The 66,379-nt window shown below is 34.2% G+C and overlaps 2 protein-coding genes across 10 annotated transcripts; one reads left to right on the forward strand and one right to left on the reverse strand.

Moving 5' to 3' along the window:
• The first annotated feature begins 36,312 nt into the window (after positions 1-36,312).
• Positions 36,313-39,270, forward strand: LOC124821126 (uncharacterized). Of its 2 annotated transcripts, XM_047292961.2 has the most exons (4): positions 36,313-36,474; positions 37,067-37,143; positions 38,288-38,369; positions 38,439-39,265. In XM_047292961.2, the coding sequence occupies exons 1-4, from the start codon at positions 36,412-36,414 to the stop codon at positions 38,850-38,852; spliced, it is 636 nt and encodes a 211-aa protein (XP_047148917.1). In that variant the 5' UTR covers positions 36,313-36,411; the 3' UTR covers positions 38,853-39,265. The 2 variants fall into 2 exon arrangements, with proteins under 2 accessions (XP_047148917.1, XP_087964084.1); XM_088107958.1 differs by having other exon boundaries at positions 38,288-39,270.
• Positions 39,271-40,381: 1,111 nt separating this feature from the next.
• LOC124821127 (RNA polymerase II degradation factor) lies at positions 40,382-48,146 on the reverse strand. 8 transcript variants are annotated; one of them, XM_088106662.1, is made up of 16 exons: positions 47,656-48,144; positions 46,950-47,000; positions 46,636-46,866; positions 46,284-46,382; positions 46,120-46,175; positions 45,929-46,040; positions 45,655-45,834; positions 45,196-45,465; positions 43,770-43,982; positions 43,486-43,701; positions 43,276-43,401; positions 42,420-42,716; positions 42,223-42,321; positions 41,474-41,958; positions 41,344-41,376; positions 40,382-40,711 (listed from the first exon to the last, which is right to left on the reverse strand). In XM_088106662.1, coding segments are annotated over exons 1-16 (2,610 nt in total). In that variant the 5' UTR covers positions 47,797-48,144; the 3' UTR covers positions 40,382-40,710. The 8 variants fall into 8 exon arrangements, with proteins under 8 accessions (XP_087962788.1, XP_087962789.1, XP_087962786.1 ...); XM_088106663.1 differs by having other exon boundaries at positions 43,276-43,392; positions 46,636-46,872; XM_088106660.1 differs by having other exon boundaries at positions 46,636-46,872.
• Positions 48,147-66,379: the final 18,233 nt, after the last annotated feature.

Here is a 66,379-nt window from a genome sequence, read left to right on the forward strand (position 1 = left end):
TGAGCTAGTTTTTCAAACAAGCATATTATATTAATTAACCAATCCATCTAATACATACTTTAAGCAGAGGAAGTTAAATCATATCAAGAAACATGTCATGAACTAGACCTGACTCGTCCGGACTTAGAATGATTACCGAGCTATGGCGGGTCTTGCACTCGTGGTGGCTTTATGAAACTTGGGCACTACCGCCCGACACTACCGCCTTATGAAACTTGGGCACTACCGCCCGGCCACAGTCACGAGGTTAATCTGTTATCACTCACCTTGGATCATATGGAAGCACCCAAGACTAGGACCTCCTGCTACTCCTCACCACATGGTTCAATCCTCTCTACGTGAGAAGAAAGACCATTGGAGTTTCAGGATGACCCCCAATACTGAGCTTCCCTGTAGATCATTCTAAACACTACTGCACCACCATGAATCTTCTCCTTGAAGACCATGGAATTACGTTGACTACTATACCATTAATCACATATCCTTTTTTCTTTAACAACACATCACATGATGATTATTCTCATGCTTTCACACACTTTCCACATCAATCACCTCATACTCTGCATTCCAAACCATTGATCCAAGCAAAGATATTAAAATGAGAACTTGACCCAACGAGAGTCGCACAGCGCATCCCATTCGCAAGGCGAACTAGGATTGTCTCGCATGGCACACCTTAATTCGCATAGCGAATTAAGTCACATAATGTATCAGACCTCAAACCTCTCGCATAGCGTACTCAGGTCGCTATGCGAGAACTCAGACAGAGACCAACCTCCCCAAAGCGCTCGCCATGCGCCCCACTCGCCCTTCGAATTAAATGGGCAGTGATCTCAGACCACCACCAGTCGCATATCGACAGGATTCGCCATGGCGAGTCCAAGACAGTGAGCATCACCCTCTGGAAATTCGTACAGCGTACCAACTCGCACAGCGAATTTCCAAGACAGTGAGCTCCCCTCTAAGGGCCTCGCTATGCGAGATAACTCGCATAGCGACTCTGCATAATTGGCAGAATACAAATTCTGCATAATTACTCACTTACATTACTCTTTACCAATTCTAGAACTCTTGGCTAACTTCTAAGACCTCAAATCCGATTATTAAGTGTAATTATCCTTGTCTAGATGATTCAATTCCTCCCCAGTACTAATCTACGTTGATTAAATTCAGTTTTACCTTTGAAAACATCAATTCCTGTAACTTGTGGACAAAATCTCATTTCAACCATTTTCTCAAGACTTACTCAGTTCTCTGACCCCTCACCAGTTCCATTGACTCCTCTAATTATCCCAACTGCCCAATTGGTCACCGGAGAAGAATCAGGTGTCTGAACGCATCAGTCTCACCTTCGACGCCAACACATATGACTAGTCACAACTGACTGGACCAGGCCAGGGCTGCTCTATGATCAGGGATGTGCCAACTCAGGTTTTTAAGATCCTTCTATCCTACCAACACAGTGCTCTTAACAAGTCCTATGTGATTTATCTAATTCATTCAAACTATCCTAGGGTGTTTGAGACTCCAATTTCCCCATTTCCCTATCTAACTTCCATTCATAGTAAGCTAGACCAGTACCTGTACCCCCTCACTATCCATTTAACTATTTTATACAGTTCTTACTCCACTCCAGAAATCCAGCATAGCCAACACACAGTCATCCCAGTCAAACAAGGTTCAGTACACCATAGATACACACTTTCATACATTCAAGAAATTTCAATCAACATGCTCATCATCAAAATACACTTAACAATACGATAACAATAAAACTAATTTATCAACATATACATCATACGTTTCAACAACACAGAGAAGAAAATTAGCTAGCTCCCCTTACCTGGAAGTCAAACAGTACAGCTCAATAAAATGCCCTAACAGTATCCTCCACACAGAGCGGAACTTGACAGAACCTACAGATCACCAAATTGGTGATACAACATAGCTCTTAGAGCTCGAATAAATAGAGAATCAAAATGAGCTCCATGCAACCAGTAAAGTTACATGCCCTAATATCCAAAAAGTTGAGAATTTGACTTACCCGTCCAAATGAAAATCTAATCGGATAGGATGGAAGCTCTCAACTCCGTGAGCGAAAGGACACCACCTATTTGAAATTTAAACGGTGAAAAGTGGTGGAAAAGTAGAGAGAAGTCAGAGCAAGGAGAAGAGAAGTGGAACTGAGTTTTAGAGAGAGAAAGGGAAACTGGAAATAGGTTCAGAGTTGGAAAAAAGAGGAAACCCCTCTTAAGGTCATGGTGCCTTTAGCCCTTTGGGCCTGGCTGCCTCAGAAAATAGGACCTCCTAGCCCATAATTTTCAGGACCTTACATATTACAAATTTAAAAATCTTACATTTTATGTGAAATTTGAAAACCTTTCAGTTTTAAGTAATCCAATTAATCTAATAAAATTCTAAAAATTTGATTTCTTTCAAAAATTTCTTATCCAAGATACTTTTGTTACATAACACTTCAAATTCCCTTAGAAAGCAAATGCACTTTTAAACTTTTTTATACACATTCGTGCTTATTGAGTCTTAAATATTATTAATTAAAATTACCACAAATAATATTTTATTTTTAAAAATATAAAGTTAAAAACACATGATAAAAAATTAATATTGCAAGAATATTAACAAATATCCTTAATACTGGGAAAAAGAAATCTTCCAAAAACATGTACTTTAAGGTTGATTTGTATTAAATGGAAAGAAATGATGTTTTTTTTAGGGGAAACAAAAAACGGAACACGTATAGTGAATACACAGCCATGCTCGGTTGAGGCCCATTATTCTGACAAGCTGGATCAGCTCCGTTCACGAATAGAGGTTTTCTGTCCATTTTGGGTGTTTCATCCTCATCTCCAACATTTCCTAATGCACCTACAAAAATTTCATTTTTAAAAATATCTTATCTATATACCTCCAATTTTTTCAAAAGTTTTACTTTTAACTTTAATAATTTTTTTTTAATTTTCTTCTTTTCTATTTAAAAACATTTTACACCACTTTAATAATAATTTAATTTAAAATTCAAATATTATTTAATATAATTTTATATTTTAATAATTATTAAAATATGATTTATATTATAATAATAGTTATATTAAAAATATAAAAATAAAATAATTACAATAAAAATAAAATTATATTAAATAAAATATTTAATACATTTAAATATATTGTATTATATTAAAATATAAAATTAAATTAAATAATTATTAAAATTTAAATAAAAAGCAAAATTTTAAAAACAATTATTTATGAGATATCAAATAAAATTATATTAAATAAAATATTTAATATATTTAAATATATTAAATTAAATTAAATAATTATTAAAAATTAAATAAAAAGTAAAATTTTAAAATCAATTATTTATTGGATATCCGTAACCTAACTTATCGGATTTCTATATCCGATTAACAAAATCTTTTCAAAATTTTGTTTTTTTCTAATTTTAATAATTATTAAATTTAATTTAATATTTTAATATAATTTAATATATTTAAATGTTAAATGTGATTTTAAATATTATTTCTAGTTTCATTATTATTACTCTTATTTTATTTATTATTATTTTAATTTTTTTAATAAAACTATTATTAAAATATAAATCATATTTTAATAATTATTAAAATATAAAAATATAGAAAATAATATTATAATTTTAAAGTAAATTAAATATTTATTAAATTTTAAATAAAAAGCAAAACTATTACGGATTTTAATATTTGATAAACAAGTTTTTTAAAATTTTTGTTTTTATCTAAAATTTAATAATTATTTAATTTTTTTAATATTTCAATATAATTTAATATATTTGAATATATTAAATCAAATTTATTATTATTATTATTATTTTATTTTTATATTTTTAATATAACTATTATTATAATACAAATAATATTTTAATAATTATTAAAATATAAAATTATATTAAATAATATTTAAATTTTAAATTAAATTAAATTATTTTTAAGGTGGTGCAGAGTGTTTTTTAATAAGAAAAGAGAAGAAAATGAAAATATATTTATTAAAGTTAAAAATGAAATTTTTGAAAAAGTTAGAGGTAGAAGATAAGATGTTAGAAGGTCAAAAATGGAATTTTTGGAGGTACAGATGAGATGTTGGAAGTGTAGGATGAAACACTCCTCCATTTTGCATACCATGCAAGCAATGAGTTGGTTTTATAACTAGAAACAAAAAATATAGAAAATCAATTTTAAAAAGTTTCAAAGTCCACGGGCTTATTTCAGAGTTCCTCGTGCCTGTTTAAGTTGAGAGTGTGCTCCCTCTACCACCCCAACAACTCCCTACACCTCCTTAATTTTCTTTTAATTACAAAATTACTCTTTTTATTTTAATATTTTACTTTTTAACTTTTTTTTACGAAAACTCTAAATATCTACCTCTCATTTTCACTCTCACAGCCGTCCCCCCCTCCCCTCCTCCCCTTTCCAACTCTCACTTTCTCTCTTTCTCTCCAGATCTGTTTAGTCCCACCTCCCATCTCTCACACATAATTTTATTTTTAATTTGTTCAGAGGAATTTCATTCAAGGGGAAGAAGTAGACTGTTGTGGAGGTGCATTGATATAATGGTGGGACCATTAATGAATTAATTTGTTCAGAGGAATTTCATTAAGGGGAAGAAGTAGACTATTGTAGAGGTGCATTGATATAATGGTGGGACCATTAATGAAGTAGTTGGTTGTTGGGTAAAAAAATAAAAACAGATATTAAATAATATTACTGAAGGGCTAAAAGAGAATGGGTTACTGAAGGGCTAAAAGAGAATGCGGAGGTACATGAAGCAGTGTGTGGTGGTGGAGGGAGTAACTCTCCTAAGTTGATTGTTCAATTCCAAAAGCAACTGTATATATCGAATATGATAATTTTACAATGTCTTAACAAATGTCAATTTCAAATCCACACGTAATGCTTAATCAGAATAAAATATCTTAATGGATACATTTTTAATTTATAAATTGTAAAATGATAAACTAGGTTATAAAATAAATATTTTAAATAATTAATAAAGCAGTTAATAAATATAAAATAATATAATTATAAACCATTACTAGAAATACAAAATTTATCAATAAAAGTTTATTAAGAAATCAAAATTCGTCAATAATATGTAATTATGGATGAAAATTATCAACCAATATTAACATTTGCTTTAACAATAAAAACATTTGTTAGTAAAGTGAATTGTAAAATTGTGGAATAAATATTTGTTGGTAATATCGAATCGGTGTCGTCGATAATAGAGTGGAAAAACTAGAATGAATTTTTGTGATTCAACAAATGCATCTTCATCCTCACTAGTTCTCCATTTCACAATTTTTGTTCTTCCCATTTCAAGAATTAGGATTTTCTCAAATTTACCATTTCAACCTCGATTCTCACCCAAAATTTGTCTTCCCATATTTGTATTTCCCCAAACCTTATTTCTCGATATCAATATGCCTTCAAAAAACTAATTTGAAGTGAGGTTCGTGCAAAAAAAATAATTATATTTGGTTTTTTATGACGACAATGCTCGTCTTTCCTCATCGTTTGTGGAGGTAAGATTTTCTTCATTCCTTTTTTTATTCATTGAGGGGATTCACTAATGATGTATAATTGTGGTTCATAACGAAAAGGGAAAATTTTCCCTTCTTTATTGTCAACATTGCTCTCTTGCCTCCAAAGAAATCCAAGTTGGTCTCAAAGTCTTTCAATTGTGATGGTTAATTTTTGTGCAATTTTTTTGTTTTATGGGTTAATTTTCCAGTTTTGTTGTTCTCATGTTTGTGTTTGGTGTTGGATTTGCTTGATACTAATATATGATTTAATTTGTATTAATTTTAACTTTTAATGTAATTTTTTGAAGATAGTTTTGATTGTTTGATGTGATGTTGAATGTAAGACCTTGAATGAGTGGTTGTTCACTATTTAAGTAGTTTAGCAATTCTAAAAACATGCCATACTATGTGTTTTAGTAGTTTGTCTAACCTCTTTGTTTTAAGAACTCATGATTTGAGTTCTTAGCAATTAAGACTAGGGAAAATAAGACCTTGAATGTGTTGCATATTAATTATGTTTTAAATTACACAATCTAGTGTTTTTCATTGCTCTCAATACTTATTTTATGATTCTTCATTATAATTTTTCTTTCTCATTCAATTTTTAGTCTTCTACTTGATCCAAATTTGTTGTTTTAAAGTACATTAGTGATTCTAAATACATCCCATGCATAATTATACTTATTCAAATATGTTCCAAATATCTACATTACATAATTCACTGTTTTAGTTCTTAGAAATATGTTATCAAACAATTTATTTAATATTCTTTTGATTTATAAACTTGTTTATTTTATTCTAAATCATCTACATATTCCTCCAACTTTTGCATTGTTTGAATGACGAAACTTATAATAAACAACTACTTAAAACTAACTTTTGCACTATACCACATCAGGGGGATTATGGATATTTGTTTAAATCTTATGTTACTATACGATTCAAAAAATTACATATGCTTGAATCTTATTATTTTCATAGTTTAATTATTGAGTTGATTATCTTTTACTTTGGTGTGTTCCTTTGTTGTTTATTGTGTGTAAAATTGAAATAGTACTCTCCTTACATGTGATAAGTGTTTGAGATTGGTAGAGTACCCTCCTTACATTAGAAATTCTAATATAAGAACCAATGTTGTCAACCTAATATTGAATGTGATTTTTTATTTTGTGTACTTAACATGGTCAAATTGTATTTTACATCCATTATCACCATTGTAAACTAATTCCATTACTTGCAATTTGATAATACATAGTTAATCATGTCTTTTTTGCATTTTAATCTTGTGTGCATATTTCCTTGCATCATCCATTACATTTTATAGGTTCATTAGTGAATTCTAAGTAGAATATCATCACTTCATATAACATTTTCTCATTTTAACATCTTGTATTTATTTTATCCTCTTCTAGTATCTTCTCTAGTTAGAATTCTTTAGTTTAATTTTCTCATCATTGTTTCCTTTTATTAAGCTGAATTTTATACAAACACATCACTCATTTTTTGTGATTTGTCATCTCCTTGGATTTGACACTTGTCTTTCCCTAAACTATGAAATACATTATGCTTGTTGCCAATTTTGGTTTTGATTGTGATTTTTTGGATTTTGAGTGATTAGACAATTCTATATGCATAACATACTTAGTTTTAGGTATATAAATTTGTCCCAAGCACTCCCATTGTTGTATGTTAATATCAAGTATGATAATATTTTTTTGTTTTACTATTGGGTTGGTTGGCTTTTACTTTAGGTGTGTTCCTTTGGCAAATTAACTTTTTCCATGATCATCATCAAAAAGTACTTGTTTGTTTTATAAACGTATGAATTATATTATTCTAGTTGAAATTATAAAAGCCAATTACATGTGATAAATGCCTAAGATTAGTATAATAGTCTCTTTGTATGGTAATCATGATGGAGTAATTGTATGTTTTGTACATATATGAATTATATTATTCTAGTTGAAAGTGGAAAAGCCAATTACATTTGATGAGTACCTAAGATTGGTAGAACAACCTCTTTGCATGATCATCATGAAAGAGTACTTGTATGTTTTATACAAATATGGATTATATTATTCTAGTTGAAAGTAGAAAAGACCATTGCATTTGATGAGTACCTAAGATTTCTAGAATAACCTCTTTTGCATGGTCATCATGAAAGAGTACTTATATGTTTTATACAAGTGTGAATTGTATTGTTCTAGTTTAAAGAAAAAAAGTCAATTGCATGTCATAAGTGCCTCAGATTGGTTTAGTAGTCTCTTTGCATGGTTATCGTGAAAGAATTATACATCTTAATTAACTTCTTAAACCCAATAAGAATGACATTTCAAATTCACAATGTGTATGTTTTCTCCTCTTTTCCAAATAAATATAGTAGTTTGCCTCTTGTTGAGCTCCAATGAACTCAATCTTACCTTCTCCCGATAGAGTCTGGAAAGAGTAACTTATGATTTAAATCTTTTAAATCTTCGGTAAATTACCAACTACCAAAAGAGGACGTAAATCCCAATCTCTATAAAGATCTATATACAGTGTCTTTGACATTCACTTTTGAGCATGTGCTTTGTGTTCTTTGAACTTATTGGGCAATGACAGGGGTGGTTAAAAGGTTTGGGAGCCTAAAACAAATGTAAGAGTGAGGCCTTTTATTTAAAAATTATTTTTTGAGTTTTTAGTTTTATGATAAAGAATTTTTTTATGGAATATGTAAATGTAGAAGCATTGTTCAATTATTGAGGATAATGATATTGAAGAGTCATGTTTGTGGTTTATTAATCCAATTCCAACTTGTGTTCATGGATTATTTCATTAGAGATTTCATTCATTTCCATTATCCACCAAAAGGTTAAACCTAACATAGTTAATAGTTATACAATTCAATCCAAACAAAAATTCCAATTCCTCGTCAAAATATACGCAAAAAAAAACTCAAAATTCATAAATAAAAAAGTAGCGAAAAATAAAAATGAGCAGAAAAACACATTTCTAATTCCTAATACAAGTTCAACAAATAGAATAAAAATAACAACAAGACAAATATAAATAAAAACATACTAACAAAAAAATAAGGATAAAAAGATTGGTGCACATGCAACATGAGATTCAAAGAAAAAAATCTATCAAAACGCTCAAAAGAAGAACTCTAGAATAGAATAAAGAAAGGAGAGATAAGGAGTGAAATTACTATATGAGTAGCCACAAAAGGATAAAAACATAAAATAAAAATCAATATTGATTATAAAAAATAAATATAACTAATCGTTCTCTTTTTCCTAAACATAATTATAATTTATTGAAAAAAAGGTTTTAACTCACTAAATATAATTTTTAGTTTTTGTTAGAAAAGAGAAGTCTTATATCTCAAACCAGGGGTGAATTGGTTTGAACCCTTTTTGAAATCTTTATGAGTTCTTGAAACTTGAAATCAATAGTCAAAGACAAATGAATCAACAAAGATAAAGAGAAGGAGAGAAAGATCAAGACAAAACAATCTATATTGGTTCGGCTATCACAAGCCTACATCCAGTCCTCCTTAAACAAACTTAGTTGAAGGGAATCCATTATAATGATTGAGTTTACAAGAATACAATGACAACCCTCAATTGCACTCCTCTCACCACTCAAAATCAAAATAATAATACAAGAGAAGAACACACTCAATCTCTTACAAATCACAAGAGGAATCCCAACTCTCAAACCTCGCTATCCTCACACATGTATCCAATGTTACAAATGGATGAAGAACCTAATCAAAGTACACTCCCAAAGTGCAGATTTATCAGAAGGTATTGTCAACACTCAATTTTGTCCGGGTTGAAAAAAGAAGTGTTTTTATTGGTTTTTTTTTATTTTTTTTTTATTTTACCTTTTTTGTTTTATTCTATTTTTTATGTATTTAGATTTTTGTTTTTAATTCAATTTTTACTTTTCTTATCTTCAATTTTGTTTTAATAGAGTTAATAATTAAAAAATTAAAAAATGAAATTAAAACTGAAAATAAATAATAAATAAAATAAAAATTAAAAAAAAGGGGAAAATAGAAAACGTGGGAAATGGGTATGTGAGACGTGTCTGGGGTGAGGGGGACCAGGCGGTTAGAAAGGAATATTTCCCAAGATTTTGGGAGGGGATTTTGTTGGAATCAGAGAGAGAGAAAAAGAAAGAGAGAAGACACACGGGGGACCTTCGTCTGGGGATCATCATCCAGATTCACCATTTTTACCTGGAGAAAAAGATAGACGCCAGCAAGAGGAGGAGGAAAAAACTCATTGGAGACGCAAGGTTGGCATTGGCAATCGAAAGGTAAGTAATATCTAACACTCCTTGTTCTACTGAGTGGGTTACTGGTTCATGAGCATATCTCCGATTGTTGTTAAATTTGTATATGAATATTGTTGAATGCACTGGATATTGGTATATGTTCGTTATTACCAAACATCTTCAATCTTCACCTCCAACACTTGATTTCCAATATCCATGATCATCTTCATTCCCTGCTGCATATTCCACCCATCATCACGGTCTCGCAAACTTGGTACTCCTCCATTTACTCAACCAAACCTCATTCCCTCATTCACTCATCAACCATCATCCTCAACCTGCATTATACAAAGCCACAGTCTAGAACAATGACCAATTTCCAGCATCCAAACACAAGCCCATACTTTACCTTCACTGAGCCAAAACAGGGATTGACCACTGTGTCGTTCACTGTCGCCTTCAACCGCGCAACACCGATCTTCCTTTCCATTCATTCTTGTTCAATCTAGGAAGAGGCACACGCCACCACCTTCAGGCTCACCATCCCGTTGTAGGACACTAGATTAGGGTAGTGGTGCTGAGGGGAAGAGGAGAAGGTTCTCTGTGCTATTCTCGGTGAATGGGACGACGGCTTCGGCGGCAGGCGACGCTACTGGCAACGCCATAGACGACGTTTCGCGGTGATCGTTTTGAAGAAGTATTGGCACATGTGCGGCGGAGGAAGACCCTCCCTGGAGATCAATGTTTTCGAAAAGAGAAGAGCGGAGAAGGTGGCGTCGTGGCTGGTGGTGGTTCTGGTGGTGCAAGTTGTCGCCGGCGAGCCTAAGGTGTGTTCTGGTTGAAGCAACGGTGGTCGGCCATGGCAGAGGTGAGGATCAGTTGTGGTGCTGAACAAGAGACCTTGAATCTCTAGAGAAGGTGTGAACCGGCGTGAAGGAGTGGGAATGAGGATGAATCTCTGAACCCCTAGAAAATTCTAGGTTAGAAAGCATTGGACTGGGCCAGGCCCAGAAATGAGCGTACGTCCGGGAGCCTTGGGCCTCTTTTGGAACGCTCGTTATCCAAACGAGCGAACGCTCGTTATCCTTCAGCCTTTTTGACCGTTCGTTCAACATTCCAAACGAACGAGCGTTCGTTATCCAAACGAGCGAACGCTCGTTATCCTTAAGCTTTTTGACCGTTCGCTCAGCACTCTCACCAACTAGCGCTCGTTATCCAAGCGAGCGAACGCTCGTTATCCTTAAGCCTTTTTGACCGTTCGTTCAGCACTCTCACCAACGAGCGCTCGTTATCCAAACGAGCGAACGCTCGTTATCCTTCAGCCTTTTTGACCGTTCGTTCAACATTCCAAACGAACGAGCGTTCGTTATCCAAACGAGCGAACGCTCGTTATCCTTAAGCTTTTTGACCGTTCGCTCAGCACTCTCACCAACTAGCGCTCGTTATCCAAAAGAGCGAACGCTCGTTATCCTTAAGCCTTTTTGACCGTTCGCTCAGCACTCTCACCAACTAGCGCTCGTTATCCAAGCGAGCGAACGCTCGTTGTCCTTAAGCCTTTTTGACCGTTCGTTCAGCACTCTCACCAACGAGCGCTCGTTATCCAAAAGAGCGAACGCTCGTTATCCTTAAGCTTTTTGACCGTTCGTTCAAACCTTCTCACCAACGAGCGCTATTTATCGAAACGAGCGAACGCTCGTTATCCTTAAGCTTGTTGACCGTTCGTTCAAACCTTCTCACCAACGAGCGCTAGTTATCCAAACGAGCGAACGCTCGTTATCCTTAAGCTTTTTGACCGTTCGTTCAAATTTTCTCCCTGAAGAGCGCTCGAACGAGCGTTCGTTTCCGAACCAATGAACGCTCGTTACTCAGCTTCAATTTCTCAACGTCCGTTCGTCATGCCTTCAACGAGCGTTCGTTATTGAGCATTCGTTCTCAACGTCCGTTCGTCATATCTCTTGACGAACGCTCGTCATTCAGCTCACATTTCTAAACGTCCGTCCGTTATGTTCCCCAATGGACGTTCGTCTTCTTCCCCAACGAACGTTCGTTCTTTACCTAACGAACGCTCGTTATTCTGAATCTCTTCCCAGCGTCCGTTCAGCCTCTCCAATTTCTTTTGTTTATTTATTGTCTTATTTTATTTTGTTCTATTTATTTATTTTAGACGTTTACTTATCCTGAGATATATATTAATAATACCATATTGATAGTTTAAATAAAAAGAAATGTCAAAAAATATGTTTTAAAGGTTTAAGTACACGTGTGACCGCTCGCGTCTTCCTTGTGCTAAAAACCTTTTTCTTCTTTTCTTAAATAAAAATTACAAAAATATTTTAAAGGTTTAAGCACACGTGTGACCGCTCGCGTCGTCCTTGTGCTAAAAACCTTTTCTTCTTTTCTTAAATAAAAATTACAAAAATATTTTAAAGGTTTAAGCACACGTGTGACCGCTCGCGTTGTCCTTGTGCTAAAAACCTTTTCTTCTTTTCTTAAATAAAATTTCAAAAATATGTTTTAAAGGTTTAAGCACACGTGTGACCGCTCGCGTCGTCCTTGTGCTAAAAACCTCTTCTTCTTCCTTAAATAAATTTACAAGAAAAGTTTTAAAGGTTTAAGCGCACGTGTGACCGCTCGTGTCGTCCTTGTGCTAAAAACCTTTTCTTCTTTTCTTAAATAAAATTTCAAAAATATGTTTTAAAGGTTTAAGCACACGTGTGACCGCTCGCGTCGTCCTTGTGCTAAAAACCTCTTCTTCTTCCTTAAATAAATTTACAAAAAGTATGCGTTTTGAAGGTTAAGCACACGTGTGACCGCTCGCGTCGTCCTTGTGCTAAAAACCTTTTCTTCTTCTTAAATAAAATTTCAAAAATATGTTTTGAAGGTTGAACACTCGTGTGATCGCTCGCATCGTCCTAGTGTTCAATACCTTTCTCTCTTATTTATGTAATATTAAACGAGGGTATGAGTGCTCGTGCGATCGTCCGCATCAGCCTAGCACTCAATACTCTCAAGTCTTCCTAAATAAGTAAATAACGGTATGAGTGCTCGTGTGATCGTTCGCATCGGCCTAGTGCTTAACATCGTTATCTCTCTTTTCAAAAATAATTAAAAATATTTAAATATCATTTTAAAGGTATGAATACTCGTGCGACCGTTCGCGTCGGCCTAGTACTCATTACCTTCTTTTTCTCGAAAATATTAAAAACATAAAAATCTCCAAAAATTAAAAACATCTGCTTTTTCAAACAAACAAACAGTCTTTCAGCTAGAACTACGTAACCCTGATTTCTCATTTTGAATGAGAATACGTAGGAGCAAGGTCAATCCTTGTCGGGCCCAAAAAACTAAAAAATATATTTTGTTTATTTATAATTTTATTTTAGGGGATAATTAAACATTTTGAAAAACCACATCATATTCGTGCATTTAGTTAAAGGTACTGCCTTAGGGCAGGCGTTGTGGGGTGCTAACACCTTCCCCACGCGTAACCGACTCCCGAACCCAATCTTTGGTTTTCGTGGACCGTGCTTTATCGTTTTGAGGTTTTTCCATAGTTTTCCATAATAAACTATGGTGGCGACTCCAAATCTCTTTTCGAAACCCGTTTCTTTTTGGATCGTCGTCCCGTCGCGATTCCGGTTGCGACAGGTATGAAGTCGAAAGTTGTCTTAAATGATATCTTGATGTGTAATCACCAAATGAAGTTTAGACTCTTTAAGAACGACTCTTCAGATCACCTGTAATCAAAGTTCAACAAAACTGTTAGTATTTGAAAATTAGAACGTTAAAGAATAAATCTCAAGTCACATATATATAGGATTTTCAAATCCTGACACAGATTAATCAATTACGTTATGTGCATAATCTATTATGCTTTTGTCTTTGTTTTAACAGATTATTACTCGTGCATAATCGATTAGTGAGCATTTTAGCCTATTGTTAGGATATTTATCCTATTTTATCATCATTATAGTGTGTCAAGGGTTACCCTATTTATCATGATTATATTGTGTCTAGGATTACCCTATTTATCATGATTATATTGTGTCTAGGGTTACCCTATTTATCATGTATTTGTGTATCAATTTATTCTTATAAATAGTAGATTGTGAGAGGGATCAATTAAGCCCTCAAGAATTATTTCTTTTCAATCTTAAGTTGGTATCAGAGCGGGTCGATCCCGCTCTGGTTTCTGTCTCGTAATATATATCTATCCGGCGCCATAGTTCTTCGTCGCCCGCCGCTGCCCGCCGCTGCCCGCCGCCGGCCACCGTCAACCGCCGGTCACCATCGCCGGCCACCATCCGGCCACCGTCGTCCGTCGCCGGCCGCCGTTCACCGCCCGCCGTTGCCGGCCACCGTCGTCCATCACTGTCACAGTTTCCTTCGTCTAAACCCTTAGGGTTTTCTTGTTCCTCGCTAGTACTATTTGTCTTCTTCAGAGATGGCGTCTGGCAGTACTCTTTCCTTCTCTGTAAGTCCATCAATTACCTCCGAGAAGCTAAATGGAAAAAATTATCTATCATGGTCTGCTGCTGTTGAAATGTGGTTCCTTGGCCAAGGGCATTATGACCACCTTGAGCGAGATGGAAGCCATGTGCCTACTGAAAAAGCTGATCAGTGGAAACAAGCAGATTTCCAGTTGTGTACCCTGTTATGGCAATCAGTGGAACCCAAACTTCTTGTATCTTTGAGGGCTTTCAAAACTTGTCACTCCTTTTGGAAGAAAGCCCAAAGCATTTATGCCAACGATATTCAACGTCTCTATGACACTACGAACAAGCTTGCATCTCTTAAAATGGCAGACCATGATATGGTGTCCTTCATGGCTGAAGCCCAATCTGCTGTCGAAGAACTTAGGATGTTTTTGGAAGTAGATCCATTAGAGGATATCAAAAAGAAACTAGACAAATTTTACATGGTGTTGATCCTTCGTGCCCTACATCCCGATTTTGATCATCTCAGAGATCAACTTCTAACTAGTCATGAGGTTCCCTCTATGGAAACATTGACCACTCGCCTTCTGCGTGTCCCGATATCTCAAACTCAAGAAGCGCATGAACTAGTGGAACCATCTGTCATGGTTGCCACACGAGGAAGAGGAGGACGTGGCACTAGAGGAGGAGGACGAGGAGGTCGGGGACGTACTCAATGCACATATTGTAAAAGGATGGGTCATACTCAAGAGAATTGCTACTCCTTACATGGTTTCCCTTCCAAAACCGCCAATATTTCGAAGACTGAAACTTCCACTTCGAAAACTGAAACCTCCACTTCTATGTTTTCTGAGGATGAATATCAAGAGTATTTAAGGTTAAAGTCTAACAGCTTGGCACAACCATCTCAATCTCCCAATACATCAACAGCCTGCGTTTCTCAATCTATGGAATGTCAAAATTCATGGGTAATTGACTCAGGTGCTTCTGATCACATTTCTGGTAATACCTCTTTGTTCTCATCTATTTCCTTTCGAGAAAAACCTCATTTCATAACCCTTGCAAATGGATCTAAAACTTCTTCCAAAGGAGTCGGTCATGTTTCTTTGTCTCCCTCCCTCAATCTCAACTCAGTCCTTTTTGTCCCTAATTGTCCTTTTAATTTAATTTCCTTAAGCCAGTTGACTAAAATGTTAAATTGTTCAATAACCTTTGATCATAAATCTTTTGTTATACAGGAGCGTGGTTCGGGGAGACAGATAGGAGAAGGATATGAAGCTAGCGGATTATACCATTTTGGATCTCGTCCAAGGGTGTCTTGTGTTGCTGCTCCTAATCCTAAAGTGCTACATGATCGACTTGGCCATCCTCATTTGTCCAAATTAAAAAAGATGTGTCCTGAACTTAGTGGTCTCCAAACTTTAGAATGTGAGTGATGGACAAATTTGTAAGCACCAAAATATGATGTCACAAACTTGTTTCACAATCGGCAAGTATGACCGAATCGTTTCAAGTAATAAACTTGGTAAGACCAAGTATCGTTCTCCCAAAGGACTCACGGCCTAGTTTAGTTATGTGATTTGTTGATTAGCTAAGACTTAAGAACACAATAATTGAAGTTTAATATGCAAAGACGAAAATTAAATATGTATGCATGAATTGATCAATGACAAAGACAAAAGATAAACACTTTCAAGGAAATATATGAATGAATATGTTGTTGGGGGTCAATTTCATCTCATCCACTCTCATATATTTTAGGAATTCAACATTCAAATCATCATTGTTAATGCCACTCTCTAATGTACCATTCTAGATGGCTTCTCCCTAATCAAATAGTTCATACAATTCCTAGCATTCCTAATGATTAGTTCATGAGTGCAGGAGCTTAAAGGCAACCAATATAATATTGTCAGTATAATATTGGGAGAAATTCCCCGGATCTAGATTTCCCCGTACGTGTCCGTATCAACAAAACCAATAATCATGCATTAGAATGAGTTAAACAATGCAAGCATTGAGCAAAGAGGAAAAACCCTAACTAATGATGAAAGAAAGCATATGTCTTAATTCAAAGATGTACTCAACAAATCCATATATGAGAGCTTCAAGAGATTACTTTGACTCCCCAACAAACATACAAGGTTTAGTTCACCATATTCATGGTGAACCTAGATGAATTACAATGAAAGTATGAAAGAATAAACCCAATAAAGGTGAAGAGGTAGCCTGAGCATCCAAGATCCTCCTTCAAAGGGGTGAAAGAGAGAGTGTTTGCCTCGTTTCTGCCAAAGATGCCTAACTATAGGACGTGCAAGCCCTTATATACTAATCTAGAGTTACAAAAGATTACAAAAGTCCAAGCCCAAAAAGTGCCGCTGAGCGGTATTTACCGCTCAGCGGTGATTGCGCGTCTTCTTTCTTCCCCTCAGCGGCCATTTTGCCCCTCAGCGGTTCCAACGTCACCTCTTGAGTGCCGCTCAGCGGTAGTTTGCCGCTGAGCGGTGCCTTCGACTTCTCCTTTTTGCACTCTTTCTTGTCTTTTCTAATGTCCTCTCTCTTATTCTTCACTTCTTTCACCAAATTCACCTCAAAACCTGCACAAGAACACTTAAATCAAGCATAAACCTGTCCAGCTCTCTTATTTCTGAAAATATAAACAAAAGGCATGATTTCAAGCTAGTTTCTAAGTCTAAAGGTTCCTTTTAGTATCAACTTTAAGCATGAAAATAACAGTTTTTCAACTGTTATCACAACCCCAAACTTAGAACTTTGCTTGTCCTCAAGCAAATAAAATGTAACTCCATCTCCAACCAATTCATATGATGGTTTACTCATTCAAAATCCTCTTTTCAAGATAAGTAATAACTTCACTCAAACTTAAGACCAAGAGTTCAATCAAGATGTGCACATGCTTTAGTGTTCACAAAGTCATTTAAATTCCAACAAATGCTATTTTTCATGAATGATCAATCAATTAAGCATGGATGTTCATGTGCTTATGGAATATTTCCTCACTAGGTAAAGTGTTTCACTCAACACACAAGTGTATAAGAGGTAAAGTGTTTCACTCATTCACTCCACTATCACAATGTCACATGAATCAACCTTGCCTTTCATTTAACCACAATCAAATACATTCACAAGCATGCATCATCACAAGGACTTTTCAATGGCTTATAATGTGGCTGGGCTAACAAGAAAATTGGTTTTTCTGGATCACAAAATCCTTGAGTTAAGTGAATCATAACAACACAATCTTCTTATTCATTCCCAACTTTCTTTTGCCTTTGCTTTTGCATTTGCATTGAGCTTTGCTTCTTTTTCTTTTCTTTTCTTTGCATATTCTTACTTTTTAGCTCTTAGCTCAATGCTTTTTCCTTTTTTTTCATGTTTCCCCAATAACCCCAAACTTGAACATTTAACAATACCACACAAGATCTTCTACTTAACTCAAGGTAAAGATTTTCAATCAAGGGTGTTCAGTGTATATTTAAGGCTAAGGGTTCAAAGGATAGAACACAACGTGTTCTCTTTTAGAAGGCTAACTTTATGAATTTGGCCAATAAAAAGGGTTTCAAAAACACGGCCTTTGATCATATGATGCAAAACAAGCAATTGATTCAATCATAGAAAACCTGGGCAAAGTCATTCATGCTTTCAAAGTAATAGCATTCAACAATAACAACTCTGGAGCTCAAAACCTCACATATAAGCTCATTCACATTTGACATGCACATCCTGCTTAATTTCACAATCACAATCATGATATTATGCATTTGTTCACAAAGCTTGTGAATCACCTGTATAAGCATTTTAATGTGCACATCATCTCAACATCAATCAATCAATAAGCATCATCAAGCATTACTTATCACACAATCACAGTTAATAGCAAACCATCATAACAAACCAGGTGTTCAATAGAGTACATCAAACCCTAATCTAAAAACAAAAACAAATAAGTTCAGAAAACTTAAACCACAAAAGCATAATCATATGATAGCATTCATCAGTAAATGCTATCTCAGCTCCTCATCAGTCTGAACTGTCCTCTGTATCTTCCTCTTCTTCCTCATCATCATCATCATCAAACGCATCCTCCTCCTCAACTTCATCTTCATCCATGTCTCGGGCTGAAGCTTCAGCTGCTTCAGCTCCTCCATGCCATGGTTCTTCTGGCCAAGCTACCACATTATGGAATTCATCCATAGTCCACCTGTGTGCTGGAGGGGTATCATACATCCCCACTATCATCTCAGCCGTGGCCACCTGCCCTCTGTGGATGGACTGCAACTGAGCACCTATAAGAGACATATACATGTCCCTCATCTGGAATGGTTCTGCCTCATGAGTATCAGCAGAAGTCCTGCTCTGTGCTGGCCTTCTCTCTCTACGAGCCTGGCGTGGTGGCACTGGCTGGGCTGCCTCCTCACCTCCACAGTACTGTCTGTAATAGGCCTCATCTATAGCTTTTCTTGGCCTCTCAAATGGTGGAACAGAAGTGTCCACCCCAGCTAGCTTGCAAAGGTGAGTGATCAAAGAAGGATGTCCCAGTGGTGCTTTGTTGTTTGAAGTGTTAGCACACACACTAATCTCATCAGCTATCACCTGCCCAATATTAACATTCAAGTTTCTGATAGCACAGTAGATGAAGAGTGCCCTGCTGAGAGTAATATCTGACACATGTGAACATGGCTGAATGTTGGCATGAGAAAATGCCATCCAATACTTTGCAAGAGGAGTCAAATCTGTCCTCCTAATATTAACCACTGAGCCAGATCTATTCCTTTGGAAGTGTCCTCCAGGTATGCACAATACTCTCTCAACATCCTCAAAGTCAGCACCTTCCTCCATGCTAAGAGCAAACTGGCATTGCTCACCAGCCCACACAGTATCCAGAAAGTTATTGATGGAGTCAGGATCATACCTGATAGCATGGCCTCTAACATAGCCCAAATAATTCTCAGCTGGATAATCACCAATCTTCTTTGCATTGGTGTAGAATTCCTTCACCACAGCTATGTTGGCAGGTGCTGGATAAGTGGCTAGCTTTCCCCAATCATTCCCTAACACTTGCTCTCCAAATTGAGGAGCAAAGTTAGGTATCATTCCAACCTTTCTCTCCATTAGAAGTCTCCTGTCCTGAACCACCCTAAAGTGCTTCTCATGTTTCCTAGAGAGGAACCTGCCATTATGGGGCTGCTCTGGTTCCTTTTTCTTTCTCTTGGTTGCCATGGTTTTCAATCTCTTTCCTGAAGAGGATGCCATTCCTGCATTCAAACATAAATCCAAAACCACAGAACACGATGTTAATCATTAGTAAACACAAAACAAAACTCCTTTTGAAGCTAAACCACCGCTGAGGGCCAGAATTTCCCCTCAGCGCCACCAGTGCCACATTCAAACACGCAACAAACCAGAAAAAGCAAATCTGGCAGAGTGCCGCTCAGCGGTAAATGCCGCTCAGCGGTGATCTGCAGATTTTTGCAAATCTCGTTTTTAAACTGTCCTAACTCCACCCAAATGCAATTTTCAGTTTTCCAGTTCATAATCAAGCAGTTTAATCGGTTCAAACATCAAATATATCATCAAATCATGCATAGAAACTAAAACCCCTAAATATTCATGCTTTGACAATCACATTCAAATTCAAGAACCCTAGAATGAACAAAATGCATTTTACTTACTTGGGTGGAGATGCTAAATGATATGAGAATGCTTCCAAACTAGAATACTCTCTTCCAACCCCAAACTTTGATGGCACACTAGTGAAAAAGTGAGTGAAAGAGAGATTTTCTAAAGAGGGAAGAGTGAAAAGATGTAGAAAACTAAAGAGAAGAGTATGTGGGAGTGTTTGTGCAGAGAAGGACTTGAAAGAATGTAAAAACGCGCAGCTTAGGGTTTAAAAACACCCCAATGGGCTCGGGTTCCGCTAAGGGGAACTTAAGCCCATCTGCGATAGTACCGCTCAGCGGTAATTGCCGCTCAGCGGCACTTTCGTGATGTGCCCTTCTCCTTCTTTTCTTGACCTACGTGCCTTCCTAGCATACCCCTCATAGGTTCCCTGCAATTCAATGTTAAAAATGCTTATGCAAACCCTAACTAAAATAAACAAACAGAAACAATCAATCAACTGGGTTGCCTCCCAGGTAGCGCTTGTTTAACGTCACGAGCCTGACCCATATTCCACCAGCACCCATCAGTAGATGCAAAATTTTCTTACCAACACCCATCAGCAGGTGTTACAAACCTAGCATCCTTCAGTAGATGCTTAACCACCTAGCATCCTTCAGTAGATGCTGGATCCAACAAAAAATAATTACAGAATAATATCCACAATTTAAAAGTTACAAAACCAAATCAAAAGTTTTTAAATCCACTGGGTTGCCTCCCAGCAAGCGCTCTTTTAACGTCATTAGCTTGACCCAGTAAAGTTCAAGTTCCATCTTCTGTATAGTTAATGATGTCTTTCCACCAACTTCTCAACTGCTTCCTTTGGACTGTTTTGGTTCTTCTAGAATAAGGAGACTCTATCTCTATCATCTCCTTCTCTTTAAAGCCCTTCACAACCCACAACTTGTTCTTTAGTCTCACATGTGTGCCAAGTTGGGGTCCTCTTTTCTTCCAGTCTCTAGGACTTGCTTCTCCTCTTCCAATATCTTCTTCCTTGGGTACCTGAAACAACAAACAATGGTTACCTGAAACCTCAAGATTTTCTTCTTTACGGCTAGTCATGGGTGCATCTCGAAATGCAGCTTTATAACTAGCTTCTTCCTCCTTTGCTTGCGTCTCATCTTTGAAGACATCTACCACCACTCTCTCCTCTCTGTCCTGGAGCACCACTATACCTTCATTTACATCTATAATAGCCCTGGCCGTTTTCATAAACGGTCTTCCAAGTATGATAGGTATCTTCTCGGTCTCCATCTTCATCACCACAAAGTCTGCCAAGAACTGAAGTTTGCCAACACAAACTATAATGTCCTCTACAATTCCACTTGACTCCTTTGAAGATCCATCGGCCATTACTATTCTAACCTTTGCAGGTTTCATTTTAACCTTGCCAATTTGCTCCAGTAAAGAATAAGGCATCAAGTTAACACTTGAACCTAAATCAAGGAGAGCTTTCTTTACCTTTTTCTTCCCTATAGTACAAGGGATAGAAAAGCTGCCTGGATCAGATGCTTTAGGAGGGAATGGCTCTTTTTTAACAGCTATACACTTCTTTGCTTCCCCATCTCTACGTCTTTTCTTTGTAGAGATGTTCTCATCAGATTTTGTGTAAACTGTGATTTTCTGTAGAATCTGCTCCCAAGGTGCTTCATTATCCAACATATTAAATAATTCTGTGAAATCCATTTGTTTCTCTTGATTTATTGGAAAAGGAAAATTATTTTCACTCTCTATTTCTCTTCTTTCTTTTGTTTCTTCTTCTTCCAACTCAATGATCTCTTCATTTACACTCTTGACCACTTTGCACTCTTCTCTGGGGTTAACCTTAGTATTAGCCCCAAAGTTTCTGTTGGGTCTTTCTTCCAATTGCTTGGTGATCTGACCCATCTGAATCTCCAAATTCTTTATAGCAGCTTCAGTGCTCTTTTGAGAAGATTCAGTTTTCTGGATGAATTGCTGAAGAGTTTCTTCCAACCTTGTTGATCTGTCATTAAGCATAGATAATTGTTGCCACAAGGTTGGTTGCTGCTGCTGCTTATTATACTGATTAGCCTGCCCAGTTTGTCCTTGGCCAATGCTTGGATGTGGTTTCCAACCCTGATTATAATTCCCTTGACGGTATGGAAACTGATTAGCCATGAAGTTAACATCCTCTACGGCCTCCACTGGAAAAGCACACTGGCCATTTATGTGATCACCTCCACATAGTTCGCACAACTGGTTTGTATCTGGGCAGCAGACTTCAACTCTTTAGGTAATTGAGCCAAAGTTTTTGTCAGAGTCTCTAGCTGTTGAGTTAGAATTTTATTCTGTGCTAGCAGAGCATCATGCGTTTGTAATTGTAGAACCCCTTTCTGTGGCATAGGAGCTCCTCTTTCATTGTGCAGCTCATTATCACTTGTAGCCATATTTTCAATGATTTCAGTTGCTTCCTCTGGAGTCTTCCATTTGATATTGCCTCCAGCTGAGGCATCTAGCATCATCTTGGTTTGTGAACCAAGCCCTCCAAGGAAAGTTAGGACTACTTCTTGATCTTCAAAGCCATGCGTGGGAGTTTTACGTAACAAGCTTTTATACCTATCCCATGCATGTCCAAGTGATTCTTCCATGCCCTGCTTGAATGAAGATATCTCTTGCTTTCCCTTAGTCACTTTAGATTGTGGGAAGTATTTATTCAAAAACTTTGCAACCACTGCGTCCCACTCCGTGAAACTTTCTTCTGGAAAAGAGTTCAACCAAAGCTTAGCATTGTCTCCCAATGAGAAAGGAAACAAGCTAAGTTTGATAGCTTCGTCTGGCACCCCATTAATCTTGACCGTGTTACAGATCTCATTAAATGTTGTAAGGTGCTCATATGGGCTTTCATGTGATAACCCATTAAATTGATTACTCTTTACCAGTTGAATTAATGCTGGTTTGACCTCCATGTTGGCTGCATTGACTCTAGGTCGAGCTATGCTATTGAAGTGCTGAGGTCCAGCAAGATTAGTGTAATCTGCAAGAGTTCTTCTAGCATTATTATTGTTCTCCATACTCCCTGTGCTATGAACAGAACCTTGTGATGATGATTGTAGGAGAGTTTCAGGAGAAGGGAAAAATTCTCTGGACGTTCTGATTCTTCTCCTCCTTCTACTCTCGTCTAGCCCTTCAAGTAGTGGTTCTGTTGTTTTCTTACTTCTAGTTCGAATTGCCTCCTGCATGCACAAAAAAACAAAACCCTAGAAAAGATTTGTTAGCACAAAAAGATATAGAAGAAAATAAAGATTGAAAAGATATAAGAAGATAAAAGATTTAGAAGATAGAATCAAATAAAATAGAATAAAACCTAATCTAAAAAATAAAATCTAATCTAAAAGATAAAATAAAATAAAATCTAACCTAACCTAAAAGATAGAATAAGAATAAAATAAAATCTAACCTAAAAAAAATAAAATCTAATAAAATAAAAACCGAAAAATAAAAAAAACAGAAAATAAAAATAGAAAACAGAAAAACAGAAAACAGAAAAATAAAATACAAACTGAAAAATATAAACAAAAAAATAAAATAAAATAAAAATTCGAAATTAAAATAAAATCTAATCTAAAAAGATAAAAATAAAATCTAACCTAAAGGATAAAAATAAAATCTAAAAAGATAAAATAATAAAAACAGAAAAAATAAAAACAGAAATTCAAAATTAAAGTCAAAGATAATCAATAATCACACAAATTAACCAGTTAAACCACGAGTCCCCGGCAACGGCGCCAAAAACTTGATGGACAAATTTGTAAGCACCAAAATATGATGTCACAAACTTGTTTCACAATCGGCAAGTATGACCGAATCGTTTCAAGTAATAAACTTGGTAAGACCAAGTATCGTTCTCCCAAAGGACTCACGGCCTAGTTTAGTTATGTGATTTGTTGATTAGCTAAGACTTAAGAACACAATAATTGAAGTTTAATATGCAAAGACGAAAATTAAATATGTATGCATGAATTGATCAATGACAAAGACAAAAGATAAACACTTTCAAGGAAATATATGAATGAATATGTTGTTGGGGGTCAATTTCATCTCATCCACTCTCATATATTTTAGGAATTCAACATTCAAATCATCATTGTTAATGCCACTCTCTAATGTACCATTCTAGATGGCTTCTCCCTAATCAAATAGTTCATACAATTCCTAGCATTCCTAATGATTAGTTCATGAGTGCAGGAGCTTAAAGGCAACCAATATAATATTGTCAGTATAATATTGGGAGAAATTCCCCGGATCTAGATTTCCCCGTACGTGTCCGTATCAACAAAACCAATAATCATGCATTAGAATGAGTTAAACAATGCAAGCATTGAGCAAAGAGGAAAAACCCTAACTAATGATGAAAGAAAGCATATGTCTTAATTCAAAGATGTACTCAACAAATCCATATATGAGAGCTTCAAGAGATTACTTTGACTCCCCAACAAACATACAAGGTTTAGTTCACCATATTCATGGTGAACCTAGATGAATTACAATGAAAGTATGAAAGAATAAACCCAATAAAGGTGAAGAGGTAGCCTGAGCATCCAAGATCCTCCTTCAAAGGGGTGAAAGAGAGAGTGTTTGCCTCGTTTCTGCCAAAGATGCCTAACTATAGGACGTGCAAGCCCTTATATACTAATCTAGAGTTACAAAAGATTACAAAAGTCCAAGCCCAAAAAGTGCCGCTGAGCGGTATTTACCGCTCAGCGGTGATTGCGCGTCTTCTTTCTTCCCCTCAGCGGCCATTTTGCCCCTCAGCGGTTCCAACGTCACCTCTTGAGTGCCGCTCAGCGGTAGTTTGCCGCTGAGCGGTGCCTTCGACTTCTCCTTTTTGCACTCTTTCTTGTCTTTTCTAATGTCCTCTCTCTTATTCTTCACTTCTTTCACCAAATTCACCTCAAAACCTGCACAAGAACACTTAAATCAAGCATAAACCTGTCCAGCTCTCTTATTTCTGAAAATATAAACAAAAGGCATGATTTCAAGCTAGTTTCTAAGTCTAAAGGTTGCTTTTAGTATCAACTTTAAGCATGAAAATAACAGTTTTTCAACTGTTATCAGTGAGTCATGTCAATTAGGAAAACATGTTAGATCTTCCTTTCCTAAAAGGTCTCAATCAATATGTAATTCTAGTTTTTCCATCATCCATTCTGATATATGGGGACCTAGTCGTATCTCCTCCTTTGGTTTTAGATATTTTGTTACCTTTATTGATGAATATTCAAGATGTACTTGGGTTTATCTTATGAAAAATCGTTCTGAATTGTTAGTTATCTTTACATCCTTTTTGAATGAAATCAAGAATCAATTTGGTCAAGTAATCAAAATATTAAGAACTGATAATGCAAAAGAGTATTTCTCATCCTCCTTTTCTGCCATCTTGAGTTCCCATGGTATCTTACATCAGTCTACTTGTCCTCATACACCACAACAAAATGGTATAGCAGAACGAAAAAATAGACACTTGGTTGAAACTGCTCGTACCCTTTTGCTTGGTGCCCATATTCCTGTCCATCACTAGGGGATGCCATCTTAACTTCATGTTATCTTAATAATAAGATGCCCTCCTCCTCTCTTGATAATAAAGTCCCTTTCTCCATTTTGTTTCCTAATGATCCTCTCTTTCATACATCTCCCCGAGTGTTTGGCTGTGTATGTTTTGTTCATGACATGTCTCCAGGTCTAGACAAACTCTCCGCTCGCGCTCTCAAATGTGTCTTCTTAGGCTATTCTCGACTTCAAAAAGGATATCGGTGTTACTCTCCTGAAACTAAGAAGTATTACATGTCTGCCAATGTCACATTCTTTGAACAGACTCCTTACTTCTCTCCATCTGTTCAGGATGTTTTTATCCTCCAGCAAGTCCTTCCTATTCCAATGGCTGAGTCAAATAGCTCCACTGTCTCTGTCATTCCAAGTCTTGATCACAATCCTTCTACACCTGTTTCTCCACATACTGAGATCATCCCACACAGGGCCTCAATGGATAGTCCACCTCCCCAAGACAATGGTGAATCTCCTACTTCAGATTCTTCTCCCTCGTCACCTCCTCTCACGCCTCCTGGTGCAAATGATTCAGCATGGCCTATTGCCCTCAGAAAAGGTACTCGTTCCACTCGGAACCCTCATCCCATTTATAATTTTCTAAGCTATCATCGATTGTCGCCCTCCTATTTTTCTCTTTTATCCTCAGTGTCCTCTGTTGTTATACCCAAGAATGTGAAAGAAGCACTTGATCATCCTGGATGGCGACAAGCTATGATTGCAGAAATGCAGGCTCTTGACCACAGTAATACTTGGGAGCTGGTGCCCCTTCCCCCAGGAAAAAAGGCGGTTGATTGTCGATGGGTGTATGCAGTTAAAGTTGGCCCTGATGGTGAAATTGATCGGCTCAAAGCTCGGCTTGTTGCCAAAGGTTACACTCAGGTTTATGGTCTTGATTATTGTGACACTTTCTCTCCTGTAGCCAAGATGACTACTATTCGTCTCTTCTTTGCCATGGCAGCCATTCGTCACTGGCCACTTCATCAATTGGATATCAAGAATGCCTTCCTACATGGTGATCTTGAGGAAGAAGTTTATATGGAGCAACCTCCTGGGTTTGTTGCTCAGGGGGAGTCTGGTATGGTATGCAAATTGCATCGATCTCTATATGGCCTTAAGCAATCCCCACGTGCTTGGTTTGGAAAGTTTAGCTCCATTGTTCAAAAATTTGGGCTAAAACGCAGTGAAGCAGACCATTCAGTTTTTTATTGTCATTCTTCTCTCGGGAAATGTGTTTACTTAATAGTATATGTTGATGATATTGTCATTATAGGAAATGATGCTGTTGGAATATCTCAACTAAAAGAGTACTTGTGTAGACATTTTCAAACCAAGGATCTTGGAAGTCTCAAATACTTTTTAGGCATTGAAGTAGCGCAATCAAAAGATGGAGTTGTAATCTCCCAAAGGAAGTATGCTCTTGATATATTACAAGAAACAGGCATGATTGATTGTAGACCGGTAGACAGTCCCATGGACCCAAACTAGAAATTAAGGACAGAAGAAGGTGAATTATTCTCCGATCCAGAGAGGTATAGGAGGTTGGTTGGCAAACTGATTTATCTCACTATTACAAGGCCAGATCTATCCTTTGCAGTTGGAGTGGTTAGTCAGTTCATGCAGGCTCCATGTGTTGACCATTGGAATGCTCTCATTCGCATTCTAAGGTATGTAAAGAAGGCTCCCGGGCAAGGATTGTTATATGAAGATAAAGGAAGCATTCATGTCTCTGGGTATTGTGATGCAGATTGGGCAGGTTCACCTATTGATAGACGGTCTACAACAGGATATTGTGTTTTTCTGGGAGGAAACATTATTTCATGGAAAAGTAAGAAACAGAATGTAGTAGCTCGATCAACCGCGGAAGCCGAGTATAGGGCAATGACATCATTAACATGTGAACTTATATGGGTGAAACAATTCCTTCAAGAGCTTAAATTTTGTGACATCCATACTATGAAGATGTATTGCGACAATCAAGCTGCTCTCCACATTGCATCAAATCCAGTGTTTCACGAGAGGACTAAACATATAGAAATTGATTGTCATTTTGTTCGTGAAAAGTTGTTGACCAAAGAAATATGTACTGAGTTTATTGGGTCAAACGATCAACTCGCAGATGTATTGACTAAGTCATTAAGGGGTCCTCGGATTGAGTTTATTTGTTCCAAGCTTGGTACATACAATTTGTATGCTCCAGCTTGAGGGGGAGTGTTAGGATATTTATCCTATTTTATCATCATTATAGTGTGTCAAGGGTTACCCTATTTATCATGATTATATTGTGTCTAGGATTACCCTATTTATCATGTATTTGTGTATCAATTTATTCTTATAAATAGAAGATTGTGAGAGGGATCAATTAAGCCCTCAAGAATTATTTGTTTTAACAGATTATTACTCGTGCATAATCGATTAGTGAGCATTTTAGCCTATAATTGCCTATTTTAACTAACCTAACAAATTAGGTTACTTGTATAATGAATTAGACCTTATGTTGTATTTTAATTGATTATCCAACTTACATAACCGATTATATTGACACTTAGGCTCATTAGTCATCCATTTACATTCTTTAACAGATTATGGTACTTATATAACAGATTAAGCCTCGCTTTCTATTTTAATCGATTATACAACTTATATAATCAATTATAACATAATGCATTGCCCCTGTTATACAATCTAAGTGTTATGGTTTGATCTAATGGATTATACCACTTACATAACCAATTAATACTACCATAAACTAGATTTCTAATCTATTTTAAGCTTGTTTCATTATCTATGAATGAATTAAACGTCAAGCATAAACATGATAAAGATATAAATATTAGTTATGTCATTTTGTTGTGTAATAATGATTAAAATCATTCTTAATCAATTAATCATATTCGTCATCAAAAGCCAAAGTGCATAGGGACTAACTCCCCTATCAACGATTTTTAATACCAATAAAAATTAACAGACATTGATAATACTTTAATAAATGTTATTATCAAACATAAAGTTATAATTAATTTAGTAGAGATATATTAATATTAAAAATTTAGGTTTTTTAAACATAATTTTATAAATAATTAAGTAGAGGTATATTAGTACTAAAAGAAATATATTTTGAGGCTTTTTTTAAACATAATTTTATATTAATCGAATAGAAGAATATTAGTACAAAAAAAATGTTTTGAGGCCTTCTTTAGGCCTAAAGTGAATGCTTTATATGCTTTACCCTTAAGTCGGTATTGGGCAATGAGAATTTGTGCAACCTGAGTTCAAAGTGCACATAGCATACGCCTGGAAGCTAATGTTAAAGACACACTATAGAGAGATCTTTATGGAGATAGTGATTTACATCCTCTTTTGGTAGTTCATAATCTACTCAATATTAAAAGATTTAAACCATTAGTTACTTTTTCCAGACTCTATCAGAAGAAGGTAAAATTAAGCCAATTAGAGCTCAATAGAAGATAAACTACTATATTTGTTTGGATAAAAGAAAAAATATTTAATCAAGTAAAAACATTGTGAACTTTAAATATCATTCTTGTTAAGATATTAAGATGTTCAATTCTTTGGTGATTCTAATGGGCTTTTCTACCATTTTTATTGTGTTTATTTATTCAATTCAAAATTGTTGACATTAAAAACCAAATTTGTAGTAGTACATGGTGGACTTAAGTAGTCTTAGTTGTTAATACTTAAGTAGTTCAATAATTTATAATTTATCCTTTTGTTTGGTATTGGGTATATTATTGGCTTGTTTTGTCTTGGTGCAGAGAATAAAGATCTTTACGCTGGTTTCATATATTATAGTTAGCAATAGATTCCTCTTAACTTACCGATGGATAATAATTTTGTCAATAAATTCACGTTCATCATAGCTCTACTATCGACGAAAATATCCTTTGGTTATAATTAAAATAATTATAAACGCTTGAACATCCATCAATATACAAACTTAACAACGAAGTATAGGTCGTTGATAATTAGCAAGGGATTTCATAAATCCGTTTGTAAATTTTAGAAACAACCAACTTACAAAAATTTTATGTAACTCCATCAAAAATTGAGTTATTGACAATTTCAATAGTTATCGAGAAATTATGATCTTTAGTAATGTTGGTTTTTTTTAATATAAGTATTATTGTATAGATAAACTTTATGTTTTTTCGAAAAATAAAAGTATAATTAAATAATTATAATGTTAAGTTTTTTTAAAAAATAAATTTTACTAATTTTTTTATGTTAAATTTATTGTTTGATGTAGATATGTTTCTCTTTTGAAAAATTAATTTATTTAAACTATTTAATGTAATGAATATAAAATAAACGCTATAACAAATATTAAAAATAATGTAATAGTTAAAATAATTATTCAGTCAACACAATATATATTAAAGATAAAAAAAAAAGTGTATTAAAATAAAAGGGACAGTGATGAAAAATAAATAAGTTATAAATGAGCCAAAGTAATTTATATTTAACGTAGAAATTCCTAAAACAAACACTTTGTTGTACTTTATCAAACAAACACTTTTTTTTTATCAATAAAACTAGCATGTTAAATAAGTTGTTAGTTGGTTTAAGAGTTTTTATCAAATACGAATTTAGTTTTCAAGGTAAAAAAGCTAAATGGATGGATCAAAGTCAAATATTACTAAACAAATTGACTAATGGGATGGGAATAACAAGTTTGCTTCATCAACATGAAGTAAAGAGACTAAACAAAATAGGGGAAGGGAAATAATACATAGTTAAAACTTATCTTATGATTAAACACCAAGTCTTGTCATTAGTCAACCCATGATTTTTATATAAGTAATATGGTTGTATAAATGAATAGATTGAATAACATAGAAATGAAAAAGATAGTCTTAATAAGATTTTTTGTTATGTTGAAGGTAGTGTTAGATTTTCTTATGTTATTTTTCTTACAACATGAGAAATGTGTTGATTGATTTGTAACCTTTTTTACATTCGTATTTTATGTATTTAAAAGGATATATGTCTTGCTAGTGATTAGAATTTACACAATAGTAGTTAGTTAAAGATAAGAGTCTCTTATTTCTTAGCTTATAGTTTATTTTGATGCATTTTTTCTCTCATGAGACTTCTTTTTATTATGATACTTTTTTTTACATTTATATCTTTTTCTCAATTTATTAACAACATAAATATATCCATCAACAATAAAATTTGCTTTTAGAGATAATCTTATCGTAAAGTCTCTAGTGTTTCATATACATATTATTGATCAAAACTTTTTTAATGGTGTATTTATGTTTCATCGCTTCAATCCACAGCTTAATTATTTTATATTGTAAAGTTTATGTGGATGTATAACATAATAATGTGTATATCCCTAACTATTTGCAAATTGGTACCATCATATCTTTTGGGTAACATCATCTATGGTCAAACCAACAAAATGAATATCGTTTTGAGAGTGATATTTTCATATAGGAAAATGATACTTGAACAACCATTTTTGACAACATTTAGACACGCGCACACGTGTCAAAATCTGAGTGGTCCATTTTCATTTAATTTTTCCAACTGGACCACTCAGATTTTGACACGTGTGCGCGTGTCTAAATGTTGTCAAAAATGGTTGTTCAAGTGTCATTTTCCTTTCATATAAGTTTTCATTGTCATTTGATCAATTAAGGAAATACTCTCAAAAAGTCAAATGTGCATAAAATATGCACCAAGTATAAACAAGTTTATCCCTTGTTTAAAAATCAATTTAGCTAAATAACTAGTTTTATTTGCATATTATTAACAATAAGATCAAAATCAAATAAGAAATTAGAGTACCTTAAATAATATTTTTTTATAAGAGATACAAAGGAAGAGTTAGATAATATAATTTTAAGGACACTAGCTATAAGTAAAAAGTTTTTTTTTTTTACTTATTGAGACTTACCCTAACACTATAAATAATTCTTTGTCAAAATTTCCAAATAATTTATTACAAAAAAAAAATTGTTAAGGCCTAAATATTAATACATCTACATGTTATTACCACCTTCTAGCCAAAACTACATTTCTATTTACAGGAGAGATTTTTTCATGCACAAAAATAAAGATAAGGAGAAACAAGGTCTCTTTGACTTAACTTTTGATGGGATGAAAAATGGAAAATAAGTTCACCTTTACATAAATAATAAAGAAAAATTATTGGATCAATTCAAATATATTTGATTTTTTTTTAATTTTAACTTTTATACTTAATGTAGGATAAGATATTTCAAATTATGTTTAAAAAAAGTAACCTGTTGAACATGTTTCTATTATTTTCTCCCTTGCTCATTGGTTGAATTGTTTGGATAGTGAATCACCTTTATATATATGATCTTTTATTAATTATGTTGAAGTTATTTTAAGAAAGTTTGAATGTCATAAAAAAATGTTAATAAAGGTCTTATTGTAATTATTCATAACAAACAATCTGGTTATACGTTGTATAAGTTTGATATAACATCAACAGACTTGGCTGAGATAATACATATAAAAATTAAACAATTTAAAATAAATCAAAAAAATCCAATTTAATATATATAATTTTTTTAAAATTATAAAAGTTTGTATCTAAGTACAAAATAAGAGAACCATTACTTTCTTTTCCCAAACTTATTGATCAATCTTATAAACCGGGTCATATTTATCCTTCTTACTTACATGCTCAATGGATAATTTCCTAAAATGATTATCGTATTAGCATAGTTTGAAAGAAACAAATGTTCCAAAAAAATTATCGTTGAGTTAAAATGATAGTTGCATAAATACTTGTAAGAAGCCAAATACTATGTCCACATAAAATACATATGGCTGTTGAACAGTGGGTAGAACTGTCAAAACGTGCCACTCGATCCGACCCGACTCGGTCCATCATGGGTTGGTCACTTAGTGAACCAACCCAACCCGACTCATTTATTAGCGAGCCAGAAAAATTCGACTCGACCTATCACGAGTTGGTGGGTAAAAACAGGTTGGTTCACTAGCTCACTTAATTACAATTTTTTTAAAATAAAAAAATTACAAACTTTTTATAATACAAATCTAAACAAATTTCACTCCCAAATTTCACTCCAACAAAATAATAAATATTTTTTATAAAATTAAAATTAAATTTTAATAAAATAAAATTATGTAGGTGGATTGGTGGGCGCCCACCACGGGTTTAACCCGGCCCACCACGGATTCAACCCGCATGAGCCGGGTTTAAACGAGCCGGGTTGAAATCTGATCCACATAAAGTGAGCCAACCCAATTCAAACCCGTAGTGAACGAGGTTCCTGAGTTGTGATCCATTTTGACAGTTATGTGGATATCTAAAAACATTGACTCATAATTCTAATCATGACCTTGGACTTTTGCAAAAGAAATCAAATCATAACCAATGCATTTTTGGAAATTTTGCATAACTTCAAATTTAAGACATGTCTCCTTAATGATGACTAAGGTTGACTTGTTTCTTTAGCAATGTTAATAACTTTCCCTTTTAACCTTCATGTTACGTCTTTCTTCTAATATTCCAAGAGAAAATGGTACTATCCTAAAATTCCTTAATCAGAATAGATAGATTAATTCATCCATCAAAAGAGAAAGAAAAAAAAATCGATAATTCACTTGAGCATTCGAGAGAGGGATTTCAACATTTTTCTATCCATGAGAAATTTAATTAGTTTTCGAAAAATTATGGTCTTATTTGGGGAGCACTTCAATGCTTTGTGGTAAAACACTGAACTCACATTATAAGATACGATACATATTTTAATTTTAATAAATTTTATATTTGTTATTTATACATCACAATAAATGCATATTTATAAACTAATTAAAAAAATAAGTGAAAAACAAATGTATAAATGAAAAAAAAAATATTATTTTGAATTTTAAAAATAAAATGGTAATGATTTTAAAAACATCAGAAAAAGAGATAGAGTAAATGCTTGGTGAGATTGTTTATGTAAATTTTGCTTGTTTCGAGATGAGAGTTATGCCGCTTGACTTGGAATTAAAAGTCTTCCGTACGTATTTCTTGTTGGACTTATCTTATAAATAAATATGACCTTCTTTATTTTCTGAGATACCTTATGTGACTTAGAAATGTGAGCCACTTTACCATTCATAATACAAGTTTTCTTTTATCAGAATAATGAGGAATGGCGTTATATTTATTAAAATTAAAGGCTCCTTCACTTTTTTTTAAGCTTGCATTAAATTAGCTTCATCTTTCAAGCAAATTCCCATATATATAATTGGTGAATATTTCATGCAAACTTATTTTTCAAATTAACAACATAGTGATTTTTCTACTTTTCAATGTTCGTAGGTTCTATTATGAATATTTCTCATCTTTATTTGTTTAGAGTGAATAGGCATATTTTAATTATATTGCAGATAAATAATATGAAAGTAATTGTATTTAATAATATAATCCTTGATAGAACTTTTTTTTTAATTTGACATTATGATAGGACATAATTCTTGATAATATTTATTGATTGTTAAAAATGGAGAGTAAATTAATTTCCAAATATAACAATTAGTATTTTAATTTTTTGTTTTTTTAGTTGGATGATGATTTTAGTTACGAGAGTGGTCACTTTATTTTAAAAATTGTAAATGTTTTGTACTGATTTTTGTTTTTTTTAAGATATTACGTGTTTGGACAATATTCAAAAGAATTGATTATGACATGTTCATATGGTTTTCAAAATTAAATGCTAAAACTCTTGGTCTAAAAAGGTTGTTATATAATAAAAAAAACTTATTTTTATTTTTAATTTTGATTTTGATATATTTTAGTTCTAAAACTTTAAAAATGAATAGATATAATTTTTTTAATTGTTAAATGATGTTTTAGATTAATATTTGAATTAGAAGATATCAAACAAATAGTATAAAGAACTCAAACATTAACTTAAAATATTTATTGATTAAGAAAACAATATTAATTTATTGTTAAAGTTTAAAAACTATCAAGTAGTTCTTAATATCAAGTAGAACATTAACACAAAATATCAAGTAGTTCTTAGTAAAATAAAATAAAAGAATAGTGAAAATCTATCTTACATTTTAAAGTATTTGATTATTTAAATAGATCCCGAAAAGAGCTTGATGCCTAATTTTGGATTGGTTAAAAGCAACATTGATTCAATTAGTAGTTGGTGCTCTAGACACACTATTTGTGGAGGAATTTTTAGAGAGATGTGAGAGAATATATTGAAACTTTCTCCTTTTATTTTGGTATCAATAAATCATGTTATACTGAGCTGCTTGTGACGACTGTTTTGACTGTAGAGATTTCCTTGACTTGTAATTATAGACCTGTGTGGTTAAAACATAAATATATTTTTATTTCTAAAGTATTCTCTTGAGACTCAAGGAAAGATGAGTAAAAACATTAAAAGGTGCAAATATATAGATTTTAAGATTTTTTTATTTACCGTAAAGAAAATTATTGTGTGAATGCTCTTGTTAACTTTGGAATTAATAATACATTCAACTTTGTCTACTTTAATTTACTTTCGGTCCATGTTGGTTTTAAACTCTTTTTGTAATAAATATCAAACCTCAAACTTTCTTTGTGGTAGTGTGATTGTTTATTTGTGAGTATGTATTTGATTTGGTCACTCAAACCTATGATTATTGAATACGAGAGATAAACTTTATTGGAATGTCAAGAGGAATAATGATATCTAACATGTGAATTTATATAAATATATATCCTCATTTAACTAAATTCTTTTAATAAATAGTTTACCCATTATGGTATATATTTTCTAAAGTTATTTATTTATATGAATTTGTACAATGTAGGAGAAAGACTTGAGAAAGAGAACGAAGATGAGAGAAAAGAGAGATCAACAATGGAGAAAGGTGAGGCAATGTAGCTTTGGTGATGAGGAGAGACAGAAGAGAGTAAAGGAAAACAAGAGTCCTATTTTATCTCCTGTCGATGGTAAAATACAAATAAATGTATTATTATAATTCTTTGAACTAAGTCGACATATAGAAAACATTTTTTTTATTTAAGAATAATAGTTAAAAATTAGATCATTAGCAATCGTTTACTTTCAAAGATAATCGTTTTTTAAATGTAAAGTACGATAATCATATGAATTTTATATCTAAAATTAGTTTTAAATGATATAAAATAATCTAGTCTTTTTAAAATTAAGTATATTCCTTATAAAATTAATTTTATTTACCCCTCAACAGGAAGAAAAGAAAAATAGTTTGCATGTCTTTCCCGGAAAACTTAAAGAAGCACTGAATAAATTTGGTTTCCATCATTTTATCTATTTAGCTTAAGGACATACTCAGAAGAAAATAAGCTGTTAAAATATAATATATATATATATATATATATATATATATATATATATATATATGTATATATATTTAAATTAAACAAAAATATAAAGCAGATGAAAAGTATTTTTATTAAGTTATTTTAACATAGAAGACAATGCTTGACATTAGTATTCTTAAATTTTATACTTTAAAATATATGATCCAAAATACATATTTTAACATTTTATGTGATTTGTTTAAAGAATATATATATTATGATTTTGTGTATTGATATTATTTTAAAATTTGAATTTCAAAATAACAAGAAGTGTAAGGATGAAAAAGAAAAGCGTGCAATAAATATGAAGTAAACTGACTCAAAATAATAAATGAGATTTATTATAATTTCTTAAAAAACAAAAAATAAAATGCATGAAAAAATGAACAGTCGCTTCTATTTAAACGGAAAGAAAAGAAAAGCAGGGAAGAGTGGACGTTTGAACTTGGAAGGGTGATTTGTGGAGAAGAGAAAGGGTTAGGGTTTTGTTTTGGATTCTGTTTTTTGGTCACTTACTGTGAAGAAGAAACAAGAAAATGTTCAACGCTGATCCTTCATTGCCTAATGTTTCTACCCTCACCACTGAACAGATTCAAAAGGTGCAAACTTTTTTTTTTCTTTACTCACTTCTCTGTTTCATTACCGTTCTCATATTCCTTTGTTTTAACCGTCTAGATTATCTTTACTCTTATTTTTATGTTGGGGTTTCATAAAAATGTAATCTTTTGATGCTGTGCCTTTTTCCTGTTCAATCCATGCCTACTTATTGACACAAACTGTGTTTGGGGCTCTACTCATTGTTTTTCCTTGTGCCCTAAGTTATTGATCTGGTTTTCAGCTTTTGTTTATTTTTTTGCCATTTTTTGAACCGAATGAACGTCACAGCGTTAATTGTGTATTTCATCAATAGGAAATGGCGTTTCTATGTTATCTTGTTTCATGGAATTCATTCATGTCATGCCATGTATATTCCTCTTTGGTGACGTGGGGAACATGAATTCTTGCAAATAAACATAGGTTGTGTAGAGGTGTATTTGATACAACAATGTATTTTGGTGTGTGAATGTATATTTTGTTCAGATGATAGATGAATGCATGAGTTTGGGTAAAAATGCTCGGCTATTGAAGCCATGATCACTGAAATATTTATGGTAGTTATCTCATATATAGAAATTCTTATGCTTGGTGCAGTACTTGGAGGAGAATAAGGAGCTGATCTTGGCAATATTGGAATATCAAAACCTGGGAAAGTTTGCTGAACTAGCACAGTTAGTAGCCAAAACTATTTAATTTGCCTTTATTTCTTGTTTCTTTATGGTTGCTTCTTGGTAGTACCAAGAGATGTCGGTTGCACTTTTTTTCTTCCTTTATACTTTTTCCTCGTGCAAAAGATTTAGTCCTATATGGCGGTTGCGATGGAAACCTTCTACTTCACATAAACATATAATATTAGCTGTTCTACACCTGAAAGTGTATTTCATTTTCTACGACCACTATTTGCACTTGTAAACATTGTCTCATCTGACAAATTGCATAAGAATAGCATATAGTCTGGTGAAGTGAAACTCGGTCAAGATTTAAAGAGGGATAATGTGGAAAAAAATATGCAAAATATCTATTTTTACATCTGTATTACAGTAATTGTATAAACTGCTATTAAATGACCGCTTTAGCAGCGCTGCAGGGCTACTGAGTTGCAGAATTCCTTGGATCGGTGACTGCTGCTCTGTGCGTAATTATGGCCATTATGTGGTCATGGTTTGAGCGTGGTTTGAGCGAGTCTCCGGTCAATTGAACTGTCAGACTTAATATTATTCTAATTTTCATATATTTTATTTTTTATTTAAATACTAAATTTTCTCCACACATATACTTATATACAATATATTTTTTGTACACATATACTCTTTGCAATTTTCTAGTGACGATATCTGCTTGTGGTAAAGCTGATTATTAGCTTTCCGCCATATTCCATGTCCTGCAATTGATAGTATTCGTATAATAAAAACACATAATAGACTTTGGTTAGAGAATGGTTGATTATAGAATTACATGTTCAATTTCAAAAAGATATCATGCTTTGTTCCTGTTTTAAAGAAGTAACAAAAAAACTAAAGTAGCCCAAACCGTTGTTCATATTGAATTTATGTTAAACTGAGATTATTTGAGTGTATTAGATGGAATTCTTGTATATTGCATAATGGAAGGAATATGAAAAATACAAATCTCTTTAAAGGAATAAGTAAAATACAAATCTCATTATTTCAATTTCAGACCTATTTACCACCACTTTGACTGAGACTTATATAATATCCCAGATTATTCTTTTTACTTAATTGGTGGAATGTTAGGGGTGGTTTAAGATGATATTGTATTTGAATTTGTCTGTCTTACCCGGATATTATGACATAGATGTCAAGCCAAACTTCAGCATAACTTGACTTATCTGGCCAAACTTGCTGATGCTGGTTCTCAATCACCGACTCCATCTCAGGTTGTCACATCATCATATGATCGTAAGCTTCTTTTTTATAATTTTTCCTCACATGTTAAAACTGTGCAGGTCTCATCCCATGCCACTATGCAACAGGGGCAAGGCATGCGCCAACTCCAAGTTGCTATGTCTCAGCCACTACCAGATCACTCTAAGAACTTGCCCTTTGAGATAATGAGTGATCAGCAACAGTTGCAGCACCAGTTGCAGCAACAGTGGCAGCAACAGTGGCAGCAACCGCATGTGACAATGTCTCTACACGAACCAGATATCCTTGCTTCGAAGTTGCCTTTGCAGATGAATGAGCAAAACTATAAGACGCCACATTTCCTCTATCAGCAACAGCCTATCCCTGGAGCAATGGTAAACTTTCCTGGTACTAATAGTGGCATATATCAAGCTTCTCAAATCAGACTTGGTAATCTTCCAGATACTCCATCAAGCAACCAAACTGGCTCAGATTCTGTTCCTGGCTGGTCTTAGAGAAATTACTGTCAGGGAGCACAACGAACGCCAAAAGCATTTGTTGAGTCATACTGTCATCGAACAATTCATATAGAAACGGAAAATGCATCTTATATTTTGACGAGTTAACCGGTTTTTATTCACAATTTTGGCGTTTCTGTTCCCATAAAAAAATATAATATATATCTTTCAACAAATTTTTCGCTAAATTTGCGAAGATCTACATATCCCGACTATTATGCATATATCTACCGTGAAATCACCTCCAATTCATATGGGATTACAATACTCACCTTCGAACAAAAAACTAATAAACATTTGCCTCATTCAAAATGAGACAATAAGAGTTAAGAATTAATAGATAATTCTTTTAAAAAATTAGATGAAAGTACAACTATTTTCTTAAAAATTTGAAGTTTAAGTCTTTAGGAAAACTTGTTTTTAACTCTAAATTAAAAAAAAAATCTCTTCTATATGCTTGAAAAATCAATTATTTTTCATTCGTATTAGAGCGATGACTCGCACGCATATATAATCTTTCAGTTTGTTCTTGCATCCTATAAAATTTCCTTCATGCAAAAAAAATATATTAATGAATAACGGATGCAATGTCTAATAGTGAGTGTGCTTGTTGAATGCAACCAATTTGAAGCAGTTAAATTTTCCATAAAGGACGAAAGCATTACTCTATAGGAGCCAATGCCAAATATTCTCTGAAGTGCCTATGAGATCCTATTAAATTATGTTCTCTCTCCCAATAACATCCACTAATATTTGACATAATTTAACCTCAGGAGTTGATAATAATGATCCAGATAATGATGTGGTTAACATATTTTACAGAACTATCAATTTGTAAGTGTCTTCTTTCTTAATTCAACTTTTTAAAAGTAACATTGACAAAGAATAAGCCATCAAAATTGACTTTTAATTACATTTTCCACAACTTACCAATAAAAATTGTAATTTCTAAAATAAAATAAAATTTATACAACGATAAAATTGTCATTTTACTTTAATAAATTATTTGCCACCTATTGTTATCAAAATAATAAAAAATTTAGTTTCTAACAGAAATATCGCCTTTTGGCTCCTTTTAAATATTTAAATCTAATACAATAAAATTAAAGCCACTATTTTCCCAATATTGATCATACCTGAATATTAACTCTTTACAATCAAACATCAGAATGTTTTCTATTTCAATTTCCAAAAGCTACGCCTATTGTGAAACTAACACTCCATGAAGTTAGTATAAATAGTCTAACTCAACCAGATAAGATTAATCATTCTAATAATTATTTGCGTTCAGAATCATAATTCTGCAAACTAATAATTTTAGAAGACGTAACTGAGTGATTCTCAATAGCCAGTATTTTAACATAATTTAATTTTGAAGATGGAATGTTCGGATACCCCCCCTTAATGGTCAACTCAAATGATAAAGACGTAAACCGCAACCGCCACGTTTGTTGGGTGATGAACCCAAGCTGGAAGTTGTTAGACAGAGATATTGACCAAATAAATATGGAAATGACAGAAGGAGGTTGCAAACTAAGACGGTTAACTATGTTGATTAATCTTTCAAGCATTCACCAAAAAAAATGGAAGTTATGAGATGCAATGTATGCAAGAATATACCATAGCAAGAGGCCCACATTAACGAAAGCACACTGAATTGTAACAGCAGGGAGAATAATAAATTACTACAGAAACTGGAGATAGCACCGGCAACTTTAAATCATAATTAGGCCAGGGCAAAGATTACTCCGTCAATGCTTCAAAAAACATTCTCCCACAAACCCCATAAATATCTCTTCTATGTTTTCATCCGCATCCTGGTGAGACAGGATAATCTACACGCCCATCCATGTTCCCTGTCAATTCAACAGTTAATCAAATTATGAATTCATGCATAGCACTTTTATACTATTGCCAAAATATATACATTACATAGCTTACTACAGCAATTTAAGTCCGACATAATTCTTAAGTACTCCGTAAATAGGAATATAACAGTAAACTCGTATCCTGCAATGCAATGTTATATCTTCGCAATAGTAAAAATTGAAAATCAAACTACTTTTGTCTGACAAGGAAGCTTGAATGTAATGATAATGATACATTCTCCATTAGTAAGAACCAAACGCCCTCAAGGAATAATTCAAAATCCGTTCATTGGTTTTAAGAACAAAAATCCCGCACAAATACGTCTCTCTCCAATAGAGGCAGACAAATGCACATATATGCAATATAAATAATGACACTAAACTAATATTTATTACAAGGACTAGAAAGAGATTAATTACTTGGTAAATATGGGGACATCATAAAATACTTAAATGCATAAGTAACACTAGTCCCAGGTAAGGGGGTTAAAAGAGAGGAAACACACAGGAGTTTATTCCAACAAGTCAGAAATTAATGAAGCAGACAACACATTTAATACGTATATGGAAATTTAAAGGAAATGTAATTAACATATTTAACTACGGAAAAGAAGACTCACTATCTCCGAGAAGGGTACACAGCACCAGTTGCCCTGTCATACAACAACAGTCAGTACAAGAACCTTTTTCTCATCATAGACAAAGCACATCATGACATATTATGGTTCAACGGTCTATCTAGAGCCATACCTGGTCTGCTGTTTAGAAGTGAAGCTTGAGACTAGCCTCCCATTTGCTGAGCCAGAAATTTGGGCACTGCCCCCATTGCCAACAGACTGGACAACCCTACTTTCAGGGCCATCCATTTCCCGAGAATCCTTAGATTTACTCAAAATCTTGACATTAGACAGACCTCCAGCAACACTGAAGCTTGGACCATTAGATTGTTGATGCTGCATGACTGACAACTTTAGAGGATCATCCCCCAAATTAGAAGAGATGACGGCATATTCTTCAAGTGCTTTGTCACTTTTGATATTTTTCGAATCAATTGAAGGAACTTTTTTCATGCGATGAGACTGGGCCATTGGTGTAACTGCCACAGTGGACATATATGAAGAATACGGAGTTGATGCAGCTGCTGCTGCTGCAACTTTTGCAACTGCTGCAGTTGCAGCAACCATTTTCTGTGCACCTTCTCGGAGCTGAATATAGTCATCCTCAATCAAAAATAACTGAAAATATTAAAAGGAAGAATATCTGTCAGGCTTTGATGCAAATCCATCGTCAGTAAACAATACAAACGTGATATGAAGATAATTAAAAGAAATGCTAGACATGCAGAACTTTTGACAAGTTGATTTTGAGTTTTTGATGTATGAGTGGTCCAACAACAATCTTTCTAATCAACCTGAATTTCTTCAAAATTATGACTAATCATATCTTGTTGTAAGCATTAATTTGAAGTCTAGACACTCAAACTGTTATTAAAAACTTACTTCAGGATGGCTTCCCACAAAATCATCCAACTTCCCATACTTCCTTTTGTAATCATGCCAATGTAGAGGTGCAAGCATCTTGCCCAGCCTGTTAGGGAGCTATGTTTGAAACATTACACAAGTTACACCCAGTTAGTCAGGGAGAAATAAGGCATATTTTTGTTGTAACTGACAGTTGACATTTAAAGCTCACTAACCGTTGAACTAATTCGAATTCTACCACCAGCAGGAATAGTACGAACAATACAGGCTAATAATGACTTTTCATCAAGGAGAGCGGTCTCTGATGTCTTTGTAATTGTTGTTGAAGCTGTTGAACCAGATGATGTGAAAACTTCAGACAAGACAGAATCAGTAGAATTATTTTGAATCATTTCATCATGATTAACTGATTGGCTTTTGACAGGGGATGCATTTGTTGCAGAACTTGCTTGCTCAGCCAATAAAACTTGGTCATCAGGCCCTTCGTTAGATAAAGTCACAGAATTCTGCTCCTGGATAAGGGAAAAAAGGCTTACAATTTATCTTTTCAGCTGTAACAGTAACCAGATCAAAGACAAATTTGAATTGGCTTCTTAAGCACTTTCAGTTCAGCACTCTTTGATGCACTCTGCTCTTCGAGAAGGGAATATGTTAGCTTTCCTCTTATCCATAAGAGGGGCCAGATCAGAGACAGCTTTCAGATTGCTTTTTTCAAGTGCTGTATATTCAGCACTGTTCTTTCAAGCAAAAAAAAAAAACGAAGTGATTTGTAAACTACTCAAAAAAAAACTTATTACATGGTGAAAAGCTCCTGTACAAGTGTTTGTCTTCAAAATGAATCAGAATGTATCCACATTTGAATTTTAAATTAAAATCAATGTTTCGTATTCCATTGGGCTTTTCAGAAATGCTTTTGGAAACAACCGTGTACTTTCAGTTGGTACATACAACTAAAATATCTAGACTTCTTCAAACAATTACAATGGGACAAAATTAGTAGTCGAACTAACCTCACATTATTCCAAACCAAAAGGATCTGACATGCAACCAAATTTAAAACTTGGGACAAACCTTAATTTCACCATTTGGCTCAAAAGAGTTCAATCGCAAAGCATCAGAGAACTGTAAAGAAATTTGTTGCATGCTCTGATCCGGTGGGGAAGCAACAATTTGACCCTTATCAACTGACTGAAGAACCTTGGAAAAATTCAAAAAATTATCATCAGTATTTTAATAAAGTCTCAAGGGAAATAGCATAAAAAGTTAATACCAATCATTAACCTGGGTTTCAGTGGTAACTGAAGAAATAACAGTTTGTGCCCCCTCGCCTTGCTGAATGTGAGCATCCAGATAGTCTCTATGAAGAGTTTTCCCATTAACAGACATTTCATAACTAAACTTAGCATCTGATCGCATCAAATTCTGATCTGTCTGAGATGACGAAGGATGTTCCTTTACGGGTAATTGTGAACCCTCTGACACAGACTGAAGAAACAACTGTAAGTACACACAGTTAAAATACAGACAGAAATGCAGAGAGCATAAATGTAGGTATCTTCTGATACCTGTTGACTCTGCCACTGCTGCACAGGAGACATTGAGGGCACTGGATGAAAATGTCCAACATGTGATTGAGGAACATGTGATGCAACAGAATTGGGCACTCCTTGTTGGTGCATAACAAAAGGATGCAATGCAGTTACTTGGCCGTGTGGGAGGTATGATGGTTGGACAAGTAAAGACGATGGAGTAATAGGGACACCAGGAACATGTTCAGTCTGAACAAAAAAATAAAAAAGGGATAAGATATTCGTTGTCTAATCAAGTCATGGTGACTGTCACATCATATTCATATAAAAAGAACAGAAACTGTTTTCATCGAGATAACTCTCATTTCAATGAAGACAGACACTGGTACATCCATTTACATTCATTCTAAATAAGTCAATTAGATCTCAACTTTCTAGCATTGTGCACGCACTCAAGCACCACTACTTCATCAACATCTGTCTATATCTTCGGAAACTAAAGTACTGATATAAAGAATTAGATCAATCTAAGTTCTTCAAACCAAAACACTCAGTAATGGATTAACTTTCAGCCTAGAATATTTGTACCCATCGCATTATCCTATTCCTCAATTGTTATGTCCTTGTCTTGCCAAAAAAAAATCAATTCACACACCGTACAAAGAAAAACAAACCCTCCTTCTCTTTCTTGTAATCCAATACCATTCATACACACCATCAACATCTAATACTGATTTCAACAAATTAAACAAGGTCACTATTTTAACAAAGAAATACATGAACTTCGACCTAAATTTTAGCTAGCACGTTGCCAACAAAATATCAAAAAAACACATCGAATACACAAGTCCATAAAATATTCTGCATGAATTTTTTTTCCAGTAACAGTATAATTAAAATGTTCTCATTAAAAAAATGCCAAATTCTAACAAATAAAAATAAAAATAAATAAATAATAATAAATTAAAAAAAAACTTGCTTATATCTTATCTAATCAAACAACTCCAATGAATTAATCATGGACAAAATATTTCAAATTAATTAATCATGGACAAAAGATTACAAATGTTAAGAATTAAAGACATCCAACACAACCAATATATATTATACTACAATATGTTAAGGAGTCAAAAAACCAAAACAATAGAAATTCTATAACTAGATTAAAATTTGCAAAGCAGCATCTAAATTAGCAACCATGACATGATTAACAAGAACCTATTAGTGAAAACATAAAGGTTTCTAAAGAGCGTCCAAAGAAACCACTTATCAGTAAACATGATCAAAATGAATAATTACATTCAAAATCATTCCAGCAGCTCTAGCACAGCTCAAGAATATTACCAAACAAAAAGGGTAATAGTTGCACACATGAAATGCCGACATCAACATTGTTTTAATTGCAGGTTCAACAAACATCAGATATTTCCCAAAGTTCTTTCTATGAATTATAGCACCCAACCTGGATTGATGCATTGCCAGTTGATGAAAATGGTACACCATTATCAGTGCTTTCATTTGGAACGAGACCATTATTTCCACCTGAAGCATTGGTTCCATTTAAGTCAAATTGACTTCCATTTTCATGTTCAAACTGAGTAGCATTACTTTTAGAATTCAATTGGGATATTCTTGAATCATCATTGTAAGTTCCACTCCTCTCTCTTGCATCAGCCAGTTCAAGCTGTAGTTGTTGAATAGTATGCAAATGAACTCTTTCCATCTCTGCAAACTAAAGCCAAGCCAAATGTTTACATCCACTATTAAAGGGCGATACCCAATCACAACAATAAATCACTTGGCAAATATTAATAATTATTTGGGTCACAACTGAAAGGGATGCCACAAAACAAAATGATTTTGTGTTGTACGAAATTAAGCAAACTTAATCTGAGAAGGCAAAAAAGTTTGGCAGATCAACCTGTCTCTGAAAACCCATCCAAAGCTGATTGTATTGCTCTGTGCGCTCTCGCAATTCAGCTTGTAATGTTTGGTTTGTTGTTGATTGGAAAACATCCATCTCACGAACCCGAGCTATCCATGCTTGGGCCTCTCTTAACTGCTCATCTTTAAACATAATGGTCTCTTGAGCACCCCTATGCTGAAATAAAGAATCACCGTAATTCATTTAAGGCCAAATATATAGAAAAAAAAAACTCAAAAAACAAATTATAAAGCAAATAAAGACTCCATACTTGTTCCTGCAACTCAATAAGCTGCCTATCTTTTTCTTGAATATGTTCTTGTAGATCATGTATTTGTTTAATATGCTGAGCTCTTTCAGCTTCTGAGTGATCACGCTCCATTCTTAAAAATGATTAACTCTGTAATTAAAGAAGGCCAGAACAAAACCTAAAAATCCAATAATTCAGGCAATAGAAAAAACCTGAAAGTTGCAAGCTCTTTGTTTTGCTCACGGAGAAGGTCTTGTTTGGCCCACGCCTAACATGACAATTGAATAGATCAGCATGTATAACTTAATACAATGACCACCCAAATTAACATCCAGAAAAACATATATAAGAAAAGGAAAGTAGAAATTCAACAGACTGCTTCATTGTCTAATTTAATAGCATGCAGCTCTCTCTCTTTCTCTTCCATTTTCCTTTCAAGATCATGAATTGTACGCTCCCTTTCACAAAGTTGCTCCTGCAAAACCATTTAAACAAGTTTTAGAGTAGACAAATAATGTAAGTTAAAACAGATATTTCAAGTATACAATGCCCCGTTTAGATATTAGTAATAATTGATGAAAACAGCTGCTTCTGATGCACCAAACTATTACAACAATAGAAACTTACACAGCTGTTATCATAAAAGGGCGCAATTAAAAGTAATACCATGTAGTTCTAGTAAAAAAAAATGAGAAAATCCAATTTCTGTCACATGATGATATTTGCACCTGAAGCTTGGTGGTATTATTAACATTGTCCTTGAGCTGAGCATCAAAGCTGTTTCGCATGTCCATTATCTCAGTTCTAGCAATCATTTGTGCCTTTAGGTCGATCTCCATTTGCAATAGCTCTTGCCTTTGTCTAACAACATTATGAAGCTGCTGTTGCAAAATATCATTGTCTAGTGTTCCATCCACTGTTATTGAACAAAAGTCAACATCAAGAGGCTCTCTTCCTTGCTGCACCTTGAAAACAGGACAAAATCATCTTCAGGTTCTTAATTCCCTAAAACTAAAAAGCTATTCTTATACCATCACCTTACCTCATATATGGTTCTCTCGTCTGATTGCCCTAGTTTGGCATTGTCTAACTCCTGTACATCAGCAGATGTCATTGAACAAATAAAAGAAGTTTTAAGAGTACATCCATCGATACAAAGATAACCAATCAAAATTGAACACTCATAGGCCAAAAACCTAAGTGTGTTGATCAAACCAAGAGTCTATACCCAGTAATGCCGTAACTTTAAACATCAAGATAAAATGGGTACATTGAACGTAACATTGACTTGTTAGACAAAAAATTGGCGCTGGGTTTACCGTGTTGAGCACATTGCCGGAGCTCTTTTTTTTTTTACAGCTTTGACTAAACCGCCGTTCCTATAAAAGTAACTAGCCATATCGTAATTGAAAGAATCAAGTCTGTTCACCTCGGAAAAAAAATGTCACATTCACTTAGAGGTTTACTTTAACAACAAGACATTAGGGAAACCCAAGAACACCTAAGCTTAAAACACGATAGAGGAAACACATATCGCGTCAAACAACACTATTAAACCCTAATCCCAATTTGGTGAGATAAGAACTAACAAATGCTGTAAACCTAAACTAAAATTAGACAATGAAACGAATCCTCTCGTTCTCTAGATCGCTAACAAAGTAAAATACTAAATTTTCAAAATGCACATCCCCCATTACTCCCGAACCGCAGAATGACACAATACCAGTGTTTACACGCCAAACAAGTACCTCGTCGTCTGGGTTCCGGGCGGAATGGTGATGGTCGGCGACAGCCCGCCACTCTTTGCGGGACGGAGGCGGCATCTGGAGCGAGACACCCCGTACGGCGGCGGCAGTGGCGGCGGCGGCAACGGCGGCCGTAGCCTCCATGAAGCGAGAAGCGATGACGGTGGGCCCACGTCAGCAGGGAGTAGAGAGGGGGAGAGTCAGTGTAAGGGAAGGAAAAAGGTGGAATGAGATGAGGAGGAAATCCCTAACCCTAGAATTGAAAAAATTGTAATAACGGGAATTGGAAAGGAGAGAAGAAGGATAGAAGAGGATTGGGATTTCGGAAGGGTTTTGGGGTTGAATGAAGAGAGTGTGTGTGTGTGGTGAGTGAGAGAGTGGAGTAAGTGAGGAGATGATTGGCTGTGACAAATTTCGACCGGCACGGCGTGAACGCCATTTATAAGGCACATTCTCACTCCGTGGATGTCATCTCCCTCCGCGAACGCGTGGATCCTACCTTCCTACTCTCGTTTTTTGTTCGTTTCCTCCTTTTGGTTACGGGCCCTTCAATTCTATTACTTCCACTATAGCCCATTTCATGAATCTATTAAAAAAATGAGGGGGTTCTTCCTGCACCCCCAAATTTTATTATCATCCCCATTTTAACCCTACACATTATATATTATATATTAAATAATTAGGTGAAGATTATTTACTGTCATTTTCCATCCCATAAAATTATTTACTCCCCCAATGTCCACTCCTGAGTAACTTCTTTCCCTGTCAAAGATTGAAGTTTGTTTGAGGTGAACATGTTTTCGTGAGTAGTAGAAGAAAGTTAGATTTACAAAGTTATAGTTTCAAATAGAAGTATGATTTTCATCTTTAGTTTATAGTATATTTTTGTATGGAATTTTTAGATGTGGAGGTCACAACCATCGAATTTCATAATTCATTTTTTCTTTTCAAATTTGGGGAAGGATTTTGGAGTTTGGTGTGGGTGATGTTAACATATTTCATGGAAGTCCTGTTAAATTTTTTTTGAAATTCGATTAACATGAACCATTAGATTCTGAAATTTGGTTAACTTCATTACTTGTTGTAACAGATTTTTCAAGGTTTTAGTTGATTCTTTTTATATGTAATACATAACATAAGTTCAATTATAATTATTATTGTTATTATTATTATTGAACAAACGATGTATTCTTTGTTGTTGTGTTGTTATAAGTGGTTAGAATGTTGATAAATAAGATAGAAATATTATTCTTTAAGTTTTAAGAATTATATGAAATAAATCAGAGCTTTATGATAGATGTCTCTATTTTCAAAGTAAAATATGCAAGGGAAATTATACTAGTAGTTTTGCAACTCATGAGGTTTTCCTCACGTGATGTGTTAATTGAGTGAGTTCGATGGATTTCATTTTATCTTACTTTTGTTGTTGTGATTGTAAGATCTGATAAACATAATGGTCAATCTGGAAGGAAGACATATGTATTGTTAGGATGTGAAAGGGGTAGAAAGTACAAGAAATACAAATTTGATGTTCAACTTAGTATATCTGGCACATAAAAATTTTTTTTTCCTTTTAAATTGAAAGGCAAACATGTTACCAATGAGGAGCATTGATACTTTGAAGATAAAAGATTTTGATGCTGCAAGTGATAAAACTCGAAGAATCAAGTTATAATTGTTTTAAAAGCACTTTCGTAGTTTGCAAATGTATTAGGAAAGATTTCAACTTGTAAACACTTAGAAATCTCGTATCTTAAAGTTAGTTACGTATATAATCGATTATATGGTAGAATAATCTATTATCATGAGCTTTCTTGAAAAACCATTTTGCTTTGGAATAATCGATTATTATTTCCAAATAATCGATTATCATTGGTCCTGATGAGAACTGCACAAGTCCCTGGAATAATCGATTGTTCCTCAGAATAATCGATTATCACTTTTTGAAAAACTCTGTAACAAACTTAAATAATTTATTATCACTAACAATAATTGATTATCACTGGCAGTTGTAATCTGTCTTTTCACTTCAGACCAGTTGTCTATATATAGTTGTTTTTAAAACCCTTAGAGGGTTAACTCTGAGCTTTTTAAGAATACAGTGTAACTGAGGAAGTTCTAAAAAGCTGGTTCATTACATTGCCTGGTCTCGTGAATAGGAGAAGCTTGCGCTTTGTGGGTCAAAGGTCGGAGCGGTTCTCTTCGAGTTGGCAACGCTGCTGTTCTTCCAGTTCGTTGGTCGAAGGAAGATTCTGACTGCACTGTTCCGGTTCGTTGATCGAAGGAAAGTGTGGTTGCTTGCTTCCAGTTCGTTGGTCGAAGGAAGCACCCTTCCGGTTCGTTCGTCGAAGGAAGGTTTTATCTTTATGTTTTATTCACCCTATTGTAAATCTGTGAAATTGATTTTTAGTGAAAACGTTAATCACTTTTTATAGTGATTAACAACTGGACGTAGAATTTTTTTATTCGAACCAGGATAAAATTTCTGTGTTGAATTTTTCTACTCCCTACACTCTTTACATTTTTCGCACATCAACTGTTCGATAAATTTTCTCTAAGAAAACTAATTTTATAAAAACAGACCATATTAACTTAAGTTGTGACTGATAGGCTGTCGTTGAAGCTATCAAATTAATACTACTTTTCAAGGCAACTTCAGTATTGCCAAGTAGTATTCAAGAAGGTAGATAGGGCTAAAGTAACCCTGAGTCGTCTCCCAACGAACACGGAATTGCTTTTGAATATCTGACTCTTATGCTATGCAATGCTTATGAATAAAAATGATGTTTGGAGAATGTTTAAAGAACAAATAATAAACTTAAAAACAGTTATGATTAAATAGGCTAATTCCACTGCTTTTCCAAGATAGATTCATCATCGGTTATTCACGGATAATTGTTCAATTGATTATTGTTTAAGTTTCAAATTAATTAAAGTACATTCTTAATTAATTTGAGGGCGATCATGCATTTAACCAAAGTAAATTCTCAATCAAATGCAAAACCTTTCTAGATTATTCACAATAAATTCAACCAAAGTACATTCTCAATCAAATTCTATTGTGTTTAATCATGTCTATTCTTAAATCTCCTAACCAAGTTAAAAGTTAATCAATCAAAGTAAATTCTCAATTGATTATAGTTGAAATTATTACTACCAACCAAAGTACATTCTCAATTGATAGTAAAAACCATTTAATCATATGAAAGTTCCTAAATTAAATCAAAGTAGATTCTCAATTTAAACCTAGAAACCCTAAAACTCATATAATCAATATGCATGTAGATTCAAACATATTATGATGCAAAAATCTTTGCTTTTAACAAGATAGAGAGATGAAAGACATAGAGAGAACAACTTAAATCAATAACCAAAGTAAACAATTGCATTAACTGAACGTAACCTCAGAATCCGTCATGAAATTACAGCAGAATAGCCCTAGATGCTTAGCTCTCCATGAATGGAGTTGAATACAAGATGAAAGAAAAGTGAGAGGAGTATGAGAGAATGAATGTCTCAAGTGAAGTCCTCTGGGTCTCTTTAAATAGGGCTTGATTGGGCTTGGACTCTGAATAGTTTGTTGATAAGATATTTTCTGTTGATATATTATATCTTTCAAATATTCATTAGATTAAATCAGTTTTAAAGAATATTTGATAGATATTAACTTAATTATCTTATATCCTATATCTTCCAAATAACTAAAATATTTAGATAATGATAAAATTATTTGGAAGATATTTTCTGTTGATATTCCCAAATTAAATTCAACAACTGAATTTTATCTTTTAGATTTTCTGACTTTCCAAAATTGCACAAATGCCCTGAAATTTCTTCAATCTGCACTTTAGCCCGTTCTGAATTTTCCAAATAAAATCTGATTTTGGGCCTTGAATTGCCATTTGGACCAATAAAACTTATATTCTCAGCTGCACAAATAAACATTAGAACATCCAAGAATAATTTATGCGCTAAAACTCACTTTTTACGTCTCTTTATTTCCCAAACCCAACAATTCCAATCATCACAAATTCACTTAAAATCAACCATTTAAGCACAATTATCCCATCAAAAATTTGAATTTTAAAGCATAAATGTGGGCATAAATATGCACTCATCACACCCCCACACTTATCCTTTTGCACTCCTGGGCAAAATTGATTAATTCCAAGACTTTGTTCTGAGTCATTTTATTCCATATTTGCATTTGGATCAAAAGAATGAGTAGCACTAGACATAGATCAATCATCTAGACATTACTTTGTCATGGACATGCAAATGAAATCACTCTATTCTTCACACATAAGTGGACCTTTTTGAATTCCCAAGAAAATGAAATATGAAAGATAACACTCAAGTCAATATGTATTTATTCCTCTCCAACTCTCTCAAGTGTTTTTGGCTTGTGTTTACACTCAAAATACCCATGTAAGTAGACACCCTTGATATTAACAAGACTCTATCATTCACATACTTCAGAAAACATGCAATTATTGATCATGAGGGCTTTTTAAAGGTTGTATTGAGGCCAAGGTAAAGGTAGGAAATTTTCTTGGAATTTCTGAGCTTTTGAAATTGATATAGAAAGAGTAATGACACTTGATTTCAAAAACAACTCTATTTCTTGCTCTTTTAAGGAAGATTTTTTATCTTTTTTTTTTTTTTTTTTTTTTTTTTTTTTTTGAAAACTCTAACTTTTCATCTTCCTTTTTGCTTTTTTTAATAGTTATTTTGTGGGTGAGGTACTCACCCACACACTTATTCATCACTTTACTTCTAACAGAATTCATTACTCCTTCTTCTTTCCTAAGGTAAGGAACATAAGATTCTTCTTTTCTCATTTGACAATGACTGGAAACAAGAAAAATAAGCTTAAGGCTCAAAGAGGGTACCAATGGATTAATGTTAGGACAAGTTTATTTGGCCAAGTAGCTAAAACAAGAAATGCCTCAATCATATCAAATCATGCATATTCACCTCTGTTGCACAACATAGAATCAAGCTAACTATTAGAGTATCAACAAAACATGGGCAAATCACACAAAAAAAAATAGGTATGGCACATGGTGGTCCATCCTTAACATTAAGCCCAAAACTCACATGGTTTCAAATTTCTTTCACAAAAGATTTAATCAGGAAATTCTCAAGTCAACTCAATTAGCAAATCATAGAAGCAATCCACTCATATCAACATGACTCATTTTTTTTTCTCTTGAATTCATGATCATTCCAGTTACTGATTCAAACTCTCAAATCCAATGCAAATATTTATTTAAAACAAACAAAATAGACAAACAAAATAGGGAACAAAATTAATTGTTTCCCCACACCCCCACACTTAAACTATGCATTGTCCTCAATGTATGCCTTATATATAAAATGCAAAGAAAAAGTATGGGGGAACTTACCTCCTTCATGGTGGAAGGAATGCTAGTAGGACTTCATTGGAAAAGTCATCCTGGATAGGAATGTTATCTTTTCCTTTTTCAATCCTACTAAGATGGTCAACTACTACATTATGTGACCCACCTCTGTCTTGAATAAGAGTCAACTTGTCCTTCTGGTTCTTGACCATTGTGATTCCATATTTCTTGGGAACCACATGTATAAGGTCCACCCAAGTGCTGTCAGAATTTGAATATTTAAGACCTGTTTGTAGCAACTTGGTGTCCTTTTTCTTTACAACCCCCATCAGTTGAGGATTTAGTCTTCCTTGAGGTTGTCTCACTGGTTTAGCATCCTTCTCCAAAACGGGTGGCTGTACCACAGATGGCAACATCTTACTGCCTAAGGTATTCTCGGCCACCTTAACATCACACTCGGACGCCACAAAGGTATCATCTATTAATACCGCGTCCTCAATATCACCTGCTTTACAGTTTCCTTTTTCGTCCAAAATTAGGGACGACATATTTGAAAAAGAAAAATTGTTTACAACATCACTTGATAAATCAATACAAAACAAAGAATGATCTTTAATCTGGTGCTTCCCAGCTTCCAACACGTTGAACCGCACCTTCTCGTCTCCTATCTCCATTGTCAGTGATCCTGCATGCACATCTATCTTGGTTCGTGCTGTCATCATGAAAGGTCTTCCCAAGATAATAGTTGTTGGACTGATTCCCTCATCATCCTTCATGTCCAAGATATAGAAATCTGCAGGAAAAATTAACTTGTCTACTCGGACAAGAACGTCCTCAAGCACACCTGCAGGGTTAACTGTGCTACGGTTGGCCAGTTGAATGACCACACCAGTAGTCTTAAGAGGTCCCAAAGATAGAGAAGTAAACACTGATAAAGGCATTACATTTATGGAAGCCCCTAAATCTAGCATGGCATTGTCAAACTTTGAATTTCCAATAACACATGGAACAGAAAACATACCTGGATCCTTGCATTTTCGCGGTATTTCAATATGCTTCTTAATCAAACTTGACACATTTCTTCCCAAATTCACAACCTCATTATCCCTAAAACGCCTTCTATTTGTGCAAATTTCTTTCAAAAACTTGGCATATTTAGGAATTTGCTTAACAGCATCTAGCAAAGGAATATTGATCTCCACCTTTTTGAAAATATTTAAAATCTCTTGGTCTAATTCCTCCATTTTTTTGTTTCTCGGCTTCAACCGATTTGGATATGGAGGAGGTGGAGAATAAGAAGAAGAAGTTTTAGAAGAAGAGTTAGAAGATACTAACCTGGATTTATCAGTGGTAGTCTCAGGTGATGGTTCACTCGGTCCTCCATTGTCATCAATTTGCGCTCCTTCTTTCTCCTTATCTTCATCCTCTTGGGCTCCTTCAGGGCTTTCTACTTGCTTACCCGTTCTCAAAGTAATAGCACTTACATTTTGCGGGTTGATCACTGTTTGTGCAGGCAGTTTGTTTGATTCCTTAGCCTCTAATTTTTCCACCCTCTGAGTCAACTCTACAATTGATTTCTTGATTTCTGAATTTTGCTCAAGTATTGTTTTCATGAAATCTTGTAGTGACATTTCAGGTTGAGGTTGCTGCCTTTGTTGAGGTGGAACATAAGGTTGTTTATTCTGTTGATACCTATTGGAGGATGAGTCATGATAATTCTGGTATGGTCTATTTCCTCCAATCATGTTTGCAGCAAAAGCTTGAGATGAGTTTTCCACAGTGGTTTCCACCAAGCTAGGACATTCATCAGTATAATGGTTAGTTGAAATGCAAATTCCACACTTCTTAGCAATTTGTGGAGTTGAGGTTTTAAACAAACTTGCAATCTCGTCAAGTTTGCTTTCTAGCTTATTCAGTCTTTCATCTATCCTCTTTCCATCAACTGCACCATTATCAATTTCGTGCACTCCCTTCAACAAAGTCACTGAATTTTCTCTTGTGCCATACTGTTGATTGTCTACTGCCTTCCGTTCTATTAGATCTATACCATCTTCTGGTGACCTGTCTAAGAAAGATCCTCCGCTTGCAGCATCTGCCCATGACCTATCAGTAGGACTTAAGCCTTCATAAAAGCTTAGAATAAAATCTTCCATTTGGATTTGAGGGCATGAAGAACATAGTTTCTTGAATCTTTCCCAATATTCACTAAGATTCTCTCTATCTCTCTGTCTTATATCTTGAATTTCCCTGCGGATAGCTGATAATCTGGATGCAGGAAAATACTTCTCAAGAAAGAGTCTTTCAATAGTTTCCCAATTTGTAATCCGTGCAGAGAGATAATACCACCAATCTTGAGCTGCGCCTTGAAGAGTAAATGGAAAAGCTCTCATTTTAAGGCTCTCTATTGTGATCCTGGGAGATCTAAAATTTTCACACAACATGTGAAATTGTCTTAAGTGCTTGTGTGGATTCTCCCTTGATAACCCATTGAACTTTGGTAAGGCATTTAACAGGTCAGGTCTCAACTCCCACTCCTCATTAGGGTATTCAATGTTACTTCGGATAGCTGTATTGTGGGAGGTAGCTAATTGTCTGATGGTTCTTTGTGCCATATTGTTTGGGTTAGGATCAGGTAAAGGATTGGATGGTATGTTTGTGATTGGAGATAATGAAGGTGGAATAACTTCAGATGTAGGAAGTGTTCCCTCAGTAGAACACCCAAATTTCAATCTTCTCCGCAGCTTACGCAAATTCCTTTCAACTTCCGGGTTAATTTGATAAAATTCTCCCGGGTTAGCTCTGGTCATGCACTACGCAATCTGCTGGAAATTGTTCCTCTGTTACTTATCTTTTTCTTTTGTTCTTGCTTTAGATAAAGATTTCAAATAAGAGATAAGAGAGACTTGTTGGGTCCACTCCCAGGAAAGAGAGGTGCGTCACACTGGACAACTTAAGTACCAAGTCTTTCCTAGCCAGAGTGTATCCAAACTAGCCTCAAGTATTTCTCAAAAGAAATTCTTAATAAAAACAAGAACAAAGATTTTTTTCCTAAAATAAGAATGACTAAAGGCTACAAAATAACTCAAATTAAATTAAATGTATGTGCGTTAAATAAAACAAAATAAAGATGAAAAAAAAATAGAAAAATAAAAAAAATAAAAAGAAAAATCAAAATAAGAATCAAAATATTTAAAATACTAACCGTATTCCCCGGCAACGGCGCCAAATTTGATAGGCTGTCGTTGAAGCTATCAAATTAATACTACTTTTCAAGGCAACTTCAGTATTGCCAAGTAGTATTCAAGAAGGTAGATAGGGCTAAAGTAACCCTGAGTCGTCTCCCAACGAACACGGAATTGCTTTTGAATATCTGACTCTTATGCTATGCAATGCTTATGAATAAAAATGATGTTTGGAGAATGTTTAAAGAACAAATAATAAACTTAAAAACAGTTATGATTAAATAGGCTAATTCCACTGCTTTTCCAAGATAGATTCATCATCGGTTATTCACGGATAATTGTTCAATTGATTATTGTTTAAGTTTCAAATTAATTAAAGTACATTCTTAATTAATTTGAGGGCGATCATGCATTTAACCAAAGTAAATTCTCAATCAAATGCAAAACCTTTCTAGATTATTCACAATAAATTCAACCAAAGTACATTCTCAATCAAATTCTATTGTGTTTAATCATGTCTATTCTTAAATCTCCTAACCAAGTTAAAAGTTAATCAATCAAAGTAAATTCTCAATTGATTATAGTTGAAATTATTACTACCAACCAAAGTACATTCTCAATTGATAGTAAAAACCATTTAATCATATGAAAGTTCCTAAATTAAATCAAAGTAGATTCTCAATTTAAACCTAGAAACCCTAAAACTCATATAATCAATATGCATGTAGATTCAAACATATTATGATGCAAAAATCTTTGCTTTTAACAAGATAGAGAGATGAAAGACATAGAGAGAACAACTTAAATCAATAACCAAAGTAAACAATTGCATTAACTGAACGTAACCTCAGAATCCGTCATGAAATTACAGCAGAATAGCCCTAGATGCGTAGCTCTCCATGAATGGAGTTGAATACAAGATGAAAGAAAAGTGAGAGGAGTATGAGAGAATGAATGTCTCAAGTGAAGTCCTCTGGGTCTCTTTAAATAGGGCTTGATTGGGCTTGGACTCTGAATAGTTTGTTGATAAGATATTTTCTGTTGATATATTATATCTTTCAAATATTCATTAGATTAAATCAGTTTTAAAGAATATTTGATAGATATTAACTTAATTATCTTATATCCTATATCTTCCAAATAACTAAAATATTTAGATAATGATAAAATTATTTGGAAGATATTTTCTGTTGATATTCCCAAATTAAATTCAACAACTGAATTTTATCTTTTAGATTTTCTGACTTTCCAAAATTGCACAAATGCCCTGAAATTTCTTCAATCTGCACTTTAGCCCGTTCTGAATTTTCCAAATAAAATCTGATTTTGGGCCTTGAATTGCCATTTGGACCAATAAAACTTATATTCTCAGCTGCACAAATAAACATTAGAACATCCAAGAATAATTTATGCGCTAAAACTCACTTTTTACGTCTCTTTATTTCCCAAACCCAACAATTCCAATCATCACAAATTCACTTAAAATCAACCATTTAAGCACAATTATCCCATCAAAAATTTGAATTTTAAAGCATAAATGTGGGCATAAATATGCACTCATCAGTGACCGAACACGCTTTCCTCTTATTTTATTCTGTTGCGCGACTCTAAGATACCGGTTGTCTTGATACCGACAATTGGTATCAGAGTTTGCTTTGATATTCTTTCTAACTTTTGCGAAAATGGCCGGTCATCAAACTAAAGTGTATGTCGAAGGTGCTTCCATCAACATACCACCACTTTTTACTGGTGATAACTATGCATTTTGGAAAGTCAGAATGGAAATATTTATGGGGTCTATTGACAGAGGCATCTGGGAAGCTGTACAAAATGGTCCTTATATTCCAAAAAGTACTGTTGATGGTGTAGAAGTAGAAAAACAATACTTTAACTGTACTGTTGAGGAAAATAAAAGAGCCCAATTTGATATTAGGGCTCATAATATTATTTCATCTACTATTGTACTTGATGAATTCTATAAAATTTCAGTTTGTAAGACATCACAGGAAATGTGGGAGGTCCTCAGAGTCACACATGAAGGTACATATGACGTGAAACGCGCAAGAAACAACATGCTCACCCAAGAGTATGAGATGTTCATAATGCAGCCTGGAGAAACCATTTCAGATGTTCAAAAGCGCTTCACTCACATTGTGAACCACTTGACAGGATTGGGTAAGACTTTTGACACTGATGAATTGAATGTAAAAATATTGAAATCATTGGACAAGACGTGGCAACCAAAGGTGACTGCCATCTCGGAGTCTCAATGGCGATTCTCTTTGGAAAGCTTCGTGAGCACGAGCTGGAGTTGAAAAGACTAACTATAGAAGAGGATTAAGGCAAAAGAAAGACGCTTGCCTTCAAATCTGAAACTTCTAAGGAAAAAAGTTCAAGAAAAATTGAAGATGATGATTCGATGATGAAGAGAACATGAACCCCATGATAAAAAAGTTTGCAAAATTAATGAGAGCAAAAGGAAAAGATAAGTACCGTGAAGAAAGAAAAGAAAATCAAGGTTCTCCATCAAGCATAAAGTGTTATGGATGCGGAGAAAGAGGACACGTGAAGACTGATTGTCCTAAGAACAAGAAAAGTGAAGAAAAGAAAGAAAGAAGATTTTCCAAGAAAAAGAAAGCCTATATAGCATGGGAGGAAAATGCTTCTAGTTCTTCAAGCGCTAGTGAATCAGATGAGGAAGCAAATATATGTTTAATGGCAGACTCAGAAGATGCTGGAAGCCAAGTAAGTGACTCTAGTTTTGAGTCAAGTGATGAATTTGATTTACAAAAGGCATTTCTTGAATTATTAAATGAATATGAAAAACTAGATGCTGCTCATAAAATTCTAAAACATGATTTTAAGGATTTGCAAATTAAATATGAGAAAGCTTTAGATGAAGAATGTCAGAGCGGCTGCAGCGGAATGGTTAGCGTGGGATAACAAACCAAGAGGGTTTTTAATACGAACGTGTGCCTTTTAATTTCTACTCAATTTTAACTTACCAAGCAAATAATAAAGAGTAAGGTTGAGAGAAATTTGCACAGATGATTTTATCCTGGTTCAGATCTTACCAATCATACGCCAAGTCGCTTATCTCAAAACAAGATAAACAGTTTACTACTCACAAAACAATTACAAATTACAATCACAAAGAAACAATTTGTGAAAGTTTAGAAACCACCTCTTTTGATACCACAAGAGATGAACCTGCACCTCCTTTTAGTCTTCACAAAGGATGAACACCTCCTCCGAATACTTCACGAAGGATGAACTTCCTCTTCCGAACACCTCCTTAGACACACCAAGGATGAACTGACTATTTTCTTTGTCACCGTAGCAGCACTTCACCAGCTCCACAGACACGAGTTTCACAAGCCGAACAAGAACACACAAGTCTCAATGATTTCTGAGTACTAGACCACAAGGGAAGAGTTGTTGTTGATGGAAAATGAGAGCCTATTTATAGACTCACGCAAATACTCTTTCGTTCTTCGTTTCTAGCCATTTCACGATTTTAATCGATTAATACAAGTGTTAATCGATTAAAATGAGTACAATGGCTAGTTTTCAAAAGTCAAAAAACTCGAACGGTCACCTTTAATCGATTATTTTAAGGATTAATCGATTAATTAATCGATTAAAATAGGTATTAATCGATTATTTTCGTGCCAATTGAGTTTTCAGCACCTGCAACGTTTTAATCGATTAATACTTGATTTAATCGATTAAAACCGTGTGTTTTTTATTCTAAACAGCAAATACAAAGTATGAAAGTACAAGAATCATAACCTACTACAAATCTAAGTCCTAAACATTAAACTACAATTATTACAAAAGCTTTTAATAGCAAAACAAGTCTTCAAAGGATCTTCTTGAATCTTGATATATCTTGACTTGATTTGGACATCATCAAAACTTCATCTTCATGACTTTTCTAACAAAGAAGTTGTATTAAGAAATAAAGTTAGTAATCTAGAAACTAAACTGTTTGAGTCTAGTGCAAATGAACAACCTGTTTAATGTTTATCTTGTAAGAGTCATATGTTTGATATTGACATTCTTGAAAATCTACTTGCAAAGGTTTCCAAGTCTAACTCAAATGCTAAAACTACTTTTAAAAGAAGCAATAATGATAGTAAGAACATGCATCATCACAAAATGTCTAAAGTTAAGAGAACTCGTAGAGTTTGGGTTGAAAAAGGGACTTTTGTGAAAAATAAAGTGCATGATGTGTGTTGTTTTTATTGCATGAAGCATGGTCATACGTCAAACAAATGCAACATCAAACATTTTGGAATTCCAAATGGGAAATATGCATGGGTTAAAGTTATGAAATGATGCTTGATTGTATGAACTAACCCCAAGGACCCATAATAAGATTGAGGACCTAAATTCTTGCTCAACTTATTTTGTAGGAACCTACTAAGTCAAAGAAGTCACTGTGGTATCTTGACAGTGGTTGTTCAAGACACATGACTGGTGACAAGAAAAGGTTCATCTCATTTGAGAAAAAGAAGCAATGATTTGTAACATATGGGGATAACAACAAAGGTAGAATCATTGGAACCGGAGATATTAGAGGAGGAAACACCTTGACAATAAAAGACGTTTTATATGTTGAAGGTCTCAAACACAATCTCCTAAGTATAAGCCAATTATGTGACAAGGGTCTCAAGGTAACTTTTGAAAGCGATAAATGCACTGTATACTTTAAGAATTCGTCTAATATTGCTTTGCAAGGTGTTAGGCATAATAACACTTATTTGATTGATATTGAAAGTGCATCTAGTCATAGTATAACATATTTAGTTGCTAAAGAGGAAAATCCTTGGTTATGGCATAAAAGGGCTGCACACATATATATGCAACATTTGAACAAATTGATCTCAAAAGATCTTGTTATTGGTTTGCCTAAATTGAAGTTTGAAAAAGATAAATTATGTTCTGCATGTCAAAAGGGAAAACAAACCAAATCATCTTTTTCATCCAAAAGCATGATTTCAACATCCAATCCTTTAAAACTTTTGCATATGGACTTGTTTGGTCCATCTAGAATTAAAAGTTTTGGTGGAAACTACTATGCTCTTGTGATTGTTGATGATTACACTAGATTTACTTGGACATTCTTTTTAACCTTGAAAAGTGAAGCTTTTAAAGCATTCAAATATTTTCCAAAACGTGTTCAAATTGAAAAGGACTTGAAAATCAAAACATTGAGAAGTGATCACGGTGGTGAATTTGAAAATGAATCATTTGAAAAATTTTGTGAAGAACATGGAATTGCTCATAATTTTTCTGCACCTAGAACTCCCCAACAAAATGGTGTTGTTGAAAGGAAAAATAGGTCATTAGAAGAATTAGCTAGGACTCTTTTGAACGAATATAATGTGCCAAAATATTTCTGGGCTGATGTAGTTAGTACTGCTTGTTATGTGCTAAATAGGATGCTTATTAGGCCTATTCTTAAATTAACCCCCTATGAATTGGTAAATGGTAGAAAACCGAATGTGTCTCACTTAAAAATATTTGGATGCAAATGTTTTGTTTTGAATAATGGTAAGAATAATCTAGGTAAATTTGATGCTAAATCTAATGAAGCAATCTTTGTAGGTTACTCTTTAACTAGCAAAGCATATAGAGTGTTCAATAGAAGAACCTTAATAATTGAAGAATCAATACATGTTGTCTTTGATGAAATTGTGGACCTTGAGGTGAACCCTCTTGAGTCAAATAAACCGATTGCAGGCGATGAGGATTATTTGAGGGAAGCTCTTGAAGAGATGTACCTAAATGAAAACTATTCATGAGTCGTCGCTATTAATTTAGTGGAGGTTTATTTTCCATTTTGCGGAGGTTTTTACCCTCCGCAAATTAATTTTCAGGGGTTTTTCAAACCCCCGCAATTAGAGTCGTCGCTATTAATTTGCGAGGGTTTTCAATGACCCCTGGTATCTAATTTATATTGCAGAGGTCTTTTTGTTGAGGGTTTTAACCTCTTTTATTAGTGACTATTATTTTGTAGAGGTTTGAAACCTCTTTTATTTTCAACTATTTTATTGTAAAGATTATCCCCATTTTTTTCAAATTTTTTTGGATTAATACCATATTCAATTTGACAATTATAATTTAAATGTTTTAAGTCGCCTCATTTGTATTATTTAGGTTGTGAGTTTTCAACTTTATTTTGCTTCTCTTATATGAAAATATCACCATTAAGATGCTTATATTTTTGTCAACAATATTTATTTGTAACAAAATTCAAATACTATAATGAAGACAAAAAAGCATGACAAACTTCTTTTACCAAAGTCTTGAATTATATATCATTAAAACATTCAATTCTCAAAAACACCATAGTATATAAAAGTAAGTTAAATCGAATCGTAATTACAACTAAATTCATAATTACTCAAAATCCATAGGCTAAATATAGTTTCATCTTAAAGGACATCATAAACTCCTTAAATGTTGCTAGCACCAGATGATCCTATTGTATCCAAAGGAGACTCGGGCTCATTTGCATCACCACTTTCCTGAAATGATAAAACAAAAATATTAATAGTAAAGAATGCTTATAATTAAAGTATATCAGGCACAATGCTTCAACTATATTTAGTAACTTACTTGAGGTTGACGATCAAAGAATGAGATCAATTCATCAGGAATCTTTCCTTCCTTCATTATCATGTATGCTTTAAATGCTAATTCTAAATTGTTGTACTTTTGTTGCCACTGATTAGAAGATGATGATGATGGGACAGTGGTAGATGAAGCAAGACTTAAATCTGAAAATCAAAGTCTTGTATTCCTAAATGCATTAGTAGGAGCTGCTCCCAAACCCATACATCGTACTCTCCCAGAATGCTCTGGACCTAAAACTTTACCAACAACATCATTAGGAGAAACCTCTGATTCATTGGTAGTACTTTGAGTCAAACCCACTTCAATTTGTTCCTATAGGCATATAACAATTTATAAAAGTCTAAATATTGAAAAAAAACATATTTAAAAATATAATAATATAATAGAACTAACCGCTATATCTTTTGCCACGTCATTTATAAATGATCAATCCTTTCTTTTATGAGTTTCAATGTATAGTTTTCCACGACTAGGCAGTTGTCCAATTTCCATAAACTAAATAAAAAAAGAAGTTAAAATAAATAGTAAACATTAAAAAATAGTAAAAACTGTCATGTTTACTAATATCCCTACCATCTCATGCCTTTTTCTTGAGAAAGGTTTAGAACCACCTGTATGAGGAGTTAGTTGCTTTGGAGTAATAGGTTTAGAGGGTAAAAAGGACAGATCCTTTTTCAAGAGGGAGGGTCTGATGGAAGACCACCAAGGAATCACATTGGACCTCTTACTAGAGCCATGACAAGGAAGATTCAAGAAGAAGAAGGATCAATTAACACTTTACTTCTATGGAAGGTTACTTATGAAAATCCTTCTTCTCTTGTCTAAACTAATATTTGTTGTGTAGGATACAATAAAAGCAAGAGCCATGGTCAACTAATCAAATTTGGGAAAAACACTTCAAGGGATCAGCACCAAGGTCGCTCCAGAGCCCTCAGCCAGGGGGGCTCCAGCTCAGATGCACCAAATGAACTTCCTGGCTCACATGCGCTCCAGCCCCCGCAGACAGGGGGGCTCCAGCCCAGCGGAGCAGCCTGAAGCACGTTTTGGCAACACTGTCCATGTGACCCAGCATGCTTCACGTGATCCAGCTGACTTGGCCTTCAAGCTCGTTTTGTATTTTGAATTTTGGAGGGAATTTAGCTTAGAATTGAGGCCTTTCTTCACCTATAAATAAGAGGGCCTCCCCTTTGTATTTCCTCACTTTTGAGCTTAGTGAAATGCTGCAGAAATTGTTTTCCAGCCCTATTGCTCTAGAGTCACTCTTTCTCTTCACTTTCTCTACCCTTTCCTCTAGCTTCCTTCCATAGTAGGAAGGCCTTCTGAGCTGAGAGGTCTCTACACACACTCCTTCCATTAAAAACACACCAAAACACCATTCATCTACTTCCATTCCGCTGCACTTTCATGGCTTGCTGTTTGGAGTTGCAACCTGCAAGTTCCAAGCTTGGCAAGCTTCCATCATGTTTCTTGGAGCGTCTCAGCACACCAATAATTCTTTTCTGGTTTAATGTCTCCGTAGGTCCCTATTTTCGTCCAGAATCTCAAATAGGTCCTCTCTTTTTTCGTTGTCTCAATTGGGTCCTTGTTTTTGTAAAATTGAAGCAAGTAGAGGTCTGCCGTCAAATTGGACAAACAGCCGTTTAAGTTTGGGTTACGTGGCAGTGTATTCATTAATCACACGTGGCATTAAAAAAGAGTTTTGTATTAAAAATTTGGATTGCGTAGAGGTGAAATCAGATTTAGGGAAGGGCAAAGTGGGAAAAATTAAAAATATTAAGTGCAGCCATGCAATTAAGAAATCCAAATGAGATTGGGAAAAAAATTGGGGATCCGTATTATTAGGGTTCGTGGGAGAAAAAAAAACGTTGATCTAAACTCTGCTCAATGCTCTTCTGCTTCTCAACTTCTCTTACCTTATTTCATTCATCCATGTCTACTTTGAAACTTCAAGTTTCTAATACTATATTTCTGTGTTGTTTGTTATCAAAATTTGATGAATATATACGGGGACGAGACAATACACAATTAATTAATTAATTTCATATGCATTACTTATATCATATCATGTCAATGAAAAAAATACACACTTGGGTTGTTTGAACTTGCATCATTATTTCCTTGACACCATACATAATAAACATTGGTCTCTGATAAAGATTACAAGATAAGCATATATATTACGTAATTTAGTTAATGTATTAAAGTTCTCAACGTTTTTGTTTGGCATCGAAATCAAGTTTCTATTTGGTAGGAGGTTCGGAAGAAGAAGCTGCAGACTTCATCGAAAAGGTTGAAGACGATGGCGAAGAAGAGGAAGAAAGAATGGCATCATTATCAGTTGCAGTGTGACGAGGAAGCAGTTGGAAGGGAGTTGAAGAGGATTGTAATGATGGTGGATGATTTGGGAGGTAACCTAATTCCCTTGAGAGATGAACTTTTTCTGGGAAATTGAGCTTGGCTTTGCTTCCTTTAAAATATTTAGTATGCGTACAGTAGTATAAACACAATTATGATCACAAAAGTATGCAGACCAAACAACATGTCATCATATGTATTATTCATCAAAAAACATTCACATACCAACACATGTATCAATCACAAATACACATTTTTGTTGTGTCATAACAACATTTATGTGTTGTTACAATCAATGTGTTGTCATCATCAAAAACCAAATACATCAGGGATTGTGTTTAGCACTCATATTGCTCCCCCTATCAACATTGTGCTTATTTTTTTAGCATATGTTGTTTATATCATGTCTTCATTTACGATTTTTATCTTTACACACAAATATTGATTTTCAGCTGTGTTCACTAACCGCATGCAAAAGATAAAAATAAAAAAATATATAAAACATAATGAACAAAAAGACACACAAAAATTAGAATCCAAATTTTGAACCAAATAAGATTATATATCGCTTAAATGTGTATTTTTTAAACGTAAAAAAAGGGAGATTGTTAAGACAAAATCTTCTATGCGCTTAAATGCTCATATGTTTTGAAGTTTAACCAAATATCAAAAAGTGGACTTTAGAAACAAAAGACATATTCACAGAATTTTCTTCATCTGAAGCCATTCCTAAAAGGACGTACTACCTACTTCAAGCAAAGTACTGAAAAAGTATGCATGTTCTGACAAGTTGACTTATCCAACGACTGTTGTACACAAAGAAAGAGAAAACACAAGAATAAAGACAAATGCTAAGTCTAGCGGAAATTTGTTCAATGAGCCTTTAAATAGAAGAAATTTGAAAGAGAAATCAAGAGGATAACCAAGAGAATAGAAAAAGAAAAGCTCACAATGAGATATTTATACTGAGAAGCGTATAGAAGAGAAGAAAAAAGAGAGCTCTATAAAAAGATCATATCTTAGCAGAAAAAGAGAAGAAGAGAAAATAGAAAATAAGAAAAGAAATACTCTCAAGCTCCATTGTTATATTGCTTACTGATTGTAAGAAGGAGAGAAAGAGAAAGGAAAGAAACATTTGTGAATGTTTAGACTGCTTTGTATTGTATTCAAATCCTTTATACG

Source organism: Vigna umbellata, chromosome 2 (genome assembly GCF_029865625.1).
Source record: "Vigna umbellata cultivar VRB3 chromosome 2, Vumbellata_1.0, whole genome shotgun sequence".
NCBI lineage: Eukaryota > Viridiplantae > Streptophyta > Magnoliopsida > Fabales > Fabaceae > Vigna > Vigna umbellata.

What these genes read in the sequence shown, in the direction of transcription:
- LOC124821126 (XM_088107958.1), top strand. Translation starts at nt 36,412, where the DNA reads ATGTTCAACGCTGATCCTTCATTGCCTAATGTTTCTACCCTCACCACT. An exon ending in CCACTGAACAGATTCAAAAG is followed by an intron (nt 36,475 to 37,066) that starts GTGCAAACTTTT and finishes TGCTTGGTGCAG; the next exon opens with TACTTGGAGGAGAATAAGGA. An exon ending in AAGTTTGCTGAACTAGCACA is followed by an intron (nt 37,144 to 38,287) that starts GTTAGTAGCCAA and finishes ATTATGACATAG; the next exon opens with ATGTCAAGCCAAACTTCAGC.
- LOC124821127 (XM_088106660.1), bottom strand. Translation starts at nt 47,796, where the DNA reads ATGGAGGCTACGGCCGCCGTTGCCGCCGCCGCCACTGCCGCCGCCGTA. An exon ending in AGCAGTGGCAGAGTCAACAG is followed by an intron (nt 43,702 to 43,769) that starts GTATCAGAAGAT and finishes GTGTACTTACAG; the next exon opens with TTGTTTCTTCAGTCTGTGTC. An exon ending in ACTTCTAAACAGCAGACCAG is followed by an intron (nt 41,377 to 41,473) that starts GTATGGCTCTAG and finishes GTTGTATGACAG; the next exon opens with GGCAACTGGTGCTGTGTACC.